The following is a 72,089-nucleotide window of genomic DNA, read 5'->3' on the forward strand; positions in this document are numbered from 1 at the left end:
TACTAATAAGTCTTGGGGTACTGTGCGGAGAGAAGGATTTATTTTCTGATCGGAGATTATTAGAAAAAAGAGTTGGAGAAAAATCAATATTTTTAGAATATACATGTGTATGAGAATCCTGAGTACGGGTTATAAAATGTGATGTAACCAATTGTCTGTTTGGTATATCTGTCGTATTTATATATTACTTCAGTTGTTATAAATGGTGGTGGTAGCGATTGAGCTGTTATATTTGGTGGGTTTAATGGGTAAGGATGTTGAGCATTGTTGTTTAGTTTAACCGTGATTTCAAATTTTAATTGTAGACTATTTTGTTGGAGTATTTGAATGTTATGGTCACGAATGTCTTCGTGGATATCTTGTCTATATTGTAATCTATTAAGTGCCCAGTTGTGGAGTCGGTTACTTTTTGGGTGCTGTCCAAATAATGGTGGGGGTGCTGTGAATGTATTCCAGTCTAATCTTAAAGGGTTTTTTGTTGATGATTGTTCTTGATATCTAGCGTCGAGGTTATTTGAGAAATTTAAAGGAAAAGGTGTCGGTGAAATCTGGCTTATTGATGGTGTTGATGGTAGTGATAATGTTTCTGGTAGTGATGATGATGTTGTTGTATCTGTAGAAATATCTATTGGATCATTTATTAAGTTTGGTTCACCTTGTGTGAATGATTGTGTTGTCCAATATGGTAGTCGTGATGTTTGGTTTGGGGGGTTAAAGGGATTTTCACGTATTTGTTCAGATGTTGGTGTTGAACCTAAGTAATCTGAGGGTAGACTTGAGGTGCTACGTTGTGAAAGAAGCGTAGGGGTTTCCGGTAATATGCTAATTGTGTTTTCCGGAGTACTTGTTGATGGGGATTGGGGTATATCAAAATGAACTCGGGGGGTTTGAAAATTTCTATTTCGTCGTGGATGTATAATTTGTCTATTTATTTCAACTGTATTTTGGTTTTGACTAAGATTTCGTATTCTACTTAATTCTTGTGGTCGTATTGGGTACAAGTTATATGTTGGTTCACTTGGGGGTGCCTGTCGCTGAACTGGTTCTAGTGGTTCAGATAAGCGAGCGTGTCGTTCTTCAAAAGTATATGGGTTATCTTGGAAAGAAATTCGTGTAGATATTTGGGGGTTTTGGGTAGTTGTAGGTGGTGTCGGGTTTTCTTGGGATGATTTCGGTGAAAACTGACTGTGTGATTGTTGATTAGCAATTTTTGAGGGTTTTTATTGATTTCTTTTAGTGAAAAAATTTATGTTTATTGTAGTATTCTTCTAGAAAAAGAATTAAAAGGATTGTTGCTAAGGCGAATGTTATGACTGCCTTCTTTATACATTTGCATATTGTCAAGATGAGGGATGATAAAAATGTTATGAAAATTACAAATAGTAAAAAAATATCTGTTCTACTAAAAATGGTTCGTATCATTTAAATAAGTTATTGTTTTCGTACCTGTGAATATGGTCAATGGCTTTTGAAAGTTGGAGATATAGTTCAAATATGGAATAGAAAATTTAAAAAATATTGCAAAAAATGATTAAGATTATTACAAAAGCTTCAAAGGTATCAAAAAGAAATATGAATAAAAGTTTAAATATTGTTAAGAAGTTTATGAAAATGTTGAGAATTATGTTGACTGATCGAGAGAAGAGCATTTAAGAAATGGCTTCTTGATCGAATATTTTTTGTTGTTTGGGGCAATTTTCAAGTGTGGTCGAATTATTTAATGGTTTTTTGACAAGTGGGTTGAGTTTTGTGAAAAATTGTTGGGGGCGAATTTTATGGTGTTTGGGAGGTCTTATTTTTCTTTATTTTTATTTGTCAAGTGATCTGGGGTATTTTTGAGATTTTTATACTTTAGGCTAATTTAATTTGGTCGTTCTTTTACTTTAGGCTAATTTAACATTTTTATTTGGGGGGTTTTTGAGGTCTGAGTAGGGAAAATATTGTTGATCTTTGCGTTATTAGATAAGGGAGGGTTATGATATTATGGTGGTATTTATTTTAGTTGTCAAGTTGGAGTGGTTTGCTTATTTTTGACCTGGAGGTTGTAAAGTTATAGTTATGGATATGCCTGGAGTTTAATATCTTTCGTCTAATTGGTTTGTGTTAGAGTTATAGAAGGTGACGGGTTGAATGAATGCTATTGGCTAATTTTGAACTAGAATTGTTGCGTGTTTGTCAGCATGTTATTTTGAAAAATGAAAGTTTAAAATGTTTCAGAAGTGCAAAGATTTTTAATTTTAAAATTAAAACTGTTTTTGAAATTCAACTTTTTTAAATATTTTAGATTGTGGAATGAATGTTTTGTAGTTTTTGCGTGGTTGATTTCTAAGTCGTGATGACTCTCTATGTTCTGATTTCTCGACTTGTTCTTGGGGTATAATTTTTTCTGTCATTTTTCTATTTTTTCTTTCTTTTTGAGGTATGTTTTGATCTAGCTTTTTTGTATTGTTTTTGGATGTAGTTGATTTTTTATTTTGTTTTTCGAGGTGAATGTCATTTTGTTCTTTTATTTCATTTTCCGTATGTGGGTGATTTTGAATAACTTTTAAACCTGTAAAAGAATATAATTGAGTTAGTTCGCGTAGTGCGTATTCTTTTGGGTAATAAGGTAGTAGATTGTTTCGATATTGAACAATTTCTTTTTGGTCTCAATCGGTGATTTTATATGTTACGTCAGTGGGTTTGGCGATTATTTGGTATGGTCCTTTACGAAGGGGTTGTAATTTTTTAGAAATTCTTTTTTAGAAAATTAGGTATTAAGACAAATGTTCCAATTTTTAAATTGGAGGCTGGTGTAAAGCGTGAATTTATTTGTTCGTTAATGTTTTGCCTTTGTAACAACTTTTTTGTTACTTTTTGGTGAATTTCATTGTGTTTTTAATCTCTATTTAAAATCCATTCGGTGTGTGTACCGGAGGCTAATTTAAGGATTTGTGGGTGATAAAAATGATCTTCATCATGTGTGTGTAAAGGTAGGTTATAACAAATTGAGTCTTTATTCGGTTGACAATAACTTTGTGCATTTTTATGAGAGTTTGCTGTAAACATAATTGGTTTACGTGGCTTTTGGTTAAAAACCATTTCATATGGTGACATTCCTAGAGCTGACCATTCGGTGTATCTTGTATCATTTCCATTTATGATACATCTAAGATATTCTTGTAGTAAACGGTTCATACCTTCGACTAAGCCGTTTGTCCAAGGTGCATGAGATGTACGTGGTTTGTACTTAATGTTATATAAATGACATAGTGTGATGATTTCATTATTTATGAATTCTGTACCGTTGTCTGTATTGAATTCTGTAACTAATATTTCGGGTAATCCGAACTTGGCTATCCAGTGTTCATAGAGTGTTGTGTAAGCGTAATAAGCGTTACAATGTGGTACTGGGTTAAGTGCTACATAATATGTAAATGCGTCAACAATTACCATAATGTAGGTGTTTCCTTCAGATGATGGTGAAATTGGTCCTTTTGTATCGAATGAGATACGATGGTTAAAATATAAACTTTGTCCTTTAAAATCTTGTTTTTGTGCTATTTGTTTTTGATTTGGATAAGGTTTATTTAGCTGACATACTATACAATCATTGCATAGTACTTTTATCCAAATTGGTGCATTTGGAAAATAAAAATTTTGTATAAACTTTGAATATGTTTTCTCTGATCCAGAGTGTCCTTTAATGTTTTGTGTATGTGAAATGTTAAAAGCTATGAGAATCATACTTAAAGGTAGACAGGGAACTGTAGATTCATTTAATTGATATTCTAGAAGGTCTGTGTTTTCATTAATTGTTGTATTATTAAATTTTCGAAAATATCGGAGGAGTGTTTTATTTCCTAAAATTGTGGTATCTGTCTTTACGGGTTTAGTTTTATATTTGTGCCATGATTTTAGTTGTCTAATTACTGGGTCAAGATTTTGATATTGTTTCAAGGTTTTAATTGTAATTTTGTCTGTTGGGGGGAGAAAAATGTTTTCAATTTCTAATTTATATAAAGGAATTGTGTCAAGTGGGTCATGGAGGTCAAAAACTTGATTTACCGTGTATTTTGAATCATTTGTTTGTGGTCCTGATAAATTTATTTTATCGGTTAAATTTTCTTTTTCAATTAACGGAAAAAGGTCTTTTTTATGCGAGTGTTGTTTTACTCGTTTTTGTTGGGTGTTATTTTTTATCCATTGTGAGTATGGAATTGGTTTGAAAGTTGATATTCTAAGTAGATCAACTTCGTAGTGGTTATCTTGGCAATCATAGTAAAGTGGGAAGTGTTGTAGGATATTTATCAATCATAGATAAATATCCTACAACACTTCCCACTTTACTTAGATTGCCAAGATAACCACTACGAAGTTGATCTACTTAGAATATCAACTTTCAAACCAATTCCATACTTGTTCAATGTCAGTTTTTACTGCATATTTGCATTCTAGTCGGGGTGATGTTTCGTTTTGTGCAAGGTAAAATTTTATATTTTTGGGTATTTCAACTGTAGTTTTTCGTGTAAGTAATTCAGGTGGTGTATTTCGACTTAATGTATCTGGTAATGCAAGATTCTTTCCTGCTGTCCAGACTAAATGTAAATTTGGAAATTTCAGTAGAATTAATTGAAATCTATAAACTCGGTGATTTGGATTTGACTTCTGTGTAAAGAGAAAAATAATTGGTTTATGATCTGTGAATAGAACTGTTGGATGTTTTGATCCAAGTATCAGAAATTCATATTCTGTACGTGTATAAATTATAGCTGTACATTCTCTCATTAGAGTTGAGAGTCGTAGCTCTGCTTGAGTGAATAATCGAGAATTGGCTGATATAAGGTTCATTTTATTTGTACCATTGTGTGATTGTAATAATGCTGCGCCGATGCCAAAATTTGAAGCATCGAACATTGCATAGAATGGTTGATTTGGATCTGGAATTGTGTTTGAAATTTGTTCAGTTAGAAGTTTTTTAATTTCTTCAAATCGTGTTTGATGTTCAGTATTCCATTCAAAATTATTTTGTTGTCTGAGGATATTATAGAATGGTCTAAATATAATTGCATTTTATAAACGTATTTGCTTAAGAAATTTAACATTCCAAGGAATGCTTGGATTTTTGTTTGTTTGTTGGTGGTTGAAGTTTTTGAATAGCATCAATGCGTGATTTTAATGGAGTGATTGTCTTTCTTTCTATATTATGTCCTAAAAATTTAACTCGTGTTAAAAAGAAGTGTGATTTATCGGGGGCGGCCTTCAGATTTTTGTTCTGAAGTATTTTATGATAGTGTTCCAAAACTGTAAACATTTCTTCTTTTGTCTGTGATTGCATAAAAACATCGTATAAATAGGTGATTGCGTTTTTCTTAAGTATTAGTGGTCTAAAAATTTTGCTCATAAAAGCTGAAAATGCTGCTGGTCCTATGGATATTCCATAGAATAGGCGGTTGAATTCATATTGTTGATTTCCAATACCAAATTGTGTTAGACGTCGTGATTGTTCATCTAGTGGCATTTGATTGTATGCACTATTCATATCTGCGGTTGTAAAGTATTTTCCGTTTATTTCTGTTAAAATAATTTGTATTGGTTCAATAGGCCAATTGCATTTTGATTCGTCTTTTAGTGAATTGAGATATCTAGCGTCTAAAACTATTTTTAATGATTCTCCTTTTGCTAGGATGATAACAGGGTTAATAAATGTGTTACCTTTTGGTTGTTCTTCTTTGTTTACTGGTTAGATATTTTTGTATTGCTCTAAAATATCGAGTAATCTGTTCACTTTATCGTGTAAATGAATTGGTACTTTACTTGCTCTTTGTTTTTTGAAAAATGCGTCAGGTTTTAACGGGAGATGTAGTGATGAACTGATTTTTCCAACATCAAATTTTGATGTTGTATAGACTGATGAACATTTTATTAGCTGTTTGGCTAACTTATCAAATTCGTCTTGTGTTATTTGTGAATGTTGGAAGTTAAACATTGTTAAAAACTTCTGTTGATCTTCTGTATAGTTGGTTATGTTGAATGTAGGTTTGAAATATGGGGTTTTTGTGAAATAATCTGAATTTCTTTTTTCATTACTTATTATATTATTTATGGATAGTTCTTCGTTAAGAATTGTGGATTGACAAATATCTAATAATTGGAGTATGTTATTTACGCGGTATGCTTTTTCATGTATGGGTGATATTGTAGCGTTTGTTTCGCAATATCCTAAAAGTCCTAAGGGTAATGTTACTTGATACGGTGTATTGTTATATACATGTAACGAAATGATGTCTGATTTCGTATTTTTCAAATATTTTATGGATGAAATCGTGATTTTGAAAAACTTATGGATAGGTTTGAATTCAAAGTCTGACATAAAGAGTTGTTGTTTATTTTGATTTTTATCATATTGGTGAACTTGTTTTATTGAAAAGTTATATATATTTCCTGATAGTGGTTTCAGGTGTTTCCGTTGTTGGTTATAAATTGGATAAAATTTTGAAAAGAATGGTGGTTGTTTATTTAATCTTTGAAAAAATGTTAGAGCTGTATTTTTTGTTTTTGTGTACTTATCTTTGATTAGTATTTTACTATTCAAGATGTTGATTATTGGTATATATTTCGAGATAAATGGTATGCATATGATATTGTGTTTAATATCAGTGATATGAAATATTTGTTTAAATGGCTTGTTTAAAATTTTATTTTGCTCCACTGTTCTTGTGGGGAGAAGAAATAATTGAACTTTTCCATAGTTTACTAATGTTGACCCTTGTGCTGTTGCTAGTTTACTAGAGATTGCAGGAGGCGTTAATTTTGGGTGTAATGTTTTGATTTCATTCCATGTGGGAAAGTTATTAATGTTTGATTCTGCTCCTGAATCAATTAAAAAATCAATTTCAAGATCTGGTGGTTGAAATTCTTTGTTTCTTGGGTTTTCTAAAAGAAATGGTATTGTCCAAATTTTTGCTTTGGGTTGTTCCTTTTGTACATTTTGGTAGATGTGATTTGTATTTAAGCATTTTATCTCGTCATTTTCATTGGGTTTATTTACGGTGTTGATTTTGTTTACTTCTTATGCAGTTTGTGTAGTATGGATGGGTTCAATATAATAATTGTGAAGAAGTTCCAATTGATTTTCATATATATGTGATGTAATAGGTTGTTCATATATAATAAGTTCGTATTCGTTTTCGACTGCTATCATATTTATGGAGATAGTGTTTTCTGTATCACTTTCTGTGTCTGATGATCCACAGTTTATTTGATTTAGTTGTAGTTCGTTATTTCCTGTGTCATCAATACCTGGGGGGTCTGATGTTGTTTCTTCATTTGATTGTACTTGATTAATATGTTTTTGATGTTTGGGTGTACTACTTCTGTAGCGATGTTTAGAATTATTATAATGGTTATTATTTCTATGTGGTGATTGAGAATAATTTCTATATCGATTATTATAACTTGAATTTCGATTTTGTGAATTATTCCGTGATCTGTTTTGATAATTGTCGTTTGATCTGTGATAGTTTGATCTGTTATATGAGTTATTTCTTGATCGATTGTTCGGGTAATTCTGATTTCGATTGTTCGAATAACTTCTATTTCGATTATTTGAGTAGTTTCTATTTCTGTTATATGATGAGTTTCGTGATTGATTGTTTGGATAGTATTTGTTTCTTGTGTTTGATTGGGAATTGGATCTAGAAACAAATTGTGTTGTATTTGAATTTGATCTCGAGTAGTTATTTCGACTATTTGGTCGATTATAATGATTTTGAGAAGAATTCTGTGTATTTCTTCGTTCTGGTGATCTTCCTCTATAACTTGAGTTATATGGTGATTGATTCCTTGCGTAATTAGTGTTGTTCGGAAGTGGTTTTCCTGAACTGTTGTTGCTGTATACATTGTTGCTGTATACATTTTTGTTTGGTAGATTTTGATCTTTCTTCATATATTGATAGAATGATTTATTTGGTTCTTTATACTTTTGAGGTTTGTTCTGGTTATCTTGTTGTTTTTGTCTACATTCAGAAATACTATGTCCGTATCGTCGGCAATAATTACACCATTTTTTGAAAGATGGTTTGCCTTTAAAATTTGGGTGTTTTTCATAAATATTTAGTATTTCTGTGATTTTTTCAACTAGGTCTGTATCTGATTCCTGTATGTTATTGATATTTGTAGTGTTAGTTTCGATTCGATTAACATACTGTAGTTTTAGATTTTCTGTTTCTTCAAGTTTCATTGTGATTTCCCCTTGCTCTAGTTTGTCTACTAGTTTTCGAAAATCTAAATTGGTTCAGGTCCTATATTTAAAATTAAATTTGCTGTTACTGGATTTAAATAATCTTCTACAAAATATTCAGGGTCTGTTCCTGTGAATACCATTAGTGGTTTATTTGATGTTATTGATGATCCACCCATAAGGTATGGGTTCATTGTCATCTGTAGTGATTTTGCGGCATTTGGCAGTTGTGAAAAATTTGAAAGTTGATTTTTTGTTATTTCGTGTTGTTGAAGGTAATATGGGAGTGGTATTTCATTTTGCATTTGAGTTGGTTGATACGAGTGTGTGATCATTGGGTTTTGTGGTTGAATTGTTGAAAAGATTGTGTATTAGTTGGATTTTGCATTTGTATTGGTTGTTGATTTTGTGTATCTGTTGGATTTGGAGAAAAAATTCTATGATATGTATAAGGTTGTTGCACTCCTTGTCCGCGATATTCTTGAGTATACGGTGCAAAAATATCTGGTTGTAAATAATCATCATCAGATGATAAGTGATCCGTATGATGAGGTGTTTGCTTTTTATTTTTATTTTGTTGAAAGAATGGGTAATTTTCACTACGATCCTGTGGAGGATGTGAATTAGTTCGAAAATTTACTGAGTTGGTTGTTGTCATTGGGTTATCCCAATATTGAGAACTTACATGATTATCATTAGTTTTTCGTGGGGGATAGTTTGTTTTTGACGAATGTGCTTAATTATAATTGTGTTCATCAATGGTGTTTCTTGTGAACGTTCTTCGTGTTTTTGACGGTACTGTCATAGGTCTATATGTTTGATAATCCATATGTGAATATTTTGGAGCAACCGAAGGTTTAACGGTTGATTGTAAGGTTACTTGTGCTAGTGAAGTGTTTGTATTTTTTGGTGTTGTTAAATTTGGACGTATCGGTGAAATACTTTGTTGTGTAGTTGTTGTTGTTTGGACGATTTCTTCATTTATAAAGTGTGATGGTGTTTGGATATCTTGTTGTGTAAGATTCCTAGTTCCATTAAGGTTTTCATTGTGTATGACGGTCGAATTTAAACTGTTATTTCGCGTATCAGGTAAAAATATATAAAAACCTCTTCGTCATCTGGACTATCGTCACTTTGAGTGTGGCTGTAGCTCATTTTTTACTGGTTTGTGTTTATATTGCTTTTTTATTCTTCTTTTTCCTCTTTTTGATGAATTTGAAGTTGTTTCTGACTCGGAAAAATATAATTGGTCGTGAATGGGACAATTTTTATCAATCGATTCTTTTAACTTATGAAGTTCATCTAATTTGCTGGCTTCTGATTCTGAAAATGCGTTTCTGTTTTTTGAAAATCTTTTTCGTGTGATTTGTCTTTGTTTGTTTACTATTTTTCAAAAAGTTGTTAGATGATGTCTACTTTCTTAAACTGTTAGTCCTTACGATTTTTTGGTTAGCTTAACCTGGGTCTATTTGTTCAGGGTTGGAGAGAAAAGTATATCGATTCCGAAGAATAATTTTTTGCTTTCTCGTGGCTAATATAAGCTAAGGTGTTAACTTACTTAATCTTACTTAGGGGTAATGATTGTGTTCAAGGGTTGGAGAATAGTAAATCGATCCACAAGGTTCAGGTATAATTAGAACGCGAGTAGCTCGTTAGATACTATTTTAAACTTACTAAGTCTAAGATTTATCCTGGGTCTGGTAAGAGGAGGGTTCAAGTGAAGGATGAATAACCGAAGTTCTTCACTGTTTATCCTAATTTGAATGGTTAGTTTTGTTGAAAAATTTCTATTAGTCTTGGGTTTTTTGGAAGAGTTGGATAGTGAATCGACGTTTGAGGTCGTTAGACACTTGCTAAGTGGGTGGGGTAGAACAAAATTGTTCTTTTTGATCCAAGGATAGGTCTTGATGATCAGGTTTTAAATTTAGTGAAATAGAAAATTAATTAAGATCCAAGGATAAGCCTTGATGATCTGATTTTTTTTAAAATTAAATGAATTTAAGTTTAAAATGGTTTAAATTTATTTAAGAAAAGATTTAGTTTTTTAATGATATTAGTGAGCTTATGATTGCTGTTATGTTTAGGTGATGAAGCTGGGACAACAGATGATTTTATGATTACTAACAATTTATTGTCATGCTACTAATTTTTATTTTGATTTTCAATAAATATTTTTCAAACATGTTTTATATAAGACTGCAGAATTTATGAAAACGATCTGAGATATTTTTATCAATCGTTATTGTATAATAATAATTTTGTTTAGCGCCTGAAATGATTATGAAGATTGACTTCAAGATTTTATGTTTGCAAATGAAAATCTAAATTCATTGCTAATAAGATTCTAAATATAAAAGTTTGTGTTGGCTTTTGCCGTACTATCATATAACTATATGGTAAGTTTCTACTTTGTCGTATGTCGTCTCTTGTTCGAGGTCTTCTTACGATTCCGGGTAGTTCTGTTATCGTTCGGAATATCGGCTCTGATCTATTGAGTCGTAGAGACATTTCGATTAAATTATCGTCGTATAACATTTTTAAAATGTTTTGTCTAAATTCTAATCTATTTTCGGTTAATTCTGAGCTATTAAGGTCTTATTCGAGACTTATGGTCGCACCAGATGAGTTATGACCGATGTGGTTAACTCATAGAGTAATTTCGGATAGGGTACACCGTCTGCTCGTCACGCTATCATATTTTCGGCCGGATAGATTCGTGCAACTTCTTAGTCTAATACCGATCCTAATCTTACTCTTATACTTTCTAGTCTCAGGGTGTTTAACTAGTCTCTGCTAGGCTCAATAGATCTAGGGTATACTGGTTTGTTGCGGCTGCTGAAGTTCTCTTGGAGAGGCAACTAATTTCTAAGTTAAATTCAAATCTCTCTGGTGCTGAAAATACAAGTAATTTCAGCACTTACAAATAAGTTGGTTGTTAGTTAGATGGATCATGATTGGTTAATATTAAATACTTTACAGTGGTAAAATATCTAATTTATCCAATCATAAAATATAGTTTAGATCAGGTTCCACTTTGATACTTTTTAAGAAATCCATTTTTGGCCAACCGATCGTAAAGTTTTTCTAAAGGCGCCTTTGGCGCCAATATATACTAAATTTGAGGGGGAGCGCGCGCCAAAAAAAATGCAATTTTTTTGGCAAAATTTTTTCAAAAAGTGCCCAAAAACGGTTTGACTGTTTTTTGACTGTTTTTTCAAAAATTTGCCTGCGGCGCTAAAAAATTTGCACAAAATAGGGGAAAAACAGTGCTTTGGGAGTGCTCGAAAAATCATTTGGTCAACCTAAAAAAAAGTCGTCAAAACTTTCGAACATTTTTACAAAATCCGATACCCCCCTCGCCCGCCCTCGAGAAAATCCTAGATCCGCCCCTGCTGCGACCCATGTCAACTTCCCGTAAAGATTTTCTAGAAGAGTTCTTTTAAAATCCAATTGTTTTTGACTATGACTGGCCGAAATTTGATTTACAAAATCGAAATCATAAGATCACTGTCCCCTTTTTTTTCTGCGGCGCAGAATATTAGGTCAAATGCGTGTCTTTATAGTGATTTGTTAAAGCTGGAAAAATCAATTTGGTCGACCTAGAAGAAAGATCGGTAAAATTTCGATATATATTTTTTGAAAATTCTACTCCTCCCTCGAGAAAATCGAGTATATATATATATATATATATATATTATACAGGGGCGGATCTAGGATGGAATTTTCAAAAAATATATATCGAAATTTTACCGATCTTTCTTCTAGGTCGACCAAAAAAAATCTGACGAAAAAAAAATCAGCGGTTGATCTGACGAAAAAAAAATCAGCGGTTCAACTCAATGAGGTGAGAGCCGAAGAATATTTTCACACTGAATTAAAAAAATCAATTTTTAGACGACTAATCCAAACAATCAGGATTCAATTTTTTGCGCGCTTCCGGTTTTTTTTTCGTTAGAGAGTACCCTTGGAAAACGTCAAAAAGAGTTCAAACAGGTGCCCTGAATTATTAAAAATTTTTAAAATAGTTTTTGAGGGTTGTGAAGAAACTGATTCTTTTGAAAACCTGTCTTCAAAGAAACAATTTCAATTTGTTGATGATTTAACTCCTTGAAAGCTGGCCTTTTTGGTGTTCTTCCAAGATGGGATTTACTTTAATAGTTATGTCAGTAGCGGATTAAGGGGGGGGGGGGGGGGGGGTCAGACGCCCCTCATCCTTCAGGGTTTCGACCCCTGCCGACCAAAAGGGTCCCTCCTTTGTACTATTTTGAGATATCCATTTTTGGCTGACTGACCTTAAAAATTTTTTAAAGGCGAATCTATACTAATTTTGAGGGGGAGCGCGCGCCAAAAAAAAAAACACAATTTTTCGGTCAAAATTTTCCAAAAAATGCCTCAAAACGCTTTTTTGTTTTTTTTTTCAAAAAGGCGCAGAAAATGTGTTCAAATTAGGGTGTTTAAAGTGGTTTGGGAGAGCTCAGAAAATCAATTTGGTCGACCTAAAAAAAGTCAAAATTTTTTTTTGAAAGTCCGCCCCCCCCCCTTCGAGAAATTCCTAGATCCGCGCCTGAGTTATGTAAATAATAGTCAAGTTTGTTGTAAGTCTAATTTTTTTTGTAATAAACTAAAATTACATTAAGTTTAATAAAAGTAATCTCACTGAGCTGTGTCGATGATGTGTTTGTAGGCAGTGCAAATGGCGTCTATCTGTTTCAGCCTCTCCTTATGTTGATGGTCATGGGCAGTCAAATGAACACCCACCACCACAAACACTGTATTCTGCACCCCAAACTTCATCACACACACGCCCTTGTCAGACAGCGCACAACAACTCTGAAACAAAATACTCTTTCTTGTATAGTTAATGCCAAACTATTGGCAATATCTTTGACCTTGAGCCACTTAACTAGTCAAAAGAACGGTTATTTTAGATCAATTACATTATTTGATAATGTTTTTACGTATTCAATTGAGTGGAAACTTAATTTCAGGCTTCAAAACGAGCAGTTTTATGTTAGTCGAAATCACTCAGTTTCGTTGAACGAAAAAGATATCGACACAATTTGTTATAAGCTTTAGATTTGTTTTTGAATTTGAACTGTCTTGAAGGTTTTGGTGGTTTAGAGCAATGCTTTTTACAGTTTGTTTGTGATTTAACGTTTATTCTTTTATAGCTGATAGCCAGTTTCTACATCTGAAATTTATTTTCGTAAATTGAGTATTTTCAGTTAAATATACTGTTACGTAGCCCGCCAAGTCTTTACTTTTCTCAGCAAAGTTATTCCCAGCGACTAAACGAAATTATTAGTGCCTTTTGGACGTGAATAATCTGCTGAACTAAATTTGCTGTCTAAAATGGGTTTTTTATTGGTTTGCACAAAACTGTTTCCGAATAAAAACCATATGGAAATTGTTGATCCGGTGGATAAATTGAATACAGCAAGCAAAGCATTGTGACTTTTCAAATATTCTTTTACTAAGGGGATCACTGCTATAAATAGCCTGAAATTTAAACAACGATTGTTGAAATCAGTTAGAGGAAAGAAGTTGTTTGGTGATAGCACCTTAATTAACATATTTACATATTTTTTCTTCTAAAAGTTTCCGGAAAACCTCAAACTCCCATAAGTTTTGCCACTTTTCGGCTGACAACAGAATAGAAGTGAGCAATTATATCACTCTAGAGTAACAGCTAGCTTCATGCTTTTTCATCAGATACAGATGGTAATATTAGTTTGCTCATTTAAGGTAGCATTAGGCCTGCTGTTTTGAAAGAAATTTCAATGTTGCAAGGAAAAATTACTCGCATGATTCATTTCAAAAAAGAATGAAAATTAACTGCACTATCTTTTTTTTTACAACACAAAATCACAGTGCATAAATTTTTGTGAACAATTTGTTCAAAAAAAAAGTTTTCAATTGTGAAATCTAATATGTCCAACGAAAAGTTTTTTATTTTTGCATAAAAAAAACAAGAAAACTGAAATTTACAACTTTAAATGCTAAGTTGCTGAAATTGAATATTGAAAAAGATCTGTTGCCGAAGAATATTGGAAAAATGACACTAAATGAAGAAGTTATTTTCGTTCATAAAATCACAAAGAGCTTCATACACGGTAATGATGAACTGTTACGGCACATACTTTATTCTTATTTTTCAAAAGTTGTACCCATTATTTAAATGCTACCAAATAACCAACGTAGGGCTGCGAATATAGCAGGAAAAATGAAACTTATATCCTTGCAGTTTTCGAGACATCGTTTTTTTTCAAAACACACTAAATCTTTCAACCAAAAATCTCATTCTAAGAACATATTTTTTTGCTAAATGACAATTCATGTTAGTGGGCTCATCTACTCGCAAATTTTGATTCTCTTCTTCCTTTTTTTCATTTTTAGAATAATTGCTTTTCAAAAATTGAAAAAATGATTTTTGGTATAATTCTTTTTTGTTCATACATTGGATATTTTGCTTGAAACATCGTACAGTATAAAGAATAGTGGCTTGATGCGACCGAATGCTGCTGAATTGTGCTAAAACTACACAAAACATTTAAGACCGCTTCAAAAAAATCCCATTTTATTATAAGCTTACAAAAGTTTATTCGACTGGCGTGTAGACACAAAGTAGGCACACAATGCACCTTTTGTCTACTAATCCCATTTTCATTTACCAATATTAACTAGTTCAAAATGGATTGATGATTATAGTTTGTTTCAACATGATTTTCAAAAAAAATGTTCTTCTTTTTCTTTTTCTTTTTCGAAAGAAATGACAAACTTGCTATGAAGGCCATTGTACCAGACAGGAGCTTATTTGGAACAAAATCTACCAGATAATATCGAAATAGAGATAAACAGAGATTATAACACTTGCCGACATGCCAATAGATTCGCGGACTGTCTTACAGGGTCGATTCCAGCAAACACCCTAAACACTGAACTTTCTTTATCCCATGCTTAGAAAGGAGCTTAAAAATTCATTAAACCTTCAATATTTTGTAAATTGTGAATTAGATAATGATAATTCTTATATTTTATACTTTCGTGGGCTCGGCAATACACCAAATTTTTGACCAGTTAGTTCTTTTAATTTTTTTCCGATGTTCTTTTCTCCAATCTCCCTTTTTTCCAATCTCCGTTATAGCTCTAAGACTCAAAAAGTCATAAATACTAATACTTGCCATTGGTTCAGACCCTGTGTCGTACAATTTATAATCCCTCTTCAATTTACTCTTGAGAAACAGCATGAGAAAAGTGCAGCCGATGAAGCACTCTGAGAAGAGAGTGTAGTGAAGGAATGAGAGTCTGGCTGCTATGGCCGACCTCCAATTGTGTCTGATTCGCTCATCTGCCTGGTTGAAGTAGTTCTTCACTCTGTTCACCAGGCCACACTCCTGAAGGCTGCAACGAAAAAAAAAGCAGATTGCAGTGCTCACATAAATCCGATAAATAATTATGTTTATATTAGTATGCGGTTATACTTTTCTTTTTAATAATGATTTGTTCAAGGATTTAACTGTTTTTTCTTGCTACCAGGTAAAGTGTCTACTAGTAAAAATAATTACTTGTCTTGTGTAAAGTTTTTTGTTCACAAAAAAATCATGTCTTTAAAGATCTTGCTAGAATTAAGGTTATCTTTAAAGGAGGTTGTCTTGCAAGATCTTGAAAGAATCTTGCAAGATCTTTTAAAGATCTTGCAAGATAACCTCCCTTGATCAACTGGATGGCATAGGAAGATATTTTGGTTCAGTACAAGTATGATAGCTGGGTCCCTCTTAGAAGCAACTTGCGTTTGTTTTATTGCCAAATACTTTGTTATAAAATATGTGGGACCCATTCTTGCTGATTCTAGGGCCATACGTATACCATTGTCTTTTTTAAAAATATGTTTCCAAATTCTCCGCGAATACTATTAATTCAAAAGAAAATTATTGAAATCTTGGAAAAACATAGAAAGCAAAAAGTTTCTCAGAACTATCCCTCGATTGAAGGTGTCTTAAGCTTCAAGCTTGAATGCCCAATTTGCTTGAATTATCCGAATTTTGCAAATATCTACGCTCTGTTTGTACAGAAAGGACCTGAGCTGTAGATTTTTTTTAGTTATGTCCTTGAAAGCTAAAAACTAGAAAAGCATACGAAAACTAGAATTTTAATTTTGTTTCTTGTTCACTAAAATTGACTGATGGTCTTTCTCTTACCATATGATGACAATCTCTGGCTTTTTGGCCTTGATTGTTTGGAACTGGATGCTAGCTTCTACTGCCTTCACGAAAGACGCCTGCGTTGAACTGTCTTGACTGTTCACATTGAATGTCACCAAGAATGTTCTAGAAAGAAAAACAACCGAAATTGACCAGTTGGTGGGGAGGGGAGGGGGGATCTCGGGGTGGCACGTACTGATAACAATTGTGATTTTACGATTTTAATAGAAACGTACTATGAATAGACAGACCTGAAAAGCCTCTCATAGATCCTCTGCCATCCGCAGAAACCACTTTTGTTTTTTTTATAGACATGATTTTTGCTAATAAAGACGTGTATCTAGGGGCTGATTTAAATTAGATGACACCTCAAACCCCCTGCCCCCCACATACACACACGCAGGTATTTTAACCCGTCACCACTTAAAGGGTTGAAGACAAGCTGGAAAACTTTTTTTTCGCCGCAAGCTTTCAAAAGTGCCCAAAAACCGTATTCTTGACCCTTTTTTCAACAAAAAATTGATTTTGGCATAGAAAATTGCAGCAAAATGGGGCCTTGGGCCTTGAAAGTGTATTGGGAGACCTCCGAAATTAGTTTACTCTACTTAAAAAGTTTTCATGAAAAGCCGATAGTATCCTTTTTGTGAAAGTCAGGATAACCCTCCTCCATCGATAACATTCTAGGTCTTTACATTAAATTTGTCTTATTTACAAACAAAAAAATAAAAACGTGCTGAAAACAGACGCAAGCAAAACTTCGAGATACCCTTAGAATGCTACGGATCTTGTTGGGGGAAAAGGAGTCACTGTTGAGGGAATATATCTATTCGTTGGGGCTAATTTCTCAAAAAAAAATTATGAGGACTTTCTTAGACCAGCACTTGTTCAGACCAGTTTTCCAACACTGTGAGACCTCAGTTTGAAATTTAGTTTTTGACATAAATACGACTGCATAAGTTTTATTGATTACGTCTCAAATGGCATAATTCCCAAATGGCATAAAAATGAAAAATTTCCCAAATGGCATAAATTTCATGCGACAGGTGCTTTGGAAAAATCGAGAACAATTTTTTCGTGAACAATGTGAGAAAATTAGTCAAATTGTCAATTCAAATGTTGATTGACATTTTATCGTGAAAAACTTGTAGAAGTTTTTATCAAAAGCAAGAAGCATAAGCTTGCGATTATTAATAAGCTACTTGTGGTCAATTTTTTTTCGACAAATCTGTTGCTTAAATTTGTTTGGAAGCAATTAATTCCAAATCTTGTTCACATGCTTTCGTTCCTGACAAAACGATAGAAATAGAAATTGATAGAAAACGTTTAAATTACAATGAAAACTTGAAATTTATGCCATTTGGGAAAAGTTTCCGTTTTTATGCCATTTGGGAATTATGCGATTTGGGAAGTTACCAGTTTTATTATGGCATGATAGGGCTAATGCAGTCGTGTTTACTTCAACAACTAAATTTCAAGCGAAGGTCTAACAGTCTTTGAAAACTGGACTGAACAGTGCTGGTCTAAAAAACTCCTCATAAAGATTTTTCACCAGCGAGTTTGATTTGAGGTGCCTGAATTCAATCAGATACTTCACAGCGATCAGATCGTCTATCCAAGGTCAAAGTTCTTTCTCATTGTTTCAGAGTCATTGAAACAAACTTCAAACTTTAAAATCGAAAGATTAAACATCGTTGTTTGGAAAGCACATAAAAAGATCTCTGGAGTTTTCTAAAAGTTTTTAGTTTTTTGAAATGCTCTGTTTGAGAATGCAGCGCTAATCTAAAAAATCCGGACAAAACGATAATCTAAAAAATCCGGACAAAATGCAGCGCTAATCAAAAATCCGGACAAAGCGCTAATCTAAAAAATCCGGACAAAAAAGTTCGAACTTGTTTTTCTGAAATTGGGTTGACAATTGACAAAAATTTGTTAGCGCAAAGGTTGATTAAAACTTTGATCAAAAATCTCATGTGCTCATTTTGCAAAACAGGAACGCAAATTGTTGCCCTAAACTTGGGTCATTTAATAAGCCAATTATATGAAACGATAATTTTGGGTAGCCCAAAAAAATTACGGGTATAATTTCCAAAATTTTACATAAATACTTAGATTTTTTCGATAATCGAAAATTGTCATTTTTACAAATCTATTTAACTAACTCTCCCCTATGATAACCTAACTAAACATAACAATCATTTTGAAGAACTGAGTCATTGGTTGAGAATTTGCGGCTTTTGTATATAGGAGAGACTCCAACATTGCAATTGGAGTAAAACAAAACAAGACTGCTCGCATCAGGGCGAAGCACTGAATGTTCCGACTGCCTTTTGAGGTTTATAGAGCGGTAATAACAAAAAAAAATAAATGTAAAAAAATTAATTGAAAGTTTTTTTTTTTTTAATTTGAAATTTTTTTAATGAAAAACATCCCCACACACGCCATATAAAGTACAAAAGGATCGATTTCGATCCTTGTAACAACTCAGTTATAGCAAATAAGCTTCTTTCAACCAATTTATAACGATTTCTAAGACGGATTAAATCTCCGCTTACGCGTTAATAGCGCAAAATATATCGCGCATTATTTGTCCCAAATTGGCCAAAATGGCAATCTTTAAACCCCCATAATTTTACGAAAAATAGTCACAGGTGAAATATCTTTTCAAACTTAATTTAAGCTCAAGTCAACAATAGCTCTCGATTGATATAAAAAATTTTGTCAAAAATGGCTAGTTAAAAAGTCAAAATTTGTCTGAAGAAAAAAAAACCAATCTCGAGCACAAATATTTCGTTACTTTCGTATCGAAAGTCGGAATAATAAGGAAAAAGAGATACTGGCTGGTCATAATTTGAACTGACAAAGAGTTCAATTAACTAAATATTGCTAAGACAGCATAAAATTGATCAGCATAGATAGCAAAATAATGACTATTTTTAAAATTTTGCGAACTTGCCGTCACAGGATAGAACCTAATACAAGATATCGAGATAAACAAATAAAATTTTTTAATCAATTGAATTGTTTTTGGAACTAACGCGGATAATTTCATAGTTTTGTACAAATAGGACTGATTTGATATTTTAGACTAATTGGTACCAATCATTTGGATAACTCAAATCAGCACTGTTTCAAGCTCAAGTCAACATTAGCTCTCGATTGATATAAAAAATTTTGTCAAAAATGGCTAGTTAAAAAGTCAAAATTTGTCTGAAGAAAAAAAACCAATCTCGAGCACAAATATTCCGTTACTTTCGTATCGAAAGTCGGAATAATAAGGAAAAAGAGATACTGGCTGGTCATAATTTGAACTGACAAAGAGTTCAATTAACTAAATATTGCTAAGTCAGCATAAAATTGATCAGCATAGATAGCAAAATAATGACTATTTTTAAAATTTTGCGAACTTGCCGTCACAGGATAGAACCTTATACAAGATATCGAGATAAACAAATAAAATTTTTTAATCAATTGAATTGTTTTTGGAACTAACGCGGATAATTTCATAGTTTTGTACAAATAGGACTGATTTGATATTTTAGACTAATTGGTACCAAACATTTGGATAACTCAAATCAGCACTATTTAATCACACACATGAAACGCGTTGTTTGCCAAGTTTCTTTCAAATTACATGAAAAATGAATCTTAGTGTTCCGATTTTAAAAGAAAACCGACCATTTATGCTTGGTGTGATTTTTTTTCAGACAATTTTCGGCGATTGAATTTATAGTTATTATTTAAAAAAATATCGACTCCCTAAAATCAAATTCAAAAGACCTTTTATCTCAGATCATATTTTCGAAGGTTGAAAACTGCCAGTTTGGTCATACTTTGAACTAATGTAGATTTTTGTGTGCGCTTTGTAGATTTTATGCAAAATCCTGAAAACGTACCGCGAAATATTTATCCGTGGCGAATTATCCCGCAGAAAAAAGTTGTTCCAAAACGAATTGAGGCTAAGTAATTGGTCGTATTATTTTGGTACGGTCCAATATTTCACACTTGATTTTTGATATTGTCCAAAACTTATAGTTTTTCAAAATGCTTTTCCCATAAACTATTCGATATGGATTAACGTGCAGTCGGAACTTTCAGGGCTTCGCCCTGATACACCAATAGTCTTGTTCATATCACCGCAAGAATAAGACAATCGAGGCTGACAGAACTTTTTTTATTCTAGACCCAAAATTAATCACTTGGAGTTTCCAATTACTTTTTTGATTTTGATAAGGGTAAGGGTTTGATCGATTGCTCTGAAGAATTTTCTAAAATATAATTGAGCAAAAAAAACTTCAAAAAAGGTTTTTTACCAGAAAAAACTAACTAAAAATTAGTGTCGCCGCTAAGTATGTCGAAAGTGCCACGAATATTGATAACATAACAAAATCTTTTTTTTCGGAATTGTTCTAATCTCATTTATTGAAACTATCTGACTAATCTCATTATTGAAACAACTGTTCTAATCTCATTATTGAAACAACTGACTAATCTCATTTATTGAAACTATCTATTAAAAATAATCAGATTTGGTATTAGTCTTGAAAAAATGAAGAAAAAATTGGGCCAAAATCATCTCAGCAATTACGCATTTAAACTATGTTTTTGGAGGGTAATTGAAAATTGTCGTTAAAAAAATCAACATCAGCTACAGTGGACAAAATTAAGCGCAAATTAGTTTTAATTTTGAATACCTTACACAGAATTGCAAAAAAATTTACATTGACAGACAGCAAGTGATCTGAACTAACCTCTCTGAAATTCTCAATTTTTAATTTAAAGCACCTACCAAATATTTGATAAAATTCTATCCAGTTTTCACCGTCTGCGCTAGGTTTCTCATGGTAGTGAACTTTTTCTCGAGTAAGCGGAGTAAAAAAGTTATTCATGTGACGTGAAACATTCTCAGCGAGAAAATTGAATAAATCAGTGTGAAAAATAAAAAAAACCTTGGCTGCTACTTACTGTTTCACGCGGGTTGAAAACTTATGCGGATGATGATAAGTAGCCTTCTCAGACCCGGAAAAAGCTGATAAGTGCTTCAAATTAAAAATTGAAACTTTTAGATAGGATAGTTGTGATGCTTTGCTGTCGGTCGATGTAGAAATGCTTTTAACGTAAATGTTATTCAAAATGGTCCTTAAAGTTAGGTTTTTTTAGAGAATAAAAACCTGAATTGGCGTTTATTTTTGTCCACTAGGGTAGCAATTTTTTGATAGAAATCAATATCGATTTTTGATCCGGTATTTGTACTCACTTAGTTTCTCTGAACTCCACAAAAGGAAGGTCTCTGAAGTCAGTGAAAGTCTTTGGAATTCGCATTTTTCCATCTTTACCCTTATGAAACATCTCGAAGTTTGAAACTACACGAACTACGAAGTATGAGTTATGATTTAAGAAATGATTCAGAAAAAGTCAAATTACAGAACCAACTAAGCAATAATCAGAAATGAATTAAGAATCATATTGCAGTTACAAAATTATTGGTGCATCAATAGTTCGACAAACTCTAATTGATATTTTTTCAAGCAGATTGTTGCCTTAGAAACAGTGTTTTTTGATGTTTTTTTAACTGGAACTGGATCATTTCACTAAGAATTAATGGTTTGCGTTTTCTGGTTGTTCATACCTTAGTACCGTTTCAATCTTACTGGGTTGTTTTTAAATGGTAACAACTGAATGAGAACCAATAGTTATTGCCCGTTTTTACTAGAAAAAAATTCAGTTAGAGTTCAGTCAGATTAGAATCATTTACGCTCGATTGAAAGAACCAACATTACACGAGCAGCTCAGCTCTTTGCAATTGGCTGTAGCTGTGCCCCTGATTGAGTACAACATGCGTTTTTGTTTCCTATTTGGACTGAAATATGTTGCCTCATCCCAAGGCAACGAGCACGTAACATGGTGGGCCTCGACCTTCCGACCTTTCGCTTAAGAGTGGCGGATTTAGGGAGCCAACACAATTTTGCGAAACCGATCCTTTCGTTTTACGACATCCAGCTTGGCCGCGGCCAAACCCCTTAATCTTCTAAAAGCGCCTTGAGTGCCAATGACTTTAGTGTGAAAAAGTTGAAAAAAGTGCCCAAAAGTAGCATCTTCACCACGTTTTCTCAAAAACTTGCCATTTTTTGTCTCAAAAAGGATTTTTTGATACTTTGACCAAGCTTGGAAAGTCGAATCGGTCAACCTAAACAGGTCAAAGGAATACACCACATGCAAAAATTTTTAGAGCAAACAAGACAGCGCAATTTTTACATAGCTAGAGCATTTCTAGATAGAAGACGATATGCAACCTAGAAAGTATTTTAGCCTTATTATGAAAAAGCAGGTCAACTTGTTATGTGGCATATAATTTTTAAGTTTCATTTCTTTGACAAAAGGGACTTCAGGGTTCATGAGGCGGTTAGTGATGGGTAATGCAGTTACAGGGAATAAAGCAAGGTTAAAATATTTATAAAAGTAGGAACGTTGCCTCATCCCCGAGGCAAGTTTATAGAGAAAACGGGAAGCAATTTTGAGTAGAGACTGAAAGGGGCGAATAGCTACGCACTCCCTCCAATTTTTTTCGATACGTCTCTCACGGACTCCGAAATGGGAACTGCAAGCGATTGATTCCGGAAAATATCTAAAGACTATCAGAAAAATTATGGGACCTACACTACAATTGAATTCTTTGTTTAACAGTTTTCGTACATATTTATTGTATTCAGTTCGATTATTTTAACGTATCAGCTTCAAGATAGTCATTTATAAGAATAATTCTTATATTTTCGACCCAAAACTTATAAGCATACATTCTTTGAAAATGGATGTTTACAGTCAAGTTCGGCTTGGGAGAATACTAAAAAAGCATCAGCAACACAAGCAAAATCTGTTCGTATATTTTTTTAAACTTAGACCATATCGACAAAAGGACCGCAAATTTTCTTCAAATATCACAAAAAAACTAAGAAAAAAATTTGTTTGTTTTGGTGTTGTCTAACAATCAAAAGAAGATGAGCAAAAATATTATAATGAAGGGATGGAAATTTACCATTATATACTTAGAAAATGTTTGTTTTCACAAAAACGTAAGTCCCTTAGTTTATAAAAAAACGGGTCCAAGAATTCATTGGTAATTATTAACGCTTCAAGAAGAATATTTTATCCAAGTATAAGAAATTTTTATACGAAATACGAAACCTTTTTTCAATTTTCTTGTTTGTTCTTGTAGTAAACTTTTCTCGGCTGCGAAGTTTTTTCCTGTATTGCCTATTTTGATAGTAACTTTTATCTCCTGATCACTTATGTATTCTTGAAGTTTTTTATTTCCACAAGATCGTCTGTTAATTTGAACCATTGGTTTAAAAAGCTCATATACCTGCAGCCTAACTGATTTCCTGTTTTAGTTGTTGTATACAATGCGCAACCATCAGCAAACAGTCTAACTTTATAATGCCTACAGATGTTTGGCAATCATTTATCTAGAGCAAAAACAACAACGGACTCAGGACTGAACCTTGTAGTACACCATAGTAGATTGTTTTAGTGTCTGCTAATGAAATGATATAACTAACATACTGTTTACGATACGCAAGGTATGACCTCAAAAGTTAACAATTTGACCTATAGTACGCATTTTTCAGTAAGATTTTGTGATTTTGTGAATAACTGTGTCGAACGCATTTGTAAGATCTATTAACGTACATATGGAGCCAACATTATCTTCTAAGTTCTCCAATATCTGTTCAGAGAATTAGATAGCATCAACAGTGTTTTCTAAATCCATACTGACATGCTGTTATTACATCATATTTGTTCAAAAAAAATTTCAGGCTAATATTAATCAATTTTTGGAAAACTTTCCCCATAATTGGCAGAAAAGAATATTTTGATTACAGAGTAGATTACAGTGTTATTTTGATTTTTTGTCGAAACACTTACTATCTAACCTTGATCACAATTTCCAATACAGAGGCGAAGTTGAGCTTTGCACTACTAGCGATACAAAGCAAAAAAGCCGCAATATCAGAAAAAAAAATCAAAAATGTGGAAAAAACTAGATCTATCAAAAAAGTAAAGCTAATCTTCGAATGAAAGAAAAACAAGCAAAATCAAGGGAAGGTGAAGTAAGCAGCGGAAGAAAAGTTACCAAAAAGTAATAAAGCCTAAAACTGCTTAAGCGGAAACTGTTTAGGCCAAAAAAAAATAAGCAAGACTTAAGTAAATAAGTCTCCTTCATCCTCAAAACAGACATGCACGCACAAAATTTTTTTATTATTTTTTATGCGATCCAAAATTTTATGGTCCCTGAAACGAATCAAAATTAGTTCACTAAGCCTATTAAAAAAAGGCCGAAATCATTTGGGCAGAATAAAGTTTTTCTGCGAAAAAAGAAAACACAAGGTCAAAGTAAGTAAAATTCCAAGTATCAGATATAAAAAAAATAAACAACAATTCTACAATATGACAACTATGCCGACAAAACATAAGCAGGCAAACAATGCGCCGACAGTTTTTTCTTGTAAAACGAAATTCTTGTCGGTTTAAAAAAAATGTTCCTGTCAGATTCAAACCCAGGACTTTTGCAGCCCGAAGCGTACTCATTACCTCCAGACCAAAGGTGCCGGATACACAAAGAAATTAGAATTAACTAGAACTGAACCTGAATTTACCATTTCTAATTTTGACCATGCTGTGCCTTAAGTTATTTACGGGAAAAAAGTCTGGTGCCCGAATTCAATACCCTTGCTACCGCAAGGGTGAATACTGATGAAACCAAAATTGTTTTGATTTTAAATTAAAATCTTCAAAGATTTTATATTTGGGAAAAGTGTCGGCCTATTTAAGAACATAATTTTTTGACCGTCAAAAGTTTTTAAAGACAATTTTGAATACACCCAGACTTCCCCCCACACCCCCGCCATCGCGCGAGAATGTTGTAGATCCATTTCTGATCTAGAATGTAGGTTTATTCTTTCCGATTGACAATCTTTGATAGGATAAACTGTTTTTGTAGATCCTCAGCACTTTCACAGAAACGAAAATAAATCTCAAACTAACCTTGAAGTTGAGACAGATAAAACAAATCTACCTCTGTTACAAAAATGACGCATAGTCTCTGCCGAGCCGCAAGAAATAATGCAACAAGTTTTGGTCATACAGTCGAGTAGATTCCGACTGGTGCGCACAGCGCGATACATACTCCTGGTCGACGTCGTAATAAGAGACGCTCATTTGATGTCCGCGAATGCACAACCCCCTGGAAGAAGTTATTAACTTGGGGGATTTTAAAAATCATTTTACTTTCGGCCGAAAATACTTATTAAACTACTTATATTTTGGGATTGATATCTACCAATTGGACAATTGACATCCATCACCTCTATACATGACCTTGTTTTATTGCATTGAATTCTGTAAAACTGGGAAAACAAATTACTACATGAATCATAAATGATATGCGTTTAAGAAAAAGATAAAACTAAAGTCACTAACATCATGGTTAATCAAACAAAGTGACCAAATAGTTGAAAACAAAATTTATCAAGAAAAAGTTTTAATTGCAAATCAGACTAAAAGCACTAAAACCCCTCCACTCTTTTCAATATTGCTCCCAACTATTTGAGCACGGAAGCACGCCCCTTGCTTTACCCCTCGACCCAATCGTAATCTTCACAAATCCGTTAAATGGACACTCATTTGGAAGCTGTTTAGGATTTAACAAACAACTGGTTTAATTTTGAACTAAACGTAACTTAAGTTTGACCTAAGGACCTCAACTTTTCTCACTAATCTTTTTTTTTGTTATTCCCATTCTATAATTGTTCTTTTTGTTTCGCCGCTTTCGAGCTTAGGTCTAGCTACCGCAACAACAACAAAAACCCAAACAAACCACGTCATAGTTACTACTAGAGACGACAAATGCAACCTCTACGATAAGTAACAGCAACGAGCAGTAGCGGATTTAGGGGAGGGGGGGGGGGCGGACGCCGCCCCCTCAGGGATTCCACCCCTGCCGACCCAGAAGAGTCCCCCCTTTGTACTATTTTCAAATATTCATTTTTGGTTACGGACCCTAAAATTTTCTAGAGGCGCCTTTGGCGCCAATATACAATAATTTTGAGGGTCGAGCGCGCACCAAAAAACGCATTGTGTCTAAAAAAGTGCCTAAAAACACATTTTTTCGGCCTGTTTTTTCAAAAATTTGCCTGCAGCGCAGAAATATTGGTCAAATTAGGTCTTTATAGTGATTTGGGAGAGCTCAAAAAATCAACTTGGTCGACCTAAAAAAAAGGTCCACAAAATTTTTAGAATTTTATTGAAAATCCGCCCTACCTCGAGAAATTCCTAGATTGCCTGGCAACGAGCTAGCCATGCCCATCAAAACAATACTCCTCATAAAAAAATTGTTGAATAGGGCACCAGCATGCTTTTTCATGACTTTTTGATGAATTTGTATCAATTTTGTTCCCACTTTAATTCTTTTAAAAGTTTTTCAGAAAATTTTAAAAATGACATTGTAATCTAAAAAATGATAATGTCAAATTTTGATATGAAAAAACTTGGAGAGCCAAATATTTTCGTATGTTTTCATGAATGACACCCAAGGGACCAAAATCGTTAACAATTTAAAATTCTTATACTAATGACCCGAAACGCGTAATTTCACAAATGCTCTTTGCTAAAAATCTTAGTTGAATCTCTACTAAAATAAATTATCTTTATGAATTCTCTACTTGATTTAACTTATAATATCAAACTTGGTAGGATAATTATCATGAAAATTTTGAGAAAATATTCATCCAACCTTTAACTTCGATTGAACCCAAAAACCGACGTTCGGCAGGTTAGTTCTCGAGAAAAATCAAAAAATTTCAAAAAAAAGTTACTAAGTCAAAATGTTGACTTTTCCGAAGTCCATAATTTTTGTGTAAAAAAATGTGCGTAGTCGCGTATGCAAAGGAGCTTCCCGCAACCTGTTCTTTTGCTTGAATTCAAAAAGTTTAGGAAAAAAAACGCTAAATAATCAGTAAACTCAAAAATTTTGGAAAAAAACGCTCAAATAATCAAAACATTGACTTTTTCGAGCAAATAACTTGTTTCGAAAAAACCGTGAGTCGACGCTTATACAGGGGAGCTTTGCACTACCCTTTTTTCCATTGCACCTACAACTTCAGGTTTGAGAGGCTAGTTTTTGAGAAAAACCGTAAGATTCAAAAAACAGTCAAACAAAAAAAAATAAAAATCCAAAGTAAATTTATTTGTGAAAAAATTTGAGCGTAGCAGCCTATGAAGGAGAGCTTTTAAAATTTGATTTATTCATTGAAACAAAAATCTCAGATTTGGTAGTTTAATTTTTGAGAAAACAATAAAATCACAAATATTTTGGTCTCTTCAATTTTTTTTTTAATTATAGGCCAAAATTTTCTGTGTTATTAAAAAAACAAGAATGTTGAATTTGTAACAAGACTGTTTTTTATCAGGGTGGAGCCCTGAAATTCCTTCTGTTCCTTAAGGTATCTGATACATGTTCAAAAGTAATACGTCCATGAAAGTTAAAAATTTTAAACGTTAAAGATTTTTTTTCTGCAAACATCCCATCAACACAATTTCAAGCACAGGGTGATTCAATTTTTTAGTTAATTTGGACCATATATTTGACCAATTTGGACCGCTTATTTGTCTAAACTTGATTTCGAACAATTTTATTTGTCTAAACTTGACTTGGAACAATTTGTCTAAACTTGACTTGGAACTAATTTGCCTCTTCCCTATATAATTACCCTATAACGGATCTGTAGAAATACCAAAGTTAATTTTTAACTAGCGATATTAACATCCTTCAGAAGGTTTCAAATTATCTGCCCTAACTTAAAAAACGATTTTATATTTATCAAAAATTTACATTATAATTTTCAAAAGACTCGCCTAACATTAGCAGTTTTGTTTTCGCATTGTATATTTTTTGCTCAACATAGCCGTCCTGTTCACAATTTATAGCTCTTCAACATTTTATCTACCAGAAACTATTCGGGACTACATAAGGGGCAGTCGTAACATTCAGGGCTTTGCCCTGATATACGAGCCGTCTTGTTCACCTTTGTTTTTTGAATTACAATGATTTCTACAGCCGTTGAACACTTGCAACGGTCTACTTTATTCTCATTTTGGTGAAACGAAGTTAACAACATTTCAATTAGAGGTAATTTCCATGGAAATGCATAAGTGATATTGCATGATATATTTCATTATAAATGGTATGTGTCAATTATACTTTTTACAATATCTTTTCGATGTGACTAAATCTGAACCTCTAAAATCAGGAGCCCATCGGAAAAAAAACAATAGATGTCAAACGTAGATTAATATTCCTGATACTTTAGATTGAAGAAAAGTAATCGAACTATCAAAATAGTTCGCTAACTTTTTTTGATAAATTCATTTGTACAATCCTTTCAAACTTCAACTGCATATTTAAGAAAAATAGAGTAGTTCCGATTTATAAGGTCACGAAAGGTCGATGAGTGGCGGGGGTCTAACAGAGCCGCGGGTTCCCTTTATCGTCGAGGGCCTTCTCAGCAGCACCTCAACTGTCTGCATTCGAGCATCGTATTCTTCGTTACTATCAGAGGGGGTGAAACAGGCTTCTACGAGGGTGGTTTCTGAAAGAACGCGCAATTTAGTTAAGAAGAAAGTTTGGTTCGCAGACAGCTGTAAACAAAGTCAGCTGCAAATAATTCAGAATAATTTGGTTTGAAGAGCAAAAAAAAATGCTCTCAATAATCAAGTTCAATATAAACTTAGCGTCCTAACAACCCGAAACATTGGATAATATTTGCAAAATTTGGTATCATTGAGTTAAAATATTTCAAACTCGTAGTGTAGTTATTTTTTGATAGTTCGGTGCTCCCATTAGGATGAAGCTGGCTGCCAATCAAAACTGGGTATCGAAAAAAACTTGGTGATAAATGAACTTTTGTAAAACCAAGAATTACAACCTAGAATGGATATCTGTAGCAGATCGGAAGGGAGTGGTAATGTATTTTTATGAAGAATACAAATGGGGTGATTTCATTCCCACTGGCTAAAAAAATCAACCTTCAAATTCAATCCATAATAATTTAAATTCCTTCATCATGCTAGCTGAGCTAGTGTTTCAAACTATGTTTTAGAGCATCACATTTAATCCGATTCATTTCTCTTTCCATTAATTGCGACTTCCCAATTAGGCAGGATAGAACCAACAAATGCAACGCTACTACCGACCACAAAAAGTTTTTTGCTTGAACAGCTGCTGTTTGAGAACTAAGACAGTGAATAAAACCTGATTTTTTACAATTCTTTTTATTCCACTTCCCAAAACTGATATATCTATGCTTTTTTTAACACTTTTTGCCAAAAAAATCGGTACTTGAATACAACAGTGTTGTTTGACGAACGATGTTGTTAGCCATAAAACTAATCATCAAACCTAATTTCAGGCACCAAATTCATCTATTATCAGCCAAAAAACTTTCATCAGGCTTTTTTACTCACTGAATGTGTCGAGTGCATCTCTGAAGTGTGCCTCTGCACGAGTGAAGTAGATGAGTTTGTGGGAGATGTGCGAGTTCAGTTGGAGCAAGTAAAGAGGCATTACTGTCTCGGCAAGGAATGCGAAGAAGTAACCGATCAACAATTTGTTGTGTTGCGCCACCTTCACACTCTCCAGAAGCTAAACAATACAACAACAATGAATAAATTATCTGTAAAATAAATGCAACTTGTTAACTAGCTCCCCTTTCACATTTATTCAAATATCCTTATATGTAAATGTTTTTAAAATATAAGCTTAACTTGTGTATGCTTAACCGTTGAATAAATCCATTCTTAGGGGTAAAAATTACACTGAGGCGAAGTTGCAAATCGCATACACAAGCAAAAATATGACCGAGAACGCTACTGTGAAAAACTGAATAAGTAAAACTTTGAGTCTACAAAATTTCTCACGTGACGCACGCCAATTATGAGTCTACATAATTGCTAAGTGCGCAGGCCAATTATGACGGATTAGCAGTGCCAGTCAATTTGAAAAAAAAAGAAATTTACCAAGTAACATATCTCAATTTATAGAGCAGACGGATTTTATCTAGTATACAAAAAAGTTCATTAAAAACATCCGACCCTGACCAGGTTCGAGCCCTCTTATTTTGTTGCGGGTCTGTCTCCTTCCCTACCTCTACGCTACAGATCCATGATACCTTGAAGCTAAAAGGCTATTTGTAATAAATAGTCTGTGTTATCATCCGTAGTATTGACTGTACTTAATCTAAATGAACACATTTTGTCGCAACAGTATTTGCGTCGCAACAATACTTGCGACTAAGGTTGGAAAAAAGAGATTTCATACTATAACACAAGCGCTGCTTGCGTAATAACACACATGCGAAGCGGCACTTCGCAGACAAGCGATAAAATTGCGAAAAGAAGCTCTAAAAAGGTGAACAAGTGAAGTAAGGAATCAGTAAAATCAGGAAGTAAAATAAGAAAAATGAAACTTTTGACTTATGCCAGAATCGAACCCCGACCTGTAAATTAGGAATCTCTTGTCATCGCATCTATTCAATGGCAGCTTGACCAACGTCAAACACTATCCATCAACATAGCAGATACACCAGATGTTATTTAATTATTAATGCTAGGCCAGCAAAATTGCCACAAAATGAGCGCTTTTATTTACGAGTTGGGTAGGACAAAAATCTGGACTTATACGCTCATTAATTCAATTGTGTCACACAGAGGCGAAGTTCCACTTCGCATACACAAGCAAAAATATGACCGATAACGCTAAGACGCATTAGCAATAACAGTCATTTTGAAAAACTTTAAAAAAATCAATTGCACATGCCTTACTTTTTAGAACGGACGCATTTTAGCTAGTATACGAAAAAGTTCATTAAAAACATCCGACCCTGCCCAGGTTCTACCCTCTTATTTTGTTGCGGGTCTCCTCCATAATACTACGCTACAGATTCATGATACCTTGAAGCTAAAGTGCTATTTGTAATAAATAGTCTGTGTTATCATCCGTAGTATTGACTGTACTTAATCTAAATGAACACATTTTGTCGCAACAGTATTTGCGTCGCAACAATACTTGCGACTAAGGTTGGAAAAAAGAGATTTCATACTATAACACAAGCGCTGCTTGCGTAATAACACACATGCGAAGCGGCACTTCGCAGACAAGCGATAAAATTGCGAAAAGAAGCTCTAAAAAGGTGAACAAGTGAAGTAAGGAATCAGTAAAATCAGGAAGTAAAATAAGAAAAATGAAACTTTTGACTTATGCCAGAATCGAACCCCGACCTGTAAATTAGGAATCTCTTGTCATCGCATCTATTCAATGGCAGCTTGACCAACGTCAAATACTATCCATCAACATAGCAGATACACCAGATGTTATTTAATTATTAATGCTAGGCCAGCAAAATTGCCACAAAATGAGCGCTTTTATTTACGAGTTGGGTAGGACAAAAATCTGGACTTATACGCTCATTAATTCAATTGTGTCACACAGAGGCGAAGTTCCACTTCGCATACACAAGCAAAAATATGACCGATAACGCTAAGACGCATTAGCAATAACAGTCATACTGAAAAACTTTAAAAAAATCAATTGCACATGCCTTACTTTTTAGAGCGGACGCATTTTAGCTAGTATACGAAAAAGTTCATTAAAAACATCCGACCCTGCCCAGGTTCTACCCTCTTATTTTGTTGCGGGTCTCCTCCATAATACTGCGCTACAGATTCATGATACCTTGAAGCTAAAGTGCTATTTGATATACAAAACTGCTCGTACCAGAGCAAAGCCAAGAATTTTCTGACTGCATTTTAAGGTCTATGGAGCAGCAATAACATGGAAAAGTTGAATGTTAATTAAAATAAAATGAAATTTAAAAAAAAATGTGATTTTTGTGCAAATCATCCCCCCACACGCCATATAAAGTACAAAGTGATAAATTTCACTCCTAGTAACAAATCAATTATGGCAAATAAGCTTCCTTCAACCAGTCTGGAATGATTTCTAAGACTGATTAAACCTCCGCTTACGCGTTAAAAGCCTGAAATATATCGCGCGTTAATTGTCCCAAATTGGCCAAAAAGGCAATATTTAAACCCCCGTAATTTTACGAAACATGATCAGAGGTGAAATAACTTTTGTCAAAAATGGCTAGTAAAAAGTCTAAATTTGTCTGAAGAAAAAAACCGACCCGAGCATAATTATTCTGTTACTTTCGTTACGAAATTTGGAACAATATTAACCGGTGTTTATATTCTTAGCATTGGCTGTACTTAATAGCTGGTTACTGATCAAAATAAACACTTTCAAAATGAACACATTTTATCGCAAGAATATTAGCGTCGCAACAATATTTGCGACTTAGGTTGGAAAAAAAGAGTTCATACTATAACACAAGCTATGCTTGTGTAAACAAGGAACCATAATTAGGGTTCCCAATTCGGTCAGCAAAAAACCGGCCACCAAAAAGTCTCAAAAGACCGACTTTTACAGACCAAAAAGAAAAACATTTCTCCCTCGCATAATTTTTGACACAAGATGAATAACAAACTTTGTTTGAACATTTCAACTCATACAAACGAAAAAAATATCTTTAACTTAAACAAATATCTTAATCCAGGGTTTAATCAGCCATCAGGTGTCGTTGATTCGATTCGGATGTCGAAGAAACGTCAGCTGAGAAAAAAAACACCGACCTCATTAAAAATGCCGACCAATTACTGACATTACCGACCAGGTCGGTAAATACAGACCAATTGGGAACCCTGACCATAATCGGTGAACTGGATCCAGTATCATCAGTAAACGATAACAAAATTCGATAAATAAGACAGACAGCTTTTGAAATCCGTGTAAGCCGAATCGCGTTCAGCTAAACCGATGAAAAATTTTCATTGCTGTCGAAAGGGGGACTTCCTTAATCGCGAAAAATTTTGTCAGCCAATCAGAGCTAAAAAAAAATCGGGGAAAAATTAGCAATAAATTCAGTCAGCTTTGGACTACTTAAAGGGCGTTAGTTAGTTGAGAATTTTCGCTCGTGAAAATAGCCCCCGAATGGTTACGCATCCACCAACATAACGCCCTTGTAAGTAAGGAAAGAAAGCGAGTCACAGTGAATTCTGAATGTCTGTACCATACCTGTACATGCGTAGTTTGCTCGTGAATGGTGGGTAGTGTTCGTTTGCCGAATAGAGAGTGTTCGATGGATTTGAAGTAGAGTAGCAGTGCTGCAGACAGACCCAGGAAGAAGTTAGCATTCTCTGAAACGGATCATCCTCAAAGCATCACAACAAATGGCTTCAACTTACATTACTAACATTGAATATTCAGCTCCCAAGCTTATAACCCCGCGTCTTTTAATCCATTAAACTCACACAAATATCAGCAAAATATTTTCAAATTCGTGGTCAGACCATATTATTGCGAACTAGCGTCAATAATTTGACAAATTTTATGAATAGATTGACTTAATTGATAGTCGCACAATTTTGGTCGCAGAGAAATATTTTCTTCATTTTCGGGAATGGGAAATTCGACGTCTTTCCATAATCCAATCAGAATCAGTTCGCAAACCTTGAAAACATGCGATCAATGTATTTAAATTAATAGTGACTACACTAACCTTGCTCTGTTTGGTATGGTGACTTGTTGTAATTCGTGACCCCTGTCAGCCAATCTATGGCCTCGTCCAGGTACTCCTGACTCTTGGGGTCAGTGTCACCCTTTGACCCCACTACAACCTCCCTCACCCCGTCTACAGAGTCAGTGTCTGTTGAGTCGTCCACTACATCTGAGGCGAAATCCGAGTAGATTGGGACGTCTAGGGCCAGGTGGGTTGCAGCAGCAGAAGGTGGAGCTGGTTCGGACAGGTCTATATTCTTGCCAACGAACAAGCTCGTCTGAAGCAAAATAGCAAATTTAGACTGCCCTTGACTTTAACTGAGGTTTCATTTAAACGGCATTGTTACGTTTCGGACAGGATCAAGAGTAGCTAACCCTTGACCCTTCCAGCATAACCTTCGCTCAAAATGCACTAATTGATTCGCCAAGTAAAATTTAGCATCAATTTCCCTTCATTTCAAGACATTCCAATGGACTTCGAGATCGTTCATCGGACATGAAAATCTCATACAAAATATTATTGTATTGTAAGTAATCAGTAAAAAAATTAGAAATGAAGTTGAGGCATAGAGTGAAAATGCCTTACAATGCCTTTTAAGACACAGTCAAACTCAAAAAGAAGATAACACCGAGTAACAAACACGTTTGCCATTGGATGAAAATTTTCTGCCAGAACCTCGTCAGCAGAATTAACCAACAGTACTCACTACAAACTTCATCTTGCGGTGTTGATTCTGAATTGAGTCAATGAAGTGCACTAATGCATCCAGTGCCTTCACTATCTCCTTGGGACAGTCTAGAACTGGGAATGTGGGGAGGGTGGAAAGTCTGCCACTACTTTTATCCGCACCTGCACTTGCCATCACACTGCCAGGTCTCAGCACAGTCTAAAACCATAAGTTCTTCTTTCACTTTGAAGATACACGTGGACCATATCAAATACTTGCGAAACAGTTACTCATGATTCAATTTGATTGAAAAAATACAAATGCCCGCAAACAGGTGTTGGCAACTTCGTCAAACCATAAAAGTTAAATTAAGACATGAAATAGTTAACCAAAAATTGCACGTTAGCATTCGTAAATATTGAGTTTGTCTTTATCTCTTAATTGCAGGTGGGATTTCTCAGCCGCTCACAATAAAAAAGCTCGTAACTATAGCCCGTTACTTATAACTTGCCTGGGAGTGTGTGACGATTTCGCTGACTTCTGCCATGGTTGTTTGGCAGAGTGGCTTCTCTATGAAGCAGAGGGCGGTGGGAGACAGGCCATGCATGTATGTCTTCACATTCAGATTCACTGCTATGTACCTGTCAGCACCTGCACACAAATAAGCCTAAGAATATGGGCTCGAATTTTATTACATAGAGGCGACGCTGAGTTTCGCACCACAAGCGATACAATACAAACATTACACAACAAAGTAAGTCGAAAAAAATATGTGAAAAAAACTAAAGAAACCAAAACGTTCGTATACTCAAAACAAGAAAATGAGGGGCCCAGTAAAACTTGGAGGTAGCTGTTTGATACTTTTGGAATTTGTTTTACTTATGCGTAATACATCAAATTTTCCTCACAAAAATAAAGAGTCGCCGGAAAATTTCTCGCATTCGGTTCTTTCGATAAACCTTCATCTCGAATTTTATAGGATAAAGTTTCATAACGTTCATAATTTTCATTAAGTTTTTAAATCAAAAAGACTAAATCACTTTTTTCTACAATGAGAAGGTAGCGGCCGCTTAAATTTAAAAAAAAATAAAAAAAATAACCAAAATCGAGTTTCTCGATTGAACATGAAAATTCAACCTAAGAAATAGCAGGGTAGTTTTTGAGAAAAGTCAAAAATTTCCAAAAATGCTCAAAAAAAATAAATGTTTTGCAACTCATACCTTTGTGTAAAAATATTTGGGCGTAGCCGCTTGAGCTGAAGAAATTCACACACTCTGTTGCTTTTCGACGGCCAAAACTTTTAAGATAAAAATGGGCTTAATTTGCAGGTGAGCTTTCCATAACGCGTTCTTTCCGTTGAACCCAAAATCTCAGATTTTGGCTAGTACTTTTTAAGACGAAAAAATCCAAAAAAATGGGTCAAACATTCCCCCACAGACTTTTTCGAAGGCTGTAGACATTAGGGTAAAAGAAAAAGACAAAGGTATTACGTAGGCACACAGGGGAGAATGCGCTCGTTTCATTGATACGATAGAGTAGTTTTCTACTGAACTTAAGTTTTTCTTGAAATGTGAAAAAATTTCGAAAGCTTTAAAAAGATACGAATGAAAAACCCTATCCCATACATTTTCATAATACCTAATTTTGTCGAACAGGAATTTATTGCCGTCGAAATTACAAAATACAAGTTGACTAAGCCGATGCAACATCAGTCGAAACCATTTAGTCGAAAAAAAACTTTAGACTTTAGAAGAAGAAAATTTAGACGGGGTGAAATTACGATTACAACTTACAACACAGAGGCGAAGTTGCACTTCGCATACACAAGCAAAAATATGACCGATAACACTACTGGAAAAAACTGAATGAGTAAAACTTTGAGTCTGAAAAATTTCTTCAGTGACGCAAGCCAATTATGACGCATTATCAGTGTCAGTCAATTTGAAAAGAAATTTAGGAACTAAGATGCCTCTATTTCTAAGGCTGACGCATTTTAATTAGTATACGAAAAAGTTAATTAAAAAATCCGACCCTGCCCAGGTTCGAAACCTCTTTTTTTGCTGCTGGTCTCCTTCCCTTCCTCTACGCTACAGAACCATGATACCTTGAAGCTAAAGTGCTATTTCTAATATAATAGTCTATGTTAATATCCATAGCATTGGCTGAACTTACTAGCTAGATCAAAATTGTTGCGACACACATTTTGTCGCAACATTTGCATCGCATTAATATTTGCGACTTAGGTTGGAAAAAAAAGAAAATTCATACTATAACACAAGCTATGTATGCTTGTGTAAATATAGATAAAAAAAGACAATTAAAACAAAATCCATGCTTTACAGATTAGCTTGATACAAATGAGTACCAGATAATTAAAATGATATTAAGCGGAAAAAAAACGAAAAAAGAAGCGACGGAAACCAGGCCGATAACCACGAATCCGAAAAATATCAACACTTTTTCAATAAATTTATTTGAAAAAAAAACAATTCAAACGTACTCCACCTATCAATTTAACTACCTAGATGAGGTACTTTATTTGAATTTTCAACAAATTGAGCATGTCTTGAAATTTAGCATTTCTAAATTGACCATTCTGTGGCCAAAGTTATTTACGGGAAAAAGTCTAGTACCCGGTTGCAATACCCTTGCTTATCGAAAAGGTAATTAACGAAAAAGTTAATATAGAAAAAAAGGCATGCCACATGTTTCAAAATTGGGCCTTTTCAACTGAGAATAAACGGTTGCCGAGTGTTTTTAAAAAGGACAACGCAACTTGAGACCAATTCGTCCGTCAATAACAAGCAAGCATCTTTTTAGGGTATTTAATGAACCAGGGAAATAATTTTCAATCTTCAAATACACAGACCTTTGAACCATTCCTTGGTGTGGTCGTTGACTCTATACTGGCAGAAGATGAGGTCAATCTGTAGCTGTTCGAACTTGGTCCCACTCTTAGAGGCAGACACTAGCTTCGCAAAAGGCCTTTTGTGTAGTTTGTACAACTCGTGTATGTTTCGTTCTGTAATCTGCAGGTCGAAACCAATACTCGTATTGCAACCTAAAAACACACCATCCTATGCATTTCACTAACTTGCTGTGAAGAACTATTTTAAAACGGGTTTACGCTCTTAAGGTGTTCAAGGTAATCACACAGAGGCGAAGCATAGCTCCGCATCATTTGCGATACAAAACTGAATGGCTATCACTACTTGTAGATGAGCCCAAAAAAACACTTTCTCAAAAAGCAATCAAAATCCCAAAAAAAATAACAAATAAAATCTTCGCACTCAAATACCTGCACCTTCAGAGGCGAAGCGAAACGTGGCACTATTGGCGATATAACACATGCATAGCATGAGAAACTAATCAAAAGAAATAGAGATGAGAGCCGCAGAAATTTTTTTAAAAAAAGATAAAAAAAAGTATAAGAATTGAATGTCACTACGCAATATAAATGGACTAAGCCAATAAAACATAAGCCGAAAACGTATAATTGAAACAAAAAACTTCAAACTCCGACTTGACAAAATGACACAGTACAGCCGACAAAAACTGGGTCGAAAACCACGAATCCGAAAAAAATCGACATTTTTTTAAGATTTTTTGAAAAAAAAAACTACTGCATAAAACGAAATCCACCAAATCCCTACCTAAATGAATTTTCGGTTCTATATGAATTTTCAACAAACTGAGCAAGTCTTGAAATATACCATTCCTACAAAATTGACCATTCTGTGAAAAAAGTTATTTACGGAAAAAAGTCTACTACCCGATTGTAGTACCCTTGCTTATCGCAAGAAAAAATAAATTGCAATGCTACGCAGCAAAAATTCGACCAAAAAAAACTATTTCAATGTTCCGGATTTGAAGTTTCGACCTGTTGATTAGAGTACCACGTCCTCGCATCTATTTACGCAAAACCCATATAATTTCTCTGCTAAAGTAAGAGATAGGTCACTTATTCAAAGGATAAAACTACTATTCGCTCTTCCAATTGAAGACTATCTCAGATTTGACTAGGTAGTTCTCGGAAAAAAAAAGATTCCAAAAAACGATCGAAAACTTGACTTTTCCCGAATCCATAAACTTTTCTCTAATATAGCTTGGGAATAGCCTCTTATGCAGAGAAGACGTCCCGACCCTGATTTTTAGAGTGAAAGCCCTGACATCAGATTTAGTTAGTAGTTTTCGAGAAAGGTGATGAAATTTCAAAAAAAACTACGAAAATTTCAAATGGATTTTTCCAAAGTCCATATCAGCTTTTCAAATACAAAGCATGAAAATGATTGCGCAGGGAAAATCTAAGCACCACGTTAGTTTAAATGAAGTATCAACCTCAGAATCAACAGATTATTTTTTAAAGATAAAAAAAGAAGTTTCTAAAAAACGGGCTAATTTCAAAAGTTGGACATTTTCTAAGGCCATTTTTTTTAAAAAACATAGGGCATAACCACTTGCACAGGGAGCATTCGCATAACTGATTGTTTTCTTTCGATGTAACCCTTAATCTCCGATTTGGCAGGGTAGGCAGTGGCGATGTCAAAAAATGGGGTGGTTTGAGGCCATAACTTTTTCTACCAAATTTAGGGAATACCCCTAATAAAAAAAACATACATTTTCAAAATATCTTTTTGTCAAACAGTGCCTAACACTAGCCAAAAATAAAGCAGCAAAAGATGCTTTTAAATTGCCAACGATTAGATTAAATAGGCCTAAATATGAATAACTTGAAATATACCAAAAGAGCCACCAAATGAGCAGTTTTATTTGCGACTTAGGTTGAAACAAAATCTTCGTAATATTACACTACGCTTCGATTTTTAGAAAATTCTTCCTAATAATACATTACTCTTCGCCTGTGCACAATGAAAATACTCTTGGTTCACAAGAAATCACGAATCATGATAACGCGGGTATATGAAAAAGCTTTTTTTATCTAAAGTAAAAGCAAAATTTGAAATAACCACAACAGTAGTATCAGGGCGGTTCTTGTAGGTCGACCATCTTGATTTTCTGAGTAGTTTGGTAACGGCTCAATTGTATTGAAGGCAAAGAAAACAACATTCTATTTTACCTCGTGTGATTCTGCCGTAGTGTTGGTTGACCTTGACGAATGAGACTGGTGAGTTGTGGGTCCTCACGTGTTCTATCAGTTCCCTGTCCTCCTTGATGTCCTTGGCCCCAAACTGCATGTCGTAGAAGCGGCAGCTGTCTCCGCACGAACAGCGGAACAGAAACACCACGTCTATCTGAAACAACACAAAAAGTCTGATAAAACATCTGACAAGTCCATATAATACCCAAGCGCAAATGCGGGAGTTCCAACTCCAGGTATCATAAAAAGTAACTTAACAATTACTTAGAAAGTTTGGACGCTTTTCCAGTTTCCTACCCACCTTCGTAAAAATTACAGCATAAAGTTGTTCAAAATTTGTTCACACGGCAATTTGCATGCAATAAATGTAGAAATTTGTTCACATGGTCACGCTGAAACCTTTTTAGTTAAGAACATCAAGAGGAGGACGGGGGGGGGGGGGTTGGAAATGGGCCAAAATGTTTACAGAACGACCACTTACTACGTCATCTTTGAGAGTGAGGTGACTGTCTATCTGGTATGTTCTCTGCATCTTGAAGCATTCCACCTCATTCGGCTAAAAAGGGCAACATTTTGAAAATATTCTTCATTAGGAAGCTAAACTGTGGAATACTTCGACGTACAAAAATGTAATAGCATGTTATTGAAATCCAGACAAGCCTTTTAACATGTAAAATGGAATCCGTTGAATCAGCAGACCAAACTGATAGCCGATTTCATACCCATATGCTCGTAACGGAAAATTTATCAGCATTTGAACTGTATTGCGGATTACTAACTTCACATGCTGTCTTAATATAAATAAAGTTTCGATGATATTCGAAATTTCGGACACAGAGTGTCTATAAACGCGAACTGTCTGTGTTACCGATCTTAGTTACTTACAATGTTGTGTAGTGCCTGGTCCAGGTCTGCACCTGGTCGGATGGAGTTGAAGTGGATCTCTGTCTCCCTCAATTCCTTCGACTTCTTCTCCAGATTTAGATACTCAATCTATAACGAAATCTCATCAATAATAATAAAATAAAATCAACAATCTGTCGCAAAATCTAAGCTTGAAAAGCATCAATTAGATTATCAGTTAAAACATTAGGCCACATCACGCTCAAATCGCTTAGTCACGCTCACTCAATTTTGGATGCATTTTTCGAAAAGCTTTTTATTTCATTTTTAACTTTCATCAGTTGACTAAATGCGAATGGAGATCAGCGATCTAGTCTCCTCTCCACTCTGGGCCTCATTGAACGGTAATTTTTGAAGGTGTCTAAAATCAAGTAAGCAATCGGAGAAATCCTGTCCAAAAAATTCCCGACGGGGGTTCAAAATGAACCTGGAACTGACCTCTGCTAAGACGGTAGCGAAGACTGGCTTGTGATCGGACAGGACACACTTGAACTCGCAGTCATACTTGGTCACCTGGAGCGGCCTGGAGTCCGAATTATATCCCTCTTTCGCATAGTAGAATATTCTATCACACCACGAAGGTCTGTGTGTTGTGACGTATGGCAGGATCTCCAGGCCCGTTGAGAGGTCGGTTGAGGATGTTTCATTTGCTTGGAATTTGTAGGAGGGGGCAAAAGTGATGTGTGACTCACTCATGTTGTAGAAGAAGTTCTTTTCCGCTTCTGGATCTAGCCTCCATTGCTTCCACTATAGTAAAAACAGAATGTAACTTAATTAAAGATATTTACACACAGTCGCAAAAAACGGCCAAAATAAGCTCTAACTGTTTTTAAGGATCATCTAACGCTATGCTCTTGTAAAGAAAGGGAAGTACAGATAAAAAAAGGAAATATAAAAAACTTTTGTCATGTGCCGGACTCAACCCCCCCCCCCGCCACGGCAGCTTGGAGATATAATACCTCTAGCCAACAATACATCATACTATACACAGATTCTATTAAACAGTCAATTTTATGCAGCAAAATGATCAACAAATAACATAGCCAACAGACAGTTGGAAAATTGTAGAACAAAAACAAGTTATTGAAAGTTTTTTAATTTCGTTTTTTTTCACAATTTTGCTTGTTGCGCAAAAAATTTGATGCAAATAGGCAGGGGCGGATCTAGGATTTTCTCGAGGGGGTCTTTATAGTTCTTGAAATAGGGTCTTTATAGTGATTTCGGAGAGCTCAGAAAATTAATTTGGTCGATCTAAGAAAATCGCGCGTTCCTTCCTCAAAATTAAATAATATTGGCGCAAAAGGCGCCTTTAGAAACATTTTAGGACCACTCGGGCTTGAAATAATATTTCAAAATAGTACAAAGAGGGAAACCTTTGGGTCGGCAGAGGGTCTAATAACATAGAAGTTGAAGTCCGCCCCAACCCACCCTAAATCCACTACTGCATACGTTGGTTTCAATTTGCATGAACTCATTGAGGAAACCATGACAATTAGGTAACCTGCATCTGTTAAATTAGCATCAAAACAAAATTTACGAAGCCGTTAACTATCCCGATTAAACTTGATCAGACACTATTTGCGCCAAAACAAAAGAGTTGCCATAAAAATCTTAGCTATCAAACATTTGAGACTCAAAATACTAAGGCTCTTCAACACGCAGAAGCCACTTATGCCATTAAACGACTCAAAGTGAGTAGAATAAGACGACAAACTATAAGCCAAAACCTTTGACACCAAAAGAAGCAAAAAAAATACACAGATGCGAAGCTACACTTCACAAACACAAGCGACGAAACGGCCAAAAAGTTTGAAGATTAGCTGCAATAAAATAAAAACATTAGGAGAATCAAACTGCAGACCTTCAGACTAATAGTCTAAGGTCCACGCCACTCAGCCACTTCCACTCGAAACTTTCAACACTAGCAATCAATAAGTTGGATAGATAGAACACATGCTATTAAGCTGCTATGCTAAGCTTGCAGAAAACGTGTCAGTAAATTGAGCACTAATTTATGTGATTTGATGTAGAAAAACGTGGATTCGCGTATAACACTGTTCTCGCTAGCACGCGTGTTTAAAAAAATGAAATAACTGAAAACCCAAATCGGTGTTACTGAACTCACAATCAGCATCAAAAATAAATTTCGAATACAAACGGTATTTAAAAGGCGGCTGTGAACAAATTCGACAGAGAAGTCATTCCAAAATTAATTGAGGCAAATCAATTGGTCGCAATACTCCGTTACTATAACCAAAATATCAGTCATTGCTTCACATTGCGAAAAAACTTTGAATGTTTGAAACTTGCGAAAATTTCTAAGCCAAAAATTAGTTTAGGTACGTTAAAATGCATTGCGCCTCTCTATAAAGAACACTTTTGTTTGAACTAAACCCCTTTTCCATGATGCTATGATTTCATAAGAAATTAACATTGCCAACTGACAGTTGGAAAAGAGAAATGAACTCAAAGAAACAGACCTTTACACTTTTCCTGTCCGATAGAGGAGTTTGCCTTCCTTTTAACAATGGAAATGCACTGAGTTGATGGAAGTCAAACCGCGAAAAGTCAAAATTAAGCTTGAACAAATTTAAAAAAAAAACTGAAAAAACACACTAAGACCTATTTAAGAGTCTTCACTACGTTCATTACTCTTAATAATATTACAATCTTCTTGGTGCGTTAGATCAAGAATTCCACCAAAAGAAGCAAAAAAATATCTGGATACTAACTTCGTCCTTGGATCGATAGTCGGAGAACTGTTCGTTCTTTTTGTTCTTGAGGAGGAGGAAGTCAAACTCAGTGATGATAGGGTCACTGGTGGCAGTCCTGAAGTTGAAGTCGCCCATCCAGAACACGAAGCTTTAAACATTCAGACATCTATCTTTAAACATTCAGCTTTAAGCGGAAATGCTGAAGCTTTAAACATTCAGCATTTCATTAATGAACAAAGAAGATGACATTGAGCTTAACGGAAACTGGAAAAGGTCATATGCTGTCTCTAGGCATAGTTTGAGAGCGATGAATTGAAAACAAAAATACAAAACGTGCAGTAGAACTTAGGGGAAAATTAGGGTTCAAAATGAATACCTTTGAAAAAATCAGGGTTCAAATTGAATACTTTCGAAAATAATGCAAAGTTCAGGGTTCAAAATGAATACCTTCGAAAAAATCAGGGTTCAAATTGAATACTTTCGAAAACACTGCAAAGTTCAGGGTTCAAAATGAATACCTTCGAAAAAATAAGGGTTGAAAATAATACAAGTAACTAACCTGCTTCTTGAAAGTAGATCTTGAAACTCGTCGCATATCCTGTCAATCTGTTTCATCCTCGCTTCCCGGGCATTATCATGTGCAGCTAGATGGACGCCCACAAATGAAAAAATCTGCGCACTTGACTGGATTCCTATCTGAATTAGAGTAGCTCCCTTATTCGCTGTCCAGCCTCCGGATCCCAAAGGCAAGTCCGCTTTGTGATGCAATGAAACGTCTTTAATATATGAGCTACTAACGTAGACCAACATGTAAGTACATCCGACGTTGTTTTCATTAAAGCATTCTAGTTTCAAAGGCCGCAAGACTTCTGAGATTGCACGTTTCCAGTCGTTTTGGATCTTTGCGTCTTGACTGGAGAAGAAGTTTTTAGCTCTATTGAGGCCTCCACATTCCTGCAGACAGATGACCATGATGTCCTGGGGATCTCTGGACATTTGGTCAACTTGGAGCCAGTCTTTGACTACTTGACGGAGTCCCATTACTGGAGGCACGTTCTCGTCTCCGGATGTTTGCATGTTGACGTTGAATGTTGTGACAAATACCCTGCAATAAACAGTCATGTTACATTGTCAAATCACTGAGAATAGTCAAATTTTATTTCCTTGAAATTTAGCCCATGGATCTTAAACTTACTTGAGTCTTCTGAACTCGACGTATTTTTGCACTTCAGGCTCTCTGAAGATTTTGGGGCGGCGATTTGGAGAAGTTGGCCTGAAATGTTTCATAGCTTAAAATACACAAAAAAAGGCAAAAAAAACTAGTATTAATTTCTCTTTCCTTTATCTAACTTTTCGTTTTCAAATCGTGACAGTTTCAAATCGATATATTATAAATAAATTAGATCATACTTAAGCGTCATTTTTGACCAACTCTCTTATTTATTTTTTCGCTCGCAAAAAGAGTACAGCGAAGATAACTCACCTGCTGTGAGATGAGACTAAATCTGAAACAAACCATCATTCACTATATGATGACAACATTGAACCAGCTAGAGGCAAAGATACCCGGTTACTTTGTAATTTGCCTTGAATGAACAGACCTTCATTTCGTAATATTGAAAAAATCGCTTAAAACATGAAAATGAAAAAAAGCATAACTAACTGGTAGTGGGTCTTCGTGTAAGATCGGGCGCGAACAAAGCTCCTTCCTCTTTTCTTCTCGGAGTTTCGTTAAACGTGAACCTCCTTCCAGGCTGTGATTCATAACCAGGACTGGTGGGCCGCAACACCACGCTAGGCACTTGACCGTCAGTTTCGGAGCGGCCTTGGGCTGAATTTTCACTCATGGCGCTTTGGGACTGTGGGATCAATTTTGATTGAATATTTTGAGCTTTGGTTGTAAACTGCTCGACCCAACTGCGGTTTTTTGAATGCCAGTCTGATGACATTATTATATCGGGGGCTGTTTTTGCTGAAAATGGAAACTCAATTTGTGACCAAAGCATAAATCAGCATCAAATTACACACTAAAGACACTGAGATAATTTGATATACTCATGGGTCATCTCAAATTGAAAAAAGAAAACTAAGCTTGTAATCAATAGTGAAAAAAGTAGTACTAAATCAGCATTAGCAGACCTCTAGAATCGCCATATGTAACTTTCATACGAAGCGACAAATATTACAAAATGCAACTACAGATTGAAAAGTATTAACTTTTAATGAGAATTATAGGCCAAAAAGAATATCAAACGGAAACTTTCAAAGTAAGCAATTTAGAGAAAATGTTGTGGTATTTTCAAAGTGAAAAATTCAAAGCATAATGACAATTCCTTCTACCATTTCCGCTTAAATAAAGACGTTTTTCTTTATAAGGCCACTTCGACTACCTTTTTCTGCCAATAATTTTTTTATCTGCAATGTTGTTAGCGTTTTCTGTTTATTGCGTTACATTTACTTACCAATAATGTAAAATAAACGCAGGTTGAATCAATTAACTCTACGCACCACTTCAATTTTAATCGCTCCGCACATCATGCTACTCAGCTACCATTACGTTATAAGAACAATTTTGTGATAACATGACATCGGTGACTCGAAGAGTAATTTTTTGAAGCGTTGTTTTTGAAAATAAAATAGTAGATTTGGCGGCATTTCATTTTTGTTCAGAACATTTGAAAAATGGAGAGGAGGTTTGTATTCGGGTGTGTTTTACTTTCTTCTTTTTTTGTTTTCCACGCAAAATCAGCTACCACAAATAATCATCGGAGAGAGTTGAATGATACATTATATTAAAGCCCGTACAGTCGCTCGTAGTAACATCAAAACAACTATCCAGTATGGCATTCTTGTATAAGGTTGTTGTAGTTTTTTTCCTCCTTGCTGTCAATTTTTATGCTTCAGAAAAAGATACTGAAATATATATTTTAGAAACGTGGTGACCACTCAGAAGACATTTTCGTGAAAAATCAGTTGCTAAACAGTGCACGAGCTTCATGTCTACGAGTTACTGAAATCCCTACTATGATCGATAAACAATCTTCACAGTGAAGATTTATTGAATAAGTTATTCAGTTTTGAAAACCCACTATGAGAAACTCGTAGGGGTAAATTAAACCTACTGAAAGAAACAATTAGGAAAAAACGTTTTGAAAGGCAATCAGTAATCTACCAGGGATCTAGACTTTTCAATCTGCTTAAGACAAGGGGCTTACTCGAAGAAGGATTAGAAAAAGCAAACAACAAAAATTAGAAATTTTTATCATAAATTTAAAAATGGATACCTGTTAAGTAACAACGAGCTGGCAACTCTAGTTTTTAATTTTTAAATACAAGGAATTGCACTGACATTGGTAAATGCTACAGAGTTAATAACTGTGGGTTGCGAATTATGTGGGAAAATATGACGGCCCACAGTCTCTTAGTTTTAGAGATATGACGGTTTTTTGTGATTTTTTTCTGAAATTTCTCAATTAATTTTTTCCAACGAAACACTGCAAAATTGAAAAAAAAAAAATTGATTTTTTTAACGTTTTCCAGTTATTATTCTGCAAAATTGTTTTTTTTTTCAATTTGCTTATTTTAATATGAATGTCGAATATGCCTAATCTCTAGTTTTTCTGCTCCTTATCACGCATCACACCACCCCGAAAAAAACTACACTAATTTGAAAAAAAACTTTTTGCAGTATTTTTTAAGACCATGTTCGGAACATTGTGTGCTATTTGCACATTAACCGACTATCCTTGTTCGTTTTTGGGTTTTGATTTGATAAAAACAAAATAAATATAGAGAGAATTCAATTGGTTTTTTTTTCTTTTTTTCAGCGGAGTCATTTTTTCAACTTAATGTTTGATTTTGGAATCTTTACCAGAGTATAATTGCAGAATTTGTTCTAGAGCCGTAAACAAGTCCTGTTCCATGTCTTTGTACTTGTCACTGAGGATGACCTCCGCTTTACAGGCAGAGGAGGAGGAGTATCCATAGTCAAGGCCACTCTCACTCGCAATCCGCGAACTTTCCTGAATCGCAACGCAACAAATTCAACTCTAACTATAGACTAAATCAGAGTAGTTCGATTCGAACTTTTTTCAACTAAAGTAAGGATATAAATTCGATGATTGTTAAAATGAACGGATTTTTTAAAATTCCGGACATAAAATACAATATAATGAGTCATTCTTGCGACACTCAGTTGTCAAAAGTAGCTACCACATCATTAAATATGCATGATTAATTCTTTCAGAAATGTTTTGCATTTGGTTAAAAAAATAATTAAGCATTGGTTAAAAATAAGTTTACCAGATTGTGATAGCATATGGTTACTTTCCGATGTCCAGTTCCGATCAAGTCTAAAACAAACAATATATGTGCTGTTCAACAAGAAACCTACAAAATCTCAATTCGAAAAGTGACTTATTTGACATAGCAAACATATTTTATAATTCGGCTTCAAAAAAGGATTTTCGTTAAAAAAAATCAGCATTTGAGTCAATAATGTAAATTCATAAACAGCTTTTAGAAAAACACATTCTTTAGTGTCAAGAAAACATCTATATATTATATATATGAATGCTATTTAGCATAAAATCGCCATAACTGACATTTGAATTTGTCCAAAATACAGAACTATTTCTTCTTCATGTATGAGAGTCTGTGGCTCTCATGAGTATCGTCTTCTATAAACTCGTAAGTCTCAAAAACAAACAAACAAACTTATATTTAAATCAAAGTGACTAATTTGAAGCATACCTTCGTCACAGTTGATGATAGTCTGAGTCTCCAGAGGAATTGCTGAGTGTAACACCAACTGTGCATCAAACAGGAATAGCCTGAAAGACAAGTTGAAGATGAACAAACAAAAAGAAACCCAGTTCCCCTCGGATTTACAAAGGAGGATTTAGGGTCTCTTCTCAATTAGATTTGAAGAAGAGATTAAAGAGAGCAATTGAGTGATGTTGGAAGGCCAGGCACCCAACCGACGATCAATGAAGCAGACAAAGTAATGGTTCAATTTCTCTTTTACTAAGTAATCAACAATGATCCACCAAATAAAAAGTTATTCTTAAGTAATAATCAGAACAAACTATTTTTCTCGAGGAGAGTTTTTCGAGTTCGCAATTTTAAAAATAAATTTAACCTCAAGATTTTACTTTTCGACAATTCACTGTTCGTACAGATGACTTCTTCATTGGACAAAAATTAACAATGATGCTCCTAAGATGGCTTAGAGCGTAATAATGTAGACAGCTCAAAGGTGTTGCGTTTTTAGCAAACAGTTGAAATAAGCGCATGTCTAATAGATAGAAAACAAGTGAATTTGTAGATGGAGGCCAAAATCTGATTTTTTTTCAAGTTGTTAAAATGGCAGCCAATGAAATGAGTGAAGACCAAATAATCAAACAGAAATATAAAAGATTTCGCCCTTCTTCAATCAACTTCACCGTCGCCCGACTTTCAGCATTTTAATAGTTCAGATTCAATCACTGATTCGGACCCGTTTCTTGAACTCACCGAAAATTGTTTTTTCGAGATGTGGCTTTATTATGTACCCTACTATTATTTACAGGGTAAATAATTAAAATAGGGTAAATTTCAATAAGTATTTACCCTGCGTATAGCGATGTTCTTTTTCTGACCAAAAGAATCCATCCATCGTCTACTGCTTTAAAGTCTCCAGAGGCAGCTCTTGTGTTGAAAGAACAATGACTGATGGCCTGCAATACATGGAGAGAGCTCAAAATTTTCCCATTTTGAAAAATATTAAGACACATTTTCCACCCAAATGACTGTTGTTTCTGATATGCTGTTAAACAAGTACATCCTGTGAGTATTCAAACAATACATAAAGACAGCCCTAGGTTTTAGTATTGAGTGGAATGGCAAAAAAAATGTCTTTTGAATTTAATGTAATTTTCGTGAAGTTTAGGCACCTGTTTTCTCTTATTTCTGATTGTGTGAAAAAAAAATTAATTTATATCATTTTTTTGTGTATCACAATTTTGATTTAGACAAAACTTGAGTTTTGTGTTGAGATTTAAGAAGCTTAACAAAAAGATTTTAATTTTTGAAACTTACATGCTAGTCGTAACACTCCTTAATTGTTTTCATAAGATCATGGGTACTAGTTTAATTGTTTGGTCCCGTGTCAAAACTAGTTTATATGATTGGTCCCGCCTATTTCCTAAAAACAAAAGTCGGTATGGGATTCCATCCTACGCCTTGGTGTTGGCAACCGCATGCATATCCACTAGAAAAACCGCATCTGATCAATTCCTAAGAAAGAGAATTTAAAAAGCTTCTGAGAAAATTAACCCACATAACGAGCACATTCTCTGGCAAAATGTTTCTATTAGGGACCACAGCAATTTTGAGGGACCAAACAAAAAGTACCAGATAATGAACACGGGCGGCGTATCGACTAGAATAAATCGGCTCATCGACTAGCATAAAACTCGACGCGCATGATAACTTCAAAAATAGAAAATCAAACCTACTAGCAAAAATGTACACACAAAACACTATTTTTGGTTTTGACAAATTTGATTTTGAACGAAATAAACGAATTAAATTACACAGAAACAATAAATTGCGCAGCGATGTGCTCGGTTTGCCCAATTGCAGGTCGGGGTGTGAATGATCGCTTCTTATATGGTTAGGATTTTCCTTTGCTAATTGATTGCTCAATTTTCTATTTCCAAAAAAAGGCAAGCTTCCTTTTGAACAGAGTGTTGTTGTATCGTTTTTCTGAGAAATCAAGCAATCAAAATTATCGTAGTTGGCAATTATGCTGGTTGACTAAAAAGTTTGTTGTACACGAGCTTTATGATAGTCGAGCGGTAACCCAGAAAAAGGCTTTTCCTTAAGTCGCTTCGGGAGGATTCTCATGCTGGAGGGACTGAATGCTGGAAAAATTTCAACCAATCAAAATTGCTAACCGTTCTTATTGACTAATTTTTTTTCTCACAAACTCGAAGTCAATATTAACAGAAAATGATAATGTACTAGATGCAGATATAAAAGGTGCAGGTATAATTGATGTTGTTTTGTTTTTCCATTTTTCGTAAATCGATATCCTATAAATATTAAAATTGTTCCAACCCGCCTTCGATCCGGCATTAATTTTATTCATCTGCTTGCTATATAATCGGTCAATACGAACACTAATGGCCTGGTTTTATTTGCTTACTTTGAGATTTTGCGATTTCCATAAGATTTTTGAATACTCAATTTTGATTGGCTGAAAATAGGCCAAAATAAATTTCAAGCATTCGGTGCCTCCAGCATGAGGGATGCCACCAGTCGTTTCGTTATGTTCAATTTCCTTCGTCAAAGTTATCAAGGAAAATTTGGCACAGAAACCTTACAAGCTAAAAAAAACGTTAGCGTATCACCTGAGAAACGTTTATTCTTGCTTCTGGTCAGATTTTGCATTCAGCGAATCTACAAACGAAATTGCATGCGACAAAAAATAATATCGACGGCTATGCGATATACAAAAATACAGACACCGATCGATACCACTTGAAAAGTGGAAATCGTTTTCACGCGGTCATTTGTCATACAACAAGTTCACATTGTTTATTTCCTGCTCAAATAGAAATGGAAAACAACTCGACAAGACTGCTCGTATATTACGGCAAATTTCTGAATTTTCCGACTGCCAATTCAGGTATAAGGAGTAAGTCATCTTTTTGAAATTGAGTAAGTCACTTATTTCCTTATACGCTAAGTAAAATCCAAAGTTATGTACTTGGCGTCTGCCAACGAATTATTAATTAATACAAATTGAGATATCATTGCTCATACTATACAGAATAAAAAACCAACAACAAGTTTAAGTAAGACTGCAAATTAAAGTCTTAGAAAGATATCAATGAAGAAAAATGTTTAAAAGCATTGTGTGCAGGGGCGGATCTAGGATTTTCTCGAGGGGGGGCGGATTTTCAAAAAATTTTCCAAAATTTTGACGACTTTTTTTTTTTTAGGTCGACCAAATTGATTTTTCGAGCTCTCCCAAAGCACTGTTTTGCCCCTACTTTGGCTAAATTTTGTGCGCCGCAGGCAAATTTTTGAAAAAACAGTCAAAAAAGCCGTTTTTGGGCAATTTTTGAAAAATTTGTGTGGCTGAGGAGTAAAAATCATTGTCAAAAATTCAAAAAGGGTAACTCTAAAAACAGTGTTATAATAAAATATAAACATCACCTTGCATAAAGGTCCGCCTGAATGACACATCAAATTATGTGTGGTTTAGGCAGACCTTTAGTGGTTGTCTATAATTCAACGCAGTGATGTCTATATTTGTTCACTGGCCTTTCGTTTACTACATATTTGAGGAAAAGTTGACGTAATCCTCTTAAGCATCTTATATAATTTCGAAATATTTGAACTTTTTCAAGTCTCACCATATTTTCGATCTGGTAACTCTCCATCTCCCAAACTTCAGACTGGAACAGAGTCACTGTTTCCGGCGTCTCATCCCCCGCCCCATTGCCAGGAATGACAACCCCCTCCATATTTACCCTCGTCTCCAATTCACTCGTCACCGAATCCCCCCTCACATGATTGTTTGATTCGGAAGCAACAATTGTCGTATGCCTTATCACAGGAATATCTTGTAACGTATGCCTTTGGTGGTCGCTATTCAGAGACGTCAAGCTGGATGAAATTGAATTGTTGTCGTAACTACTCGTGCTCAACGAACTTATTGATACATCATCGTCGTCTGCATTACTTGGTAAACTGTACGTATCCAATGACGATATAGTTACGTCATCATATATTTCGACATTATGTAATTCAGCCACATTTTCTTTACTCAAGTCGTCGACATTTTCTTTTTGGATGTCGTCAACATTTTCTGCACCTAAAAGAGACCACTGGTCAATGTTTATTCCGCTACTTTCATTCTCTGCCTGATTAGGTTCATCTTCGATTAGAATTCTGAAACTGTTAGCGCGGCTTCGTCTTCGTTGTGTAGGCGCACCGATCGAATCCCCTTCTTCACCAAAATTTATGAGACCAGAAAGGGGATCAGAATTCATTTTCCAAAAAAATCATGAAACTGATTTCAATTTACAGTAGTAATTGAGCAGGAGCTTCTGACACAATAAACTGCTAACTAAGTAAAGAGTTAGCACAAATAAAGTAATAAAAAAGTTATTTAAATAAAATAACTAATCCTAATTAGAACCCATAACTTGACGTTGATTCGAGAAACTTAAGTCATGATTCAAACATCACATTGAAACGTTTTGTTAAAACATTAGTCTTTGGTAGAGAAAACATAGAAAGTAGACTAACAGCATAGCATGTGATGTTTATGTTCGAAATTTGTCTTCAAGAGTAGAAATTGAGCGAAACCTGGTTGGCAGTTCAATATGTCAACAAGGGTTCTACCATCAATTATTATTTACACTCAGGTTCCAAAATCAAAAACGAGACTGGACAATAATTGTACAAAACAAAGTAGGTTTCCAAATCAGGTAATAACTTTCCAACACTTCCACGAAATCTGCTTCAATCCTATTTTGTTCCAATTTTTGTGCAATTTTTTTTGGTGCCGATTTTCAATATTGCGACAAGAAAGAAAAGAGAAATTTATTTCTCCAAATCATTTCAAAGTAAGAAAATTCAACAAAAATTACAGCAAGATTTTACTAGCACCTTACTTTATGAAAAGAGACTCGGAGAGGACAGAAAACGGGACTAATGTCCACTTTACAGTCTGCCCTTAGTATGTTTGATATGATTCTTCATTGTATTGTCAACAATTTGTTGGAGAGAAAAAATTATGTTTATTCATACTTATTTTGCAAAAAGAAAGGACTCAAGAAAACTACCATTTGATAATGGCACTACCTGACAAATCTGTATTGAGCTCTCAACACCTACAAGGAGTGAACCCGAGTTGAAGTGAAACTCAACATAGTTTGCCTAGTTGAACAAGCTAACAAAAACTTTTCTAAAGGTACCAAAATTAAGTGTTTTTTTTTCGTTTTCACATTTTTTATTCACTCAGAAACTTTTCGAGACTTATAGGCAAAGAGAAGTTTTATGCACAATCACGATTTGTAGCTGTCAGAGGAAATATGGTAGCACAAGTCCAAAATTAAGCGAGGCAAGAAGTACTCTTCCGAAAAATAAAAACCCGAATTGAGCAGAAATATTACCTAAAGTTTTTCCAATATCATTTTTCACTGAAACGTTACAAAGCAGATATTGCTCGGAAACTTATTCCTCCCCGTTAAGCTAACTTAGAAATACGAGAAAAATTGATGGAATAAAATTAACCTTCAAATCGGATAAACAATTTACACGAACCAACACAGAAAGAAGAAACACCAAATCTGCATCCACAGCAAAATTTGTTCTGACTTTCAGGTTCAGTTGGAGGAGAAACATACGAAATTATTTTTTGTTTTTAGATGTATGCAGCAGTACCTAGAAGCCTGTTTTCATTCAAACGTCTTGGAAAGAATATTTGGCCTAGGCTAAAAAATTCTATCAAACGGCTTCAAGAACCTTGAATAAAAATGGCGAGAGCCTTGAGTGAAGCATCAATGAAACAGATAAAAAATTGCACTGTATCAATGAAACAGTGGATGAAAAGACAGGTATTGCTGTACACTTAAATCTGCTCGCCAAAATTTGATAATTTGATGCTGAAACGAAGCGGAGTCAGGACTGTTTACCAGCAAAAATAGCGCTATAAAAAATGGCGATAAAGCTTTAAAACGTTTTTTTTTTCAAAGAAATTTCATCAAAATTTGCTGTATATTTTTTTCTGGACATATTTAATCTATGTAGCTTTAAAACTGTCAAAAACATACGAAGCCCCAATCTTATGCTTACAAATGACAGTGGATGTTAATAACGCTAAGCACCCTTCGAAAAAGAACAACCATGTCGCAATACGGCTCCAAAATAAATAATATGACGTACGTATAAAGTCGCAAAAAAGTCATTAAGCTAGTTTCCACAAAATCTACCTGAGAAAATAGGAGCTACTCAAATGCCACGTGTCACGGGTGCTCTCGCGAAATTGCTCAAAAAGACAGAGGCGTTTCAAAAGCTGTATGTACGTGAGCCCCCGTCAATTCTCAAGCGAAGCGGTAAACGTTCAACCAGCCAGACAGACGAACTAGCTGCCGTTGCCTGGTTGACCAAAAATGATAACTTTGGCTATCGACAATGAGAAGAATACACATGCCGATAGACCCACATTCGGCTCCTACACGACTACTATATTTAAAATCCGAGAGCTATGAAACATTTTTCCGAGACAACAATATACTCACTCGGATGGGACAAGGATATATATTTTTTCAAAATATTGTAGTTGACTGTTTTCTTACAGTATATAAGGGTGTATAACGCTATGCAACGGGGCCTCCGACGACGAAACCATGGAGCAGCAAAAATCGATTCGCTCACTTCATTTTCACAACTGGGGTGTCTTGGCGAGGACGATCTCATGAGAGAGCTCCTTAGTCAACAAGGGTCGAAATGGTGGGTGCGGTATCAAGAGCATTCCGACAGGGTTATATCTTAACCCTGTTGCGGCGAAATAGCAGTGCTTCCTCGATAACATCGATTATTAAAGAGCACATGTGGAACAGGGCACGCAATTTTGGGGCCGTTCGGCAACACCAGCTAGTCCGATTCTATCAATTTGTGAAATGTTTCTCTAGGTTGCAGAGGTTGAAAGAGGGAAATAACGTAAAGCGAGTTGCTCAACCGGACGTCTATCATCGAGATGATATGCGTGCAATACCCCGATGAATGGCAAGCAGGCAGGTTGCGTGATTCCATCTTACAAGAAACCGCTTGTTATTAGAATTGGAGCCACTATTATCTCCGAACATGTTTTTGTATAGATTAAGTAGTTGAGTTGGTCGTTAAGTTTATAAAGACAATTTATTTTAAGTTCATCTATAATGGACCATATGTAATTTATAGGCAAATTAGAATTTACAAACAGATGTATGAGTTTTTAAACGTTTGAAGTCACTTGCCGAATTTTTTTTTGTGAAGAACGTTTTGCAGTATTAATAGCTTCTATAATGGACCATACGTGCTTTGTTTGTAGTTGAGAGTTATCAATAAGAGACAGGATTTCATTTAACATTTTAGAATAGAGCTTCGTATGCTCAAAGTTAAGTTTGTGATCAGTAAGTCCTTTCAGGTTGTCCTAATGGTTCTCTACCGAACTCTTCTAGTTTCTCTTTTGCTGATTGGAAGCGTAGAACCCAATCCCGGGCCGTCAAAGAGAAAATTTGATAGAAAACGCTGTTCTGCTTGCAATCTCTTTGTGAAAAAAATGAAACGAGGTGCCACGTTTGCAAAAAGAAAGCAGACAAAAATTCACCAAACAATGCAAATCTTGCTGAACATGTGGCGAAATCTTGTGGTGATATATCGTTCTTCTCAGATGAAAGCAAGTCAGGTACCTATCTAAGTTTGCGAGTCCCTCTTTTGGTATAAATGATGTGACTTCCCTTATGAGTGCAACTGACTATTTCGAGATCAAAGAGGAGCCGGTTCAGTCTGATTTAATGGAATCAGTGACGAAACACACAACAAACTTGGATGCCAAATCAACCGTACCTGATGCCGAAGTACCAATACCCGATGTAGAAGAACTACCTTTTTTGTCGAATACTATTTTGAATGATATGCTAATTGTTAGCCCTCCAGAAAATTACTTCCACTCAGTTTGCAACATGAAATGCTACCTTGTGGTAACTTCTTTGCCAATTATCCGAACAACCTCCTTACTTCACACCTCCTTACTTCACATATTCCTCTTGAGGTGTGCTCAGTGGCTGCCAACTGCAATTGTCTGTTCGGAGTTTTAGCAGTTATACTCACAGGGTCCAACTCCCGATTCATGGAGACTGCTCTAAGAAAAATCATTTGTGATCATATTTCCTTAATGCCCTTCTCGCCGTTCCATTTCGAAATGTACGGTCCTGCTGGAACTACAAATGCGGAAGAGTATCTTCTTAATGAAAATATGCGTTGCGATGGTGTTTACGGTGGCGACTTAGAGATAACCATATTTTGCAATTTGTTCTTGGTGCACTGCGTCGTCTTTGTAGCTCAGAGCTCACGGTGGGTTCTGTATTCACCCCTTCCACCTAATTCAGCAAGCTATCATGTTCTTCTTCGTTTGAACAATAGACATTGGGAACCAATCAAGACACTTAGATATAACGACTCTCATAAAGACTGTAAACGTATTAGATTGGACAACTGTGCTCATGAGGAACCGTTGCCGTCCGGCGGCAGCCGCGACAAATTACAGTCCAATATACCACGTTCCAATGCACACCATATAAAGAAAACATGGAATTTCAGTCTGTCGAAAACTGTTATGTTGCAACCTATTGAGAAACAGCACGCGGAGAACTTTAATATTGACTTTGAACATGGAATAAACGCAGTTTCAATCGACTGGGAACCAATATGCAATGCATGCGCACGCGTTTCTACAACATTTTATTCACTAAAATTTCTAGTCGTGTCTGTTAATACGCTTTTCAAGCGTAAGTTCATGGCCAATTTCGAAAATGAAACGGCTCGGTTGTGCCAACAGTGTACTGATTATGAAACTAAAACTGCCACGTGGGGTGTTGCATGGCCTTGTGTGATACATTTTTTTTGGAGATATTGGAGCCGCTACTGCCACTTCAAATTTTGTTTTCCTGGCGGCCTTCATCGTGCATAGAAAAATATAAAGCTGGCACTGTTAAAAATGTGATGATCGATGTCACTAGACAATTGAAGCATTTTCGTCATCTCATCCGATCGTTCACTAGTATTTCATACGTTTCCGCGATGAAAAATATAATCTTCCTTGTATTTGATGTTTTTGTGGCAGTTCTGTTTTGTTGTACGAATCTGGAACTGTTCCCTTCAACCATCTGTTGAATTATTTAAAAGCGGACTTCACAGCTTTCAAATCAGATTGGAGAGTGAATTTGCAAAGCCTACGGAAAGATTATTTAAACAAATGTGACCAACATCTACCATTTCAGTTTCGTCCTTAAGTCGTTGTTAATAATGAAGGTTTCTTTTTGGCAACTAGTCCAAATCATGATGGAGGATGCAAACTCCGGATGATACACGTGGCTCGGCATCCCGTGTGTGGCAATTTGTCTCATCCACTTGAAAACCGTCTGGCGGCAATTGCTCCTACTTTCCGTGGTGCAACCCCACTAAAAAATGGAGAATTCTTCAACACATGGACGATTGCCAAACCTACGGGGGATCTCAAGGGGTTGGCTCCCTTGTTCTCACTAGGAAACGGCATCTTAATGTTAAAAGCGATGAGTTGATTCCTGCGAAAGAAAGTCTGTTTTATCATAACAGATTAGATATGAAAGAAAACGTGGCCTTGATAGCCAATGAAGAGAAGTCAACAGTTGATATTGTAATGGGTGACTCTTCAACTTTCTTTCCCTCAATTGAAACAATACAAAATTGTCTTGATTCTGCCACTTTTGTGCCCCTCAACTTAACGGTTGGAAGAGTACGCTGGTGCCGAAGATACAACTACCCATGTCTACCATAAACCGTTCATGAATGATGCCTCTATCAGCGGGTCCTCTCCCCTTCTATCTCGGCAAAAAATGTGCAGATCGAGCTATTTGATGTCTGTTCTCTATCTGTTCTCTATATGTTGTTCTCCAATAATCAATATTTGAATGAATTGGCAGTTAGACGATCGAATACTTTCCTCGTTTTCGTGACTGACTACCTTCTCTCTGCAAATATGGCTTTGTCAGTTTCCTTGAAAAGGTTCGCATTGCTCGCAAATAAAGCACTCACGTTTCCCTTTTCTCTATTACATTTGCTACAACGTTACACCGGAGTTTTAGCAGTAACTACGTCCACTAAGATTGTGCAAGGACAACATTCTTGTGTGGAGTCAGCGTCGTTTTTCTCCACAATTTGTTCAACAGTTCAACGAAAACAATTCAAACTGCTTCATTTTTGAAGAAGGTCCTCCTGTTGGGAGCGTGCCTAACATACGAATGGAGTATGAAGGTTCCAGGAGGCCATGGTGTGTACAACTGAAAACACCATATTCTACATGCTCATCTGACAAAAGCTGTTCACGTGTCCGACTGCTCATATGTATCAAACCGTGTGTAGCCCCACCATCAGTAACGACTTTCGTATCTGGCCAGAATGTTGTTCGATGTCCGCGTCACTCGGCTCTACTCTGCACCGATTTCAATGCGAGCGGTTACTTTTGTTCAGCAGCAAAAAAGTGTTCTAATAAATCAAAGTGGCGATGCCCGCGGGATTTTTGCGGAATTAGTTTGTGTAAAAAACACATAAATGAGGCATACTTGGCCAATTTTGCATTTTCTTTCTCGCTACGAAAACTAGAACAATCAGATGAATCTGATGCAGATGACTTTGTGGAAACGGAGTTTGTGGAAACTGAAAAAAATCTTCTGATGAAGAATGCATAGAGCAACTTGTGCCTCCCGTGCCCAGCTGTGACGACGTGTTCTCTAACTTAGATACTGATGCTGGTGTTCCTTTCAAAAGGACTGATGTTGACTTCGCCAAAAAAGATATGGAAGTTATTCCAGTTCATGCGTTAATGAATGAACTCTTTCATGACAGTTTTGAACATTAAAATTTTGAAAAATTTTTCTCGCCTCAGAAGAGCCTTGCAGTGCGTTGCCTCAGTTAATCCGAGTTGTGCTGTTTCTTTATTCCAAATCGAAGCCTTGCTTTTTCCCGCCATCATCTTTAAACAACTCGATGACGGGACTTACCCTGGAGAATTGCCTTTCTTTCTTTTATTGCGACAAACGAACTGCTGCAAAGTTTGGGTTCGAGGACTTGCTGCAACATTTTACCAGTAGAACAACTGACTTAACTCTTTCCACTTCATCGTCCATGCATTACATTCAATTTGCCGTTGACTGCTTAATTAATTTAGCATTAGGAGCTCATCACTCGTCCCACTTTTTCCGAAAAGGATTGCATTCGCTGCAATTGCAAGGCAACCGTGAGTTGTTTGGAAAAGTTGCCTTATACGAAACACATGATGGAGAAATTCGTTTACGTGAGCTGGTTGCTGCGGTGTCTTCTGATCCTGTTGACTGTTTCCTTACCTTGTCATGTAATCAGAAGGACAACCCAGCTGCGGCTGGTATCATGCAATCTATTGTGTCTAAGTACAAACACTGCTCAGAAGAAGTCCGAAACGCATCTATACGATCTTCCTTAACCACAATCCTCCGCGCATGAAGCAACAGCGTTCGATTTCTCATCGAATTGCTCAAAAACTCAAAAGAAAACATAATTGGAGTCATTCGGAAAATATGGGCTAGAGCCGAGTTCCAAACGACGACAGGAAATCTTCCGCACTACAACATTTTAATCTGGTGTGTGCCTGGGACATTCTCCGTTGATCACTCTGTGATGCGCAAAGAAAACCATCTATGACAAATTGCAAGACATTTTCTACAGTAATCTGAACCTCATCCATTCGTACAAAGATTTATCTGACAACTACGAACTGTGTATTCTTGTTCACACCCATGACTGTGAAAAATCTAATTACAGGTGCATGAAACGGAAAGATGCTGCCGGAAACAGCCTTTGCAGAACACCTCCTTTTTCTCAAAATCACTCAAACTGGAAACTGACCATGAACCGTTATTACCCAGAAGCAGCCCTGACATTATTGCAAGAAATTGGTTTAGATGAGAGTGTTGGCGGCGATCCAAATTGGCTTCAACCATGTGGAGTTCTTCACACAGAAAAGCATATGTATGCTGCAACCAAAGGCGAAAACTTGATCGCTACTAGTCCACATATTTTCCTGCTCACCAAGTCAAGCACCAACCTTTTAGCCACTGATCCCCAAATGAGCTGTTCGTACTTAACGCATTACGCATCTAAAGTAGAAGAACATGCAGAAGCCAAAATTACTGCTAGCCACGATGGAAAATCCTTCCGTCTTCGTAGTGATGGCATTCTTAACCGAAACCTCAGCAGCGTTAAGCATTTTTTGGCTCAGGATAAGAAGCGTGACAGGCACATCGAAAAAGTGGACTGCACCTTACTTTCGATAACAGAGGGCTGTCACTGGCTTCTTTGCTACCCCACAGTCATAACAAACATGAAATTTGTTCATGTTCCAAATGTTCCACCCGGTGAACGCTTCGTTTACTCTTCCACGGTCCGTAAACAGCCTCTTTTGTAAATACCTTGCGCGATGAAACTGCTGCCCTAGAACCATAGAGAATTCTCACTGATTAACAACAGATAATAGCGGCCGATGTTTTTGGTGGCAACGTAATGCACGATAAAATGGCGCTTTTCAACATGCGTCCGCCTGAACTGCTTTGTATTGACAGTGTTGGATTATACATTCAAAGTTTTGACCAACAGAAGCACAGCTTTTCCAACCAAACCTTGCGTTTGATGTTCCAAGCTTATACACTTGCACCATGGATTGATTGTTTTGGACATTGGACTCGTTTGCGTCGAGCCGCACTAAATAACATCGAAAACTTTGTCTCCCATATGAATAGCGAGGCCCACCATTACACTCTCAAAATTATTTACCTCTGCAAGGATGGAAGTGCTGACTGCTGGATTTGGCTTCTACCCGATGAGGACATTTCGCTTCCGGAAATTGTGTTTAAAAATGTGACGTCTAGAAACACTATCAGTTTTCTCGTCTCCTTTGTCCTTCGGTTTGGCCATTAATAAACAGAATTAGATTTGTTCTACTCCAACAGTTTATTGGACAGTTACATTAAAGCCAGTTTAGTTGTATACAGAAAAAAAATTGCGTTTCCTTCCAGGAGGTTCTCTCACCTTTTCAGCTAAACTTGTGTCTGCGGATTCTGCTTTTTCGCAACTTTTGGGTGTCGAACTGTGTGAATCTGTACTTGAAACGCCCACTGTTTTGCTGCAACATATATTGGAAGATATGGATGAAACTGCCCACAGTTCATGTTATAACTGTCAGCAATTGCTGTTCCAGCAATTATCTAGTGTCAGCTTAACCAATTTGCCGACTTCTTACACTTCATCCCAGGTAGAAAATGAATGGATACCGCAGATTTCGTCTGCTGATCACCAAAGCGCCGAATCAAGAGCCGAGCAGAATCAAGTCCTTACTCAAGTTTTAAAAAGTATACGTAACCGATTGTCATCTCCATACTTATTATACTCCAACAAAAATGAGATTATTTTGGGACCACCTGGTTCTGGAAAGAGTCACTTGAGTAAAATTGTTCTGTCATGCCCTTTGTAATGGCCTGGTGTCCATGATAACAAGTCTGGCTGCTCGACGCGCTAATCAATTAGGAGGGGAGCATATACATCGACTGTTTGGAATTCCAGTTAGAAACATAGAAGTTCACGCTATTCTTGATGAAGCGCTCGCTAAGTTAACACACGACACGAAACGTCAATTTTTACTCAGTAAATTACAGTCCTTAATCGTGGAAGAAATTAGTGTTGTTAACGCTGATTTATGGGCAGCAATGGACTAACTTTTACAACGAGTAAAAGAAAACTACGCGCCTTTCGGCGGTGTGTTCCTGTTGGCAAATGGGGATTGTGTGCAACTACCCAACGTATCTGGTTGCGACGTGTTTCAGGCGAGCTCTCTGCTTTACGGTTTCAACTTTAATTTTTTAACTCATCTGGTTCGCATGGACGATTTAAATGGCCAGAGATTACTACTTTTAATGCAGCAGAGGCCTATCCCCGAATGTGATATTGAAGAAATTGTGCAACTGTTCGGAGACCATTGTCACTTTGTTGATAACTGGGAAAATTTAGATGACTCCATTATGAAAGTATTTGGCAAAAAAGCAGCTGAGAGGGAAGCGGTTCAAAGACATCTTGCTATGATACAGCGGTCGGGTGCTCCTCACTTCATTATTGCAAAAGACGAGGTTCGTATGTCAGGATCACATGCATGGCGTGATGCTGCCAGTGATGTCACGAACTTCCTCGACCGCAATTGCCGAGAGCCACCTCGCCTGTTGATCTATAAACGAGCTGTAGTTCGTTTCTGCCGAAATATGGACAGCAAGTTGCAAGGAACATTGGGAGTCATTGAGTACCAAAACTCAACCCCAAATTCTGTGGCTGTTTTTATTGCTTCATTGCCATCAGAAATAAATGAAAATTTACGCACAGGTGAATTTCGAAATTGGAGACGTGTGTCTGTGCGTAGACAAAACGGTTTCACGCAATCTTTTAGAGGCAATAGTGTTCGACGGCAGCAAATGCCACTGGTCAACTATAGAGCTTCAAACTGTCACCGACTATTAGGAGATGAACTACCACGCCTAGCTACAGCTATATCCACAACAGAATCTAAATATGCTCTGTGGTTGCCTTCTCAGATCTTCGTCATTGGCAGCAGAGTTCCTGCTCTTAATCGTCTCTATTTCGTAGGAAGAACATGTGAAACACTTCAGGCAATTACATGTGTACTGAAAACGCGAAACCTGCATGAGGAACGGGTTTACAAGTTCTTTGAAACATTACGTCTCTCCAACCGCAATCGAGTGCTTGTGGAAATTTCGTCAACTCCCTTCATGCGTGCTCATTTCAGTGTACCGACTACATCAGGTGGATTCGTTTCTGTATTAGTGTCTCTGAAAGATCGGTCGCTAACAACCCTCATGATTGAACAAACAGACCAGTCTCTTGCAGGTCATCTCAGACAACTCAATTGCACTGCAGTGGAAGGTTCTCAGCTGTATGCAATGCAACCGTGGACTGTTGGGGCTTACATATGGAATTTTGAGTCCGAACAACAACGAACAGAGGTGTTCCGTGAATTGCAAACATTGAGAAGAGAAAGGCCACATAATGGAATCATCGATTTCTGCCACCAACTGCGTATGTGCGTTGACAACTTTGAAACCAATATTCACTACTGTTGCCCGGGAGTTTTCACCGTCAACGATCAAAACGACCATTGAAACTTATATTTACTGATCCCAAAATAACTGTGACATTTCCGACTGGTCGGAAATGGCACAGACCCGTTCTTTTGTTGCGTTTATGTTGTTTCATTGTCTTTCTTATTTGTGTCATGTTTACGGAATGCACATCTGTTCTCATTGAAAAGCTCAGTGATTTATAGGCACAATGGCCGATATCTTAATTGTTTCTCTACAATTTCATGTGGCACTTGTGTGGTTGTAAATCTCAATGTTGCTATTAACTTCTAATGAATACTTTTGTTTTTGTTCCTCAATTCGGTATACATTGACCGCACCTGAAGGTATTGTCAATTTTTTGTTCAGCTTGTTCGTTCTAATTAACTTTTGATGGACACATTGGTCTTTAAATGATGGCATCGGCGATTGGTTTCTTAGAAATTGTTTGTTTTGTCCTAATCCGTAATTTTTGTGTGACGTGCCAATCGAACGACTTTCATAAGTAGGGTGGCAAAACGAAAAACTGGTCAAATGAAGTTCCGCTTTTTACTGTGTATATAAACAGTTGTCTGAATGGACTAGTGCTCCATAGCGAAGCACTTGAAAAGTTGACTATTCTTAGTGCTGGTAAACTTGCCCTATTTTCTACAACCGGTTACCTTCAAATAACATTGAGTGTTTTATGTTATTAGCCATTTTGTTAAATTTTATAGTGGGTAGTTTTTGATTTTCTTTTTGTTTATTTAAGTGCCCAGAGAACAGTTTCGTTTCCAATCAAAATACTTTTGTAATTTTTTGCCAACATTTTTAGGCTCGTCCTACCTTTCAACCCTATTCTTTATCATTCCTTTTTAACAGCCTTTGATAATTACAACCGACGTTTAATTTCGCTACCAAAGGTTCAGATTACTGAATAATTCTCTTCAATAATGGTTGCCTTATCTTTGATCATGATTAAGTAGTTAATTGTTGGTGAGGAGGCATAAATGGCGTTTCGTAGTTTGAACTTACTACACGCTTCATTTAAAATGATTATACTGACCCTTTTCAACTGTGGAAACTCTGTTGAGTTTGAGGACGAATTGACTAATAAATATTATTTTAATATGCTTCTGCCAATGGAATATAAGTACCAACAATCTATTCCCCTTTAACTCACTATGATTTAATTTGGTGAAAACGTGCTATCATTCAACAGAGTACATAGCTAGGGTACTTTAAGTTTCATTTCGTGCGGTTGGTTTTTGTTCCCACCTTTGAGATAATCTTTAAACGAAATCATACACAGTCCCAGGTACGTATGCCTGGAGAAATGGCTCGTTTTCAAACTTTTGTTTTACACCTTTCCCACCATGTTTGCGACATTCATCTCCAATTTTCATGTCCTTTTAAATATCTCTTTTAAACTGTTGCCTTTTTTCAGAAAAAGTATGAGTGCTATTCACGTCCACTTCTTGAAAGTAACCGTGTCTGGTGGCACTTATGCCAGCAAAAGCGAATTAAAACAAAAACTTGTAACAGTTATCCGTACTCTGCGTTTGGCAGATAAACCGGCGGTGAAGACAATGGTGTCTCAGTTGAAACCGATTCCAGGAAGGTGCCAAGGCGCGCAAGGGTGCATTTCCACAGCAAATGAGGTGGACGCTAAATGTATTCTGCGCGCCCTGAATCTGAATGGAAATGATTTCCATCCAGAAACAAAATTCTTCGCCGCTCATTTTCTGTCCCAGCGACAGAGTATAATGGTGAGCACGCCTGTCGGAAAAGAGTTACCCAGACCGAAGTTTCCAAAACGCTGAGGCGGTCGGCAGTGATAATCTGGAGAACGTGAAACTATTTTCTCACTTAATCTTTTGTGTTTCGTCTAATAAATTGTTACTAACTTCAATTTGTTTTAACTTTCAAGCCACTTATCCCAGGAACGTCTTGTGTTCAATTAAAGCTTCCGTGTTTCCTTCGTCAACCTTATCAATTATCATCGATTCTTGCTTAACAAAGGCCGAAACTTTCAAATCCATCTCCCGTTGCTTTTACTCCGTTCATCTAAGGTGAAACCCTATAAGCGTCAGAAATGCAATCCATGTTTTTCTCATTGTTGACAAATTTCTTCAATTTAACCTGTAATAACATTTTCATTAAGCCAGACGGTTCTCTAAGTATTTAAAATCATTGAAATAAAAAAAGTTGAAAATAGTAAGTTCCCATTTAAAAAAACTGCTTTCCTCTTGTTTTATATGAAGGTTCTATTACCAAAAAAAATAACTAGAAATGGTGATTTCGACTAATTTCGTGTTGATATTTTTTCACCATTTGCTTAAAAATAATAGGAAGAGGTACAAAACTGAATTCAATTGTGTCCCACTTTTGTTTTCATTGTCCAGGTCATACATCCTTATAAAAAATGCGAGATACTAAAAATTTTTGTGAACTCTTTGAAAAGTATAAGGTTTGTTCAAAATTTAGTAAAGTTGGCAAAAATAAGAACAAAAATTCTGAAACAAATTCGAAACAGTTCGTGGGTTTTTTGAACATTTTCAAAGGACAATGCTGTAGGATAATGTGGGCTGATAAGACCAGTAGGAGAGCATCCGTCTCCTCAATTCAGAAAACTAAATTTTAAAACAAGATTATTCTTGAGTTATTTGTTTTTTTTTGAAATTTTTTGTGAGTATCATCATAAAGCTCAAGGGTCGCAGTTGTCATGCGAAAGCCGCCTTATTTTCCCTGCTCATCTCATCAAAGCTGGCTGGGTGTGCGCATCTTGCCATCTTTTGGTGAAGTTTCCTATTGTTACTGAAAAAAAACGAAAAAAATTGCTCCAGGTAGGGAGGGTGGGGCGCAGACCTGACTGGCTAGGACTTTTTTCTCTCCTTCGTAATTTTCAGGAGGGTGTTCATTACAGTTCATTTTGCCTTCATTTTTGTGGCAACGGGTCAGTCAAAAGCTAGCAATCATAGTTCAATGATAACAAAAAATTCAACAAAACACACCAACAATCGGCAGTTCGAGACTCAGGTAAGACCACAAATTTTTGTTTGTATTTTTTTAGCTTCAATCGATTTGAAAGGCTTTTTATTTTCTTGAATAAAATGTTTCAAATGCATGAACTATCTTTGAAGTGCCAGTAATTGTAGAGAACAACCTGCCAATGAACAGGAATGAATCAGAAACTTATCATTTCTTTAGCGAAGCTTTCTAGATGAAATACAGGATACTTATCTGTCTATCTTCCGGGTTAATAATTTTTTTTAAGAAAGAATTTTGTTTATTCCGGTGACTGCGGTGTTCGAACTGTTGAGCTGCAGTTCATCAGTCTACCAATTCGGTCACCAGAACTTTGTTGATGGCAAACATCATAGTCTATATGAAAGCAACTTCACGTAGGAGACAAAATAAAGTAATTTCCTCAGTGTTTATGCTGTTTAAATTTAATTGTCACTAGATGGCCTCATGAAGTTTTATTCCAGCAACCATATTTTTTTTTAAAACTCTTTATAGGTCAACTTTTCGTTTTCCTTTTTTATTCATTGTTTTGTGTTTCATTTGACTGGACGGCAGCAGATATTGAAGACCAAAAATATTGTTTTCATGGGGTAGATATAGAAATGACCTTGAAATGTGCGTAACTAACGTGTATTGTTTAAGATACAATATCATCTCTGTCGATTTGAAAAAAAATGTGAAAGGTAGCCAATTTTGTTTAACCTTGTTCGTAACATGCAGGCAGCCGTACTACCGCTCAATTGAGGAACCTTGCCGAACATCATCTATTGACAGGATTAAAAAAACATGAATAGTTTCATTGTTCAAAATGAGTTACTAATTGTATACGGAACGTTCAATTGCTTTTTCAAATTCTGTTTTCCACAGGTTCATGCTGTCTGTAAAACCTGACGCTTTAAGCTCACTACTTTCTCCGTTTCACTTTCACCAAATATTCCAACATTTTTCAGCGTAAAACAAGCTTTTACTGCATCCGCGCCTCAATTATAAGCAAGCTCGGGCCGTTGTCGATGCCAACTTTACGGACATCAGGTTCCAAGACGTGACTGCAGGAGAGGATACCAAAGACAGGAGGGCGAAGTTATTCAATATTCACGGGAACCGTCATGTAAAGGGATTTAAGGTCTGCTGGTGGTACAAACCATCTAAACAAGATGAAGACGTTTGTGCTGAATCCCACATTCTTTACGTTTTTAAACTGACGCTTGTACAAAAATCTGATGTTCCTTCGACCAAATAATCACAAGCAATTGCATCTAGTTCCGCCGTCTCGACTCCACCTGCACCAGTTTCGTTAACTGCCACAAATGCTCATACTGTGCTGGAAAGCGTGGGTGTTACGCGTACCTTCACAAGATCGGCACCAAACATGCCTCTGATTCATTAAGACAGGGCAGGCGCTCACACTGCTTCTCAATCTCAAGTTGGACCACGCCATTCCCCGCCACTTCGTATTATGCAGGCAGCCTCACTACTATATAGGGCCGCATTTGCTCACCCACTCATTTGAGGAACATTGCGGAATATAATCTTTTAGGACGATTTGAAAAATGTGAATAGTTTCATTGTTCAAAATGAGTTACTAATTGTATACGGAACGTTCAATTGCTTTTTCAAATTCTGTTTTCCACAGGTTCATGCTGTCTGTAAAACCTGACGCTTTAAGCTCACTATTTTCTCCGTTTCACTTTCACCAAATCTTCCAACATTTTTCAGCGTAAAACAAGCTTTTACTGCATCCGCGCCTCAATTATAAGCAAGCTCGGGCCGTTGTCGATGCCAACTTTACGGACATCAGGTTCCAAGACGTGACTGCAGGAGAGGATACCAAAGACAGGAGGGTGAAGTTATTCGTTATTCACGGGAACCGTCATGTAGAGGGATTTAAGGTCTGCTGGTGGTACAAACCATCTAAACAAGATGGAGACGTTTGTGCTGAAGCCCACATTCTTCACGTTTTTAGACTGACGCTTGTACAAAAATCTGATGTTCCTTCGACCAAATAAGCACAAGCAATTGCATCTAGTTCCGCCGTCTCGACTCCACCTCCACCAGTTTCGTTAACTGCCACAAATGCTCATACTGTGCTGGAAAGCGTGGGTGTTACGCGTACCTTCACAAGATCGGCACCAAACATGCTTCTGATTCATTAAGACAGGGCAGGCGCTCATACTGCTTCTCAAGCTCAAGTTGGACCACGCCATTCCCCGCCACTTCGTATTATGCAGGCAGCCTCACTACTATATAGGGCCGCATTTGCTCACCCACTCATTTGAGGAACATTGCGGAACATAATCTGTTAGGACGATTTGAAAAATGTGAATAGTTTCATTGTTCAAAATGAGTTACTAATTGTATACGGAACGTTCAATTGCTTTTTCAAGTTGTGTTTTCCAAAGGTTCCTGCTATCTGTAAAACCTGACTCTTTATGCTCACTACTTTGCTCAGTTTCACTTTTAGCAAATATTCGAACACTTCTTAGTGTAAAATATGCTTTATCTGCCTCCGCGTCTCAATTTTGAGCAAGCTCGGTCCGTTGCCAACTTCTTGGCATCAGGTTCCAAGAAGTGGCCGCAGGAGAGGATACCGAAGACAAGAGGGTGAAGTTATTCGTTCACGGGAAGCGTCATGTTGAGCCTATTAGGTTCAGAAATTGGAGGGAGGCCGCACCTCCCTATAGACTAACTGTTTTCCAGCAGGACACCTACGATCGCTATGTCCGGGTCTGTATTCCCCAGACTACTAAAACTTGCCCATTTTTCACGAAGTCTCCTCAAGCTTCAGCTGTGTTGTTCAGATATTGCGCGTGTTTGCCCCCGGCGAACCCTGTAGTACCTACTCAACGTGCACATCAAAGGAGTGATGGAAGGAGGAAAATTGTTTCTGGTTACAGAGGAGCTACTCATTCCAGTTTTAATGACAGTACATTATGGGTATGGAAATTCGAAGTAGCTTCGATGTGAACAGCGAAACAGAAAAACGTTCGTTTGCATTCACGTTCAAGAACGTTCTGAAATTAAGAACTCATGCGCAGGCCAATGCATGCGATGGAATCATGTGCGATGGTGGGCAGTGTATTCAGGGCCAAACCAACGCATGTAAGTGTTTAAAGAAATCCGGCATAAACTGGAATACGTTGCTTACTCGCTTCTCTTAAGAGAATGCTGAAAACATGCACTGTATAACCTCATTAGCAGCACTGCAAAGTGCATCTGCGCTCACCATCTTTGCTGCTAACCCCGGAGGACTGGAACTAAATATGCCAACAATCGATCCATTTGTTTTCAAACAAACTGTAAATGCACTTGTGAAGGCTGTTATAGCGCTTCAGGGATTTTAAGTCTGTGAATCCATCTAAGAAAGATGGAGACAGTTGTGCTGAAGCCCAAAGTCTTAAAGTATTAAACTGAGGCCTGTACAAGAATCTGATGTTCACTCCGCCAAAATATGTACAAGCTATTGCATCTAGTTCTGCCGTCTCAACTCCAGCTTCACCAGTTTCGTCAAGTGCCACACATGCTCACAAGTTCAGGAAACTATGGATTTTACTCGTACATTTACAAGATCGTCAGCAAACATGCCTGTGATTCAACTTGGACACGCCATTCCTCGCCAATTCGTAACAGGTAGGCAGCCTCACTACTATATAGGGCCGCATTTGCTCACCCAAACATTTGAGGAACCTTGCGGAACATAATTTATTGACAGGATTTAAAAAATGTTCAAAAGTTACCTTGTTCAAATTGAATTACTTATTGTTTACGGAACGTTGTATTGCTTTTTCAAACTCTGTTTTCCACAGGTTCATGCTATCTGTAAAACCTGACTCTATGCTCACTACTATGCTCAGTTTCACTTTTAGCAAAAATTCAATAACTTATTAGCGTAAAATATGTGCTTTTACTGCCTCCGCGCCTCAAATTTGAGCAAGCTCGGTCTGTTGCCAACCTCTTGGCATCAGGTTCCAAGATGTGGCCACAGGAGAGGATAACTAAAACAGGAGTGTGAAAATATTCGTTATTCACGGGAAGCGTCATGTTGAGCCTGTTAGGTTCAGAAACTGGACGAAGTCCGCACCTCCCGAGATATTAACTCTTTTCCAGCAGGACACCTACGATCGCTTTGTGCTGTTCTGTATTCCCCAGACTGCTAAAACTTGCGCATTATCCACAAAGTCTCCTCAAGCTTCAGCTTTGTTGTTCAGATATTGCGCGCGTTTACCCCGGCGACTCATGTGTACCTACTCAACGTGGACATCAAAGGAGTGCTGGAAGGAGGAAAATTGTTACTGGCTACAGAGGAGCCACTCATTCCAGTTTTTAATGACACTACGTTAAGGGGTATGGAAATTCCAAGTAGCTTCGATGTGGATAGCGAATTAGAAAAGCGTTAGTTTGCATTCACGTCCAAGAATGTTCTGCTGGAAATAACTCTTGTGTAGGACAATGCGTGCGATGGAATCAGATGCGATGGTGGGCAGCGTTTTCAGGACCCAACCAACACATGTGTAAGCGTAAAGAAATCGGGCATAAACTGGAATGCATTGCGTGCTCGCATCTCATGAGAGAATGTTGAGAACATGCACTGCCCAACCTCAGTAGCAGAACTGCAAAGTGTATCTGCGCTCACCATCGTTGCTGCTAACCCCAGAGGACTGGAAATAAATATGCCAAGATTCGATCCATTTGTTTTCAAACAAACTGTAAATGCAGTTTTGAAGGCTGTTATTGCACTTCAGGGATTTAACGTCTGCTCATGGTACAAACCATCTAAGCAAGATTGAGACGTTTGTGCTGACGCCCACAGTCTTCACGCTATTACGCTGACGCCTGTACAAGAATCTGATATTCTCTCCACCAAATGTGTACAAGCAATTGCATCTTGTTCCGCCGTCTCAACTCCATCTCCACTAGTTTCGTTAACTGCCACAATGCTCATACTGTGCTGGAAACCGTGGGTGTTACTCGTATTTTTACAAAATCGGCACCAAACATGCCTGTGATTCATGATGAGAGGGCAGGCGCCCATTCTGCTTCTAAATCTCAAGGTGAACCTGGTAACATGAAGGCAGCCTCACTACTATATAGAGCCGCATTTGTTCACCCACTCATTTGGGGAACCTTGCGGAATATAATATATTGACAGGATTTAAAAAACGTGAAGAGCTTCATTGTTCAAAATGAGTTATTATATGTATACGAAACGTTTAAATGCTTTTTCAAATTCTATTTTTCACAGGTTCATGCTGTCTGTAAAACCTGACTCTTTACGCTCACTACTTTGCTCAGTTTCACTTTCAACAAATATTCCAACTTTTTTCAGCGTAAAATATGCTTTTGCTGCATCTGCGCCTCAATTATGAGCAAGCTCGGGCCGTTGACGATGCCAACTTCTTGGACATCAGGTTCCAAGACGTGGCTGCAGGAGAGGATAACGAAGACAGGTGGGTGAAGTTATTCGTTACCTCCTGATGTTCCCTCCGCCAAATATGTACAAGCAATTGCATCTAAGTCTGCCGTCTCAACTCGACCTCCACCAGTTTCGTCAACTGCCACAAATGCTCATACTGTGCTGGAAACCTTGGTTGTTACGCGTACCTTTACAAGATCGGCACCAAACATGCCTGTGATTCATGACAGGGCAGGCGCTCATTCTGCTTCTCA

The 72,089-nt window shown here is 36.2% G+C and overlaps 1 protein-coding gene across 1 annotated transcript; it reads right to left on the reverse strand.

Moving 5' to 3' along the window:
* Positions 1 to 28,578: 28,578 nt before the first annotated feature.
* LOC134846898 (uncharacterized) lies at positions 28,579 to 52,529 on the reverse strand. The gene is made up of 21 exons (XM_063864313.1): positions 51,876 to 52,529; positions 49,081 to 49,187; positions 48,223 to 48,302; positions 47,773 to 47,822; positions 47,342 to 47,492; positions 45,134 to 45,442; positions 44,954 to 44,975; positions 44,666 to 44,743; positions 44,030 to 44,575; positions 43,489 to 43,618; positions 41,195 to 41,503; positions 40,739 to 40,846; positions 40,335 to 40,409; positions 39,833 to 40,007; positions 37,625 to 37,816; positions 35,267 to 35,406; positions 34,795 to 34,974; positions 34,089 to 34,365; positions 33,605 to 33,726; positions 29,938 to 30,115; positions 28,579 to 29,063 (listed from the first exon to the last, which is right to left on the reverse strand). Exons 1-21 carry the CDS (start codon positions 52,512 to 52,514, stop codon positions 28,909 to 28,911), a joined length of 4,023 nt encoding a protein of 1,340 aa, XP_063720383.1. The 5' UTR covers positions 52,515 to 52,529; the 3' UTR covers positions 28,579 to 28,908.
* Positions 52,530 to 72,089: the final 19,560 nt, after the last annotated feature.

The sequence above is a fragment of the Symsagittifera roscoffensis genome, chromosome 5, assembly GCF_963678635.1.
Source record: "Symsagittifera roscoffensis chromosome 5, txSymRosc1.1, whole genome shotgun sequence".
NCBI lineage: Eukaryota > Metazoa > Xenacoelomorpha > Acoela > Convolutidae > Symsagittifera > Symsagittifera roscoffensis.

What these genes read in the sequence shown, in the direction of transcription:
- LOC134846898 (XM_063864313.1), bottom strand. Translation starts at nt 52,514, where the DNA reads ATGAATTCTGATCCCCTTTCTGGTCTCATAAATTTTGGTGAAGAAGGG. An exon ending in TTAGTCTCATCTCACAGCAG is followed by an intron (nt 44,744 to 44,953) that starts GTGAGTTATCTT and finishes GAAACATTTCAG; the next exon opens with GCCAACTTCTCCAAATCGCC. An exon ending in GTCGAGTTCAGAAGACTCAA is followed by an intron (nt 44,576 to 44,665) that starts GTAAGTTTAAGA and finishes TGTTTATTGCAG; the next exon opens with GGTATTTGTCACAACATTCA.